The sequence below is a fragment of the Bos mutus genome, chromosome 1 (genome assembly GCF_027580195.1).
Source record: "Bos mutus isolate GX-2022 chromosome 1, NWIPB_WYAK_1.1, whole genome shotgun sequence".
Lineage (NCBI taxonomy): Eukaryota > Metazoa > Chordata > Mammalia > Artiodactyla > Bovidae > Bos > Bos mutus.
Window position 1 is genome coordinate 71129487 of NC_091617.1, and position 72089 is coordinate 71201575.

At 43.7% G+C, this 72089-nt stretch overlaps 1 protein-coding gene and 1 long non-coding RNA gene across 7 annotated transcripts; one reads left to right on the top strand and one right to left on the bottom strand.

The window, feature by feature from the left end:
• Nucleotides 1-22048: 22048 nt before the first annotated feature.
• On the bottom strand, nt 22049-43164 carry LOC138987971 (uncharacterized). 6 transcript variants are annotated; one of them, XR_011464296.1, is made up of 7 exons: nt 43001-43164; nt 40220-40310; nt 39904-40034; nt 29828-30492; nt 25531-25594; nt 23975-24069; nt 22049-23867 (listed from the first exon to the last, which is right to left on the bottom strand). It is a non-coding gene; the product is annotated as an uncharacterized lncRNA (long non-coding RNA). The 6 variants fall into 6 exon arrangements; XR_011464293.1 differs by having other exon boundaries at nt 24155-25594; XR_011464292.1 differs by having other exon boundaries at nt 23975-25594.
• A 440-nt stretch (nt 43165-43604) lies between these two features.
• Nucleotides 43605-57014, top strand: APOD (apolipoprotein D). The gene is made up of 5 exons (XM_005897836.3): nt 43605-43761; nt 47079-47228; nt 51278-51399; nt 54440-54528; nt 56531-57014. Exons 1-5 carry the CDS (start codon nt 43720-43722, stop codon nt 56764-56766), a joined length of 639 nt encoding a protein of 212 aa, XP_005897898.1. The 5' UTR covers nt 43605-43719; the 3' UTR covers nt 56767-57014.
• The last annotated feature ends 15075 nt before the right edge of the window (nt 57015-72089 follow it).

The window sequence follows — 72089 nt, forward strand, 5'->3', positions numbered from 1 at the left end:
GTGCACCATGCAAGGAGTCCAGGCAGCTACTCCTTAAAACACCTGAACTCCTCAATGACTTTCAGGGAAAGGTCTTGAAAGACAGGGTGAGGGAGAGGGTTGGGAGGCGCTTGATCAGCTCGTGGATATCCTGATTGGTTGATGGTGAGGTAATCAGGGGTCAATTTCAATGTCATCAAACTTCTGGGTCCAACTGATCTGGGGTCTTTGTGCCTGTGGGCAGCATACAGTTAACTTCTTCTCCCTGGTGGGTGCCAACTACAAACTGGTGCTTGCCAAGGGTGTTTGCCATCTGCCTCTGTGGAGTGTGAACCCTGTGCTGCTACAGTTGCCAACCTTCAACACCCACTGAGGGGAATTCAAGGTAGAGAGTGAGGCACTCTGATACAGGGACACTGGTGGAACAGGTCTTTAGATAGATATTTTCAGGAACTGATTGCATGATCCCAATCCTTGCATATCTTCATATCTAGAAAAGCACTAAATCCCTTCATGCTGACATCAGCTCCTTGTGACTAGCAGAAAAACTTTTGTAGAATGAGTGCTTGATTGCACTGAACTCCCCCTTCACCAAAATCTTATATATTGGCCTCCCCCCACTACCTTTTTGGAGCAGTTTCTCAGAGCTGTCTGAGGTGCTGTCTCACAGGCTGCAGTCCATCCTCATTTTGCCCCAAATAAATCTTAACTTGCAACTCTCACGTTAAGCATCTTTTTAGTCGGCATGGGGGTTTCAGTATCTGCCAAAGAGGTCAAAGGATATGACTTGGGATACTGTCTATGGCCCGAGAGAGGGAACTAAAGTTCCTTAACTCTAAGTGCTAAACTATCATCATTTTGTCTTTTTTGACTATTCCCTACCCTCCCCTCCCTCCTTTTTTTTTTTTTGCATTTTCTCACTTCTCCAATTAAATTTGCTCTTTGGAACTTGGGGAAGGCCTAGGAGGCTAAAGTTTTCTACAGACAAGAGGCAGGTGGAGGACACAGGGCAGGAGCTTTGTCCCAGGAAGGTCCCAGAGGATCCCACTCAGTTACGCCCCTTATTCTTAAGAGCTTTCCCCCCTTGCTATTGGCCAAGGCAGCTTGCTCCAGAGCTCAGAGGGTCTGTGCTGACTGCTCAGGATGGGGAGCGGAAGTCAGCTCTGAGGTGTGCCCTCCTTCCTACTTGGGCAGGGACTCAGCCCCATCCTCCAGCCTCCAGCTTCCCTCTGCCACATGAGTAGAGAAAGTTTCCACTCTCCTGGCAGCATGCTGTATACAAAGCAAAGCTTGGGGAAGAGTCCCTTGAGTAGTCCAGAAAGCCCCACTAGGAAGAACTACACAGAAGAGGGCAAAGTGAGAACCATGCACCCAAAATTCTCATTTCCTTTTCAGTTTACACTGAGTCAAGAAAAGCCCTCTGTGGGGAAGGTTGAGGGGTCTTTCCTCACTGAGAAGTCCATATGCTCGAAACTGGTCTGCTGCAGTCATGGGGTGAGCAGGTAAAACTGTTAGGCCCATTATGCTTTGAAAAATGAATCAATATGCATTCAGGTTCAGACAGACTGTTTCTGTTGAGACCCATTTGGAAATATGAAAAGCTCTTTCCAAAGGAGATTGCAGTTTCTACAGAGTTCTACATTCTAAACTGCTATAGCTTCCACTTCCTGGAGACCTGATTAACCTTAAAAAAATAAATGGGATCCTTTCTAATTTATTTCAACTGGACATCAGCCATAGATATCAGAGGTTGAAGAGATAAGTGTTTTTCCTCTAAAACAAAATGAACTTGGGCCATCAGATCAGGGTGTACATTAAGTGCTTGCTAAAGGTATTATTATTCAAAGCTGGCATTGGCTAGGCAGACCATTAAACAGGCCATGCAACTTCATTTTGGGGCATGCCCAAGTGCAACAGCCAAACCTGAAAAACCAATGGTTATTAGGAGTTTGGAAAGGACAGCCTGCCTAGGGGTTGGGGAGAGCAGCAAGGGGAGAATTGCCATAATTGTGCTTCTCTTCTCTCTTGGATGCCAGAAAGGGCCCTAAGATCTGCCTGGAGCAGTGGTTCTCAAACCTTAGTGTGCAGCAAAATCACCCCCAGTTTCTGATTCAGTGGGTCTTGGGTGGGGCCTGAGAATTTGCCTGTCCGACAGGTTTCTGGGTGATGCTGATGCTGCTGGCCTGGTACCAAACTTGGAGAGCCACTGGCTGGGAGAAGGAGAAGCTGAAAAGGAAGTTGTGCTAGAATGCTGGAAAACCCACTGTTGAAACTAGCCCCAAAGGGTTGTGCCCCTGGAAACCAGACTGGGAGCAACGTTTTTCTTAACTTGCAAAAAATAGATACCAAGAGTGACTCAAACAAGCACCATGAGAAGCTTTCTGTTTTGCTAAGAGAAAATTACCTTAAAAACATCTCTTATGATGATAACTTAAAACACCATCTGCAACCGGGCCATTACTGTCCAAGGTCTTTCTACCTCTTCTTCCTGCCCCTGACTCCAGCCTGTGCTGGTGGCCAGGCAGAATCTCAGAATGTCTTGGTGAACAGCTCTGTGAGGTTATATTAGCATTGAGAATTAAACAGGGGTGTCAACCTTTGTTTTGCCACTAACTAACAATGGCAACCCACTCCAGTACTCTTGCCTGGAAAATCCCATGAACGGAGGAGCCTGGTGGGCTGCAGTCCATGGGGTCGGGAAGAGTCAGACACGACTGAGCGACTTCACTTTCACTTTTCACTTTCATGCATTGGAGAAGGAAATGGCAACTCACTCCAGTATTCTTGCCTGGAGAACCCCAAGGACGGTGGAGCCTGGTGGGCTGCCGTCGTCTATGGGGTCGCACAGAGTTGGACACGACTGAAGCGACTTAGCAGCAGCAGCAGCAGCAACCACATTACTTCTCTCTCTCTGGGCCTTGGTTTCCCCATCAATGAAAGGAGGGTTTTCAACAAGGTAATATTGATACTTGTAGTTTATTTAGCACTTGCATATGTATTGTCTCACTTAATCCCTCTGAAATAATTTTTGATTCCTCTCCATTTTTCACAGAGAAAGAGAATTGGAAAATCACAATAATTTGGGGGACCAATATTAAAAGTGGCCACAAAATTCTGCAAAAACTAACATGAAAGATACAGCTCTTTATATTACTCAGTGTCCCTTATATAACAATTTATGTGAAAAATTCCTTCTAAAATTGAGTGCCTGATAAACGTTTCCCTCCAGAAGATGTAATTTGCACCATTTTACAAGACTGAATCAACTTCCTAACCCTTCATATTTTCCTTCTTTTCAGCTGCCAGGAAGAATAGAGCTAATTATGCCAAGATTATAATAATGACTTAAATCTCAAATTCCTGGTAACATTATCTCTCACATCCTCTAAATCCTAATGCCTAAATGTTTTCTTAATAGATTATCTGTGTTTAGCGTGACAGTGTAATTCGCCATCTAAATGGGGCCCTTTACAAAGTGAAAGAGAACACCATGAATAATTATGTCTCGGTGATAGATGTATACCAGGACTGTTTCAGGCAAGCTGGGATGGGTGGTCACCCTACCTATAACTGGAGACAGACTTGGCAAAAATTATATACAAATAACAATTTGATCTCGTAGGTGTGGCAGTTTGAGGGTCTCATTAAACTCACTAGAGTCACATAGAACTGAAGGAAGATTATATGATTCATAGGAAACAACAGCGACAAAAGATTCTGAATGTATTTGCGAGACTGGGAAAGGAGAGGGCGTAGTGCCGAGAACGGAGCCTTCTCCTTCTAAGCATCCCAAACCCTTCATTTCCTAAAGCCTCTGCCTTCTAAGCCCCTTGGGCGTCACATACAATTCCTTATAGGAGGGGCTTAAGCAAGGCAGTCTGCTTAGAAGGAAAAGGGGAAGGAGGCTTTAATCTGAATTGTTGTTATTCAGTTGCTCAGTTGTGTCTGACTCTTTGTGACCCCATGGACTGCAGCACACCAGGCTTCCTTGTCCTTCACCATCTCCCAGAGCTTGCTCAAACTCATGTCCATTGAGTCGGTGATGCCATCCAACCATCTCGTCCTCCGTTGCCCCGTTTTCCTCCTGCCTTCAATCTCTCCCAGCATCAGAATCTTTTCCAAAGAGTCAGTTCTCTGCGTCAGGTGGCCAAATAGCGTAGTAATCTGAATAGTGTAGCACTTTACTGAAGACTGGGGGAAAATGTGGATTTTTCCATCCCAAAGAATGAGGTGCTGTTGCTGAAGGTCATGGAGCCCTGAAAAGTCACAGTCACCAAGCAGTCCTGCTACCTTACAGGACATGCCACCCAATATTCGCCTACTCACACTCTCCCCACACCCACTCCCTGCCAAAGACTAGACTAATCGATTGGTCATGGCAGGACCACGAAGACACAGAAGGAGGCCACCTGAGGACGGGCTCTCTCAGCCAGGCGTCCTGGTTCATACCCAGACACACTGCTTGATGCCTGTCCCACCTTCTCCTTCCTTAGGCAAAGGTGTGTAACTAAACAGGACCCTGTGAAGCCTTCCCCAAACAGACTCCCCCACCGCGTCCTCTGCCTGCCTCTTGTCAGTAGAAAAACTATCTTCCTAGGCCTTCCCCAAGTTCCAAATAATAAATTTAATCAGAGAAGTGAGAAAATGTTGAAAGAAAGGGAAACAGCCAAGGAAGACAAAATAATAGTGTGGCCATTAAACAAAATCAAGAACCTTTACTTCCTCCTCAAGGGCTATAGATAATATCCTGAGACATGTCCTTTGAGCTGTTTGGCAGATACTGAAACCCCCATCAGGTGGAAGAAGTTAACTGCATGCTGTCCACAAGCCTGTAGACCCCAGACCAACTGGAACCAGCAGATTGATGATGTTGACTCCCAATTACATCACCACCAACCAGTTAAAAGAATGTCCATGAACTGATCACACACCCATAACCCCCTCTTTCTCACCCTGTCTTTAAACACCTTTCTTTAAAAGCCTTTGAGGAGTTTGGGCTTTTAAGTACTAACTGCTTGGTGCCCTGCAATAAACACTGAACTTCCCTTTGCCACAACCCAGTGTCAGTTGATTGACTTCACTGTATGTGGGGCAAGCTGATCCAAGTTTGGTTCAGTAACAGAGGCAGGTGAGTTTGCTTCGTCAAGGTGAGTCAGGGGTGAGGGGTGGGCTGAGTCTTGGGTGTTATGAAAGAGGAAGATAGTGCAAGAGGGACAGATGTGTTTGGACCATGAGCAAGCCTCAGAGACCAAGTGTGCGCAGTTGGGCTTCCTGGAAATGAAGAGTCCCTTCAGTCCATCCTCCCCATCTCTCTAACCCATCCAGTTAAGCTTCGCCTCTCAGTCCCCAGCAGGACGGTTTCCGGGAACTTCACTGGACTGCAGAAAGCCGCTCCGTCCAAGAACCAACACTAGAGGTCGCCGTTCTCCAACATCTAGCAAGTCGCCTAGAGGGAGACGCTCCATCTTCTGCTTAAATTGCAAGTTGGAGGGCGGACCCGCATCCCAGGTGGGAAGGCGCTGCTGGGGCCAGAGTTCAGAGGAGGAGACTGAGCCGCAAGCTCTGAGCAGAGGCAGCGCTAGGTTGGGCGGTGAGGTGTGACTGTAGGAGGAAAAGGACCCATCTTCATAGTCCTTTCTCCAGTCCCAGCCGTTCCCTGGTGGGGAGGATGCTGTGCTTTGTGGGGAGTCCAAAGCCTTGGGATCTGAGGACTTGCCTGGACGCAGGGCTGGGAAAGACCAAATACAGGTAGAAGTACTTTCCACAAGAGACAAAAACGTTCTGAAGCAACAAAAGCCTATGCAGTCTAGAGAGAGCCTGAGATAGTGTATGTGCGAATTGTTAAGTGCTACACACACCCTTTTTAATGGGCTTGTTATTCTCTGCAGATGTGGACACCATGTAAGGGAGGCCCAGGTGTCCCATGAAGGCTGTCTTGGGCCAGGGCTCACAGGAAAGCCCCCAGCCTGGCTTGCGGGTGGTTCTCTCCTGCTGTGTTCTTCTCGCCCAAGGTTTTCTCGCAGAGCCCTGGTTTTCTGTGTAAAGGGGAAGGACGGTTTCTAAATGACAATTCTATAATCTTTAGTTTTCTGGTCACAACCATTCTCAGCTGGAAGTCACAAGGGCTTGCTCTGTGAGCAAGTCGGTGTTACCTAGTCCAAGCTTGCTCTGCTTGCCACACGACAGGCCAATAAATAAAGAGACAAAGCGTTGAGGCAAGGAATATGACTTTATTCAGAAAGTCAGCTGATGGCAGACTAATGTCTCAAAATAACCATCTTGTTGGGATACCAGGTTCTTTCATAGAACCAGAGAGAGAGCGGTGAGGAACTGAAGTCAAAAGGCAGAATAGAAACAGAGAAGCAGTAAGGTAAAAAGGGCTATTAGTCTTGCAAAACAACTCTGGGAGGGGATGTGTTAATCTCTTCTTTCTCCTTTCTTTTTTTTTTTTTTAATTTTATTTTATTTTTAAACTTTACATAATTGTATTAGTTTTGCCAAACATCAAAATGAATCCATCACAGGTATACATGTGCTCCCCCTCCTGAACCCTCCTCCCTCCTCCCTCCCCATACCATCCCTCTGGGTCCTCTCCTTTCTTGCAGGTGGGCAGGGTCAGATTATCTCTTTATGAGCTGAACAAAAGACACTTTAGTTTAACAGTCAGGCAGAGGGGCAGAGTCCTTTGAGGCAGACTATTGAGAGTCCCTTGGACTGCAAGGAGATCCAACCAGTCAATCCTAAAGGAAATCAGTACTGAATATTGCTGAAACTCCAATACGTTGGCCTCCTGACGCAAAGAACTAACTCATTGGAAAAGACCCTGATGCTGGAGAAGATTGAAGGTGGGAGGAGAAGGGGATGACAGAGGATGAGATGGTTGGATGGCATCACCGACTCGATGGACCTGAGTTTGAACAAGTTCTGGGAGTTGGTGATAGAGAAGCCTGGTGTGCTGGAGTCCATGGAGTCGCAAAGAGTTGGACACGACTGAGTGACTGAACTGAACTGATTATGTATGATTATAATAACAACAGCAACAAAAAGCAAGCCAAAGAAACAGTTCCAACATGGAGTCAGAATTGATTCTTCTCTACAACATGGGAACCCTGAGGCTCAGGGAGGTTAAATACCTTGCTGGAACCAGACTAGAACCCTCGCCTACTCACTCTTAGGCAGCACTCCCACACTGCCCCAGCTGCCTCCTCTCACCAGAGGGCTATTCACCTCCTCAGAGAAGACCCAGAGCTGAAAAGAAAACTCTGCCTGGGCCAAAAAGCTCTAAACTTGGCAAGAGCCTCAAAACAACAAGAAAAGGAAAAGGAACAGAAGCAAGCATACCTCTGGGCCCTGTGAGCAGTCCCTCAGTCCCTAAGTGCTGAGTAATGTCCAACTCTGTGTGACCCCATGGACTGTAGCCCACTAGGCTCCTCAGTCCATGGGATTCTCCAGGCAAGAATACTGGAGTGGGTTGCCCTGCCCTTCTCCAGGGGATCTTCCTGACCCAGGGATTGAACCCATGTCTCTTAAGTCTCCTGCATTGGCAGGCAGGTTCTTTACCACTAGCACCACCTGGGAAGCCGGTCCCTGAGGCAGGGCCAAACCAATATCCATCTGCCCTCTGACTTGGGCCTATGGGATGGACAAAGAGGTCAGTTGCCTGCCACTCTAGCACCCCCAAACTTCTCTTCATCCAGACAGTATGGCAGAGCTCAACTGGGGTGATTATGCACCACCAGTGCTCCTGTGTCCCAAGTGAAATGTAGCCATCTGTGTCTTAGCTGGAGAACAAATAGGAGATGGTTCCACGTAAAGCCCAAAGGAGCCTGGCAGGTCCACACACTTGGCACACAGTGGCTCCTCCTCCTCCCACTGCAAGGAATAGTGCAATCCACTGCCCATCTGTAAAGTGACCCAGAGGTCCTCCCTTGACAAACCATCCAAGCCAAGCATCCTCAGGGGCTATGAGTCATGCTGGTTTGTGGCACAGTGAAGGTCTCCGTAATGGCAGAACCAGTGTTTAATGCAGATATGAATTTACTCGCCCTGCTGAGCACTAGCTCTTTCTACAGCTAGAGTGTGAGCATCCTGCGGACAGGAACCATGACAATCCACTTAAGGCAGATGCTGGGTGCTTTAGGGAGTACTCTTCCAATCCAGGGCTTCCCAGGTGGTAAAGAACCCGCCTGCCAATGCAGGAGACACAAGAGACCAAGAGACACGGGTTCAATCTCTGGGTTGGGAAGATCCCCTGGAGAAGTGCATGGCAACCCACTCCAGTATTCTTGCCTGGAGAATCGCATGGACAGAGGAGCCTGGTGGGCTACAGTCCATGGGGCTGCAAAGAGTTGGACACGACTAAAGCAGCTTAGCACACAACACATAGCACATACACTCCCAATCCAACCATTTCTTCACCTCACCACTGAACTGAATTAAGCTACTTCTCTTGGGAGAAATTGTTATTCTGGGACACAGAGAGGATCCTTGGATGTAACAAGTCAATATTTTGAAACACTATAATCATCAAAAGGCATCTGTTTATTATTTTAAAATAACTCCTAAAGAAAAGACCCTTCACCAGCGGTTCTGAGTGTCTACCAAGAGCACACGTTGTCATATTTCTTCTTTGTTTCTTTATCAAGAACCTACATTTTTTTCCCCTAAGAGAGTGCCTTTCTCAATGTGCTTTACCACCCGTGAGAAACTGGATTGTGCAAGTAGGGAGGTCAGGGTGAGAACAGGCTGTTATTACACTCTTCTTAACCTTGAAAATCATCTTTTAACTATCAGGGAATGAGACAAAATATCCCTGAGATTCTTATGTGTTTTCCTTGCTGGTAGATTTCTTCTATTGCCAAAATGTCCCCAGGCCCCAACCTATGGCTACAAAGAAGTTCGTGTTAATATAAGTCATATTTTAATTTTCTGTCACCCACACCCACATGATTGAGGATCTCGGCCCACCCCGCCAGCATCTCCCACTGCCCCACTCATTTCTGGGCATCCCCCAAGTGGTAGCCTGCTCAAGGTCAGCTCCCTCATGCACTACACTCCAGCCACCACCATTCACACTTCCCAGGATTTCATGGCTTTCTGGTTTCATCACTGAACAAGACAGATCCCAGAAAGGACTCATGAGGCATAACTACTCTGCTAAATTGCATCAAAATAGGCTATGGTTTTTCTAGTGGTCATGTATGGATGTGAGAGTTGGACTATAAAGAAAGCTGAGCACTGAAGAATTGATGCATTTGAACTGTGGTGTTGGAGAAGACTCTTGAGAGTCCCTTGGACTGCAAGGAGATCCAACCAATCTATCCTAAAGGAAATCAGTCCTGAATATTCATTGGAAGGAATGATGCTGAAGCTGAAACTCTAATACTTCAATACTGATTGAATCTTCAATACTGGTTGAATCTCCTTGAGAGTCCCTTGGACTGCAAGGAGATTCAACCAGTCCATCCTAAAGGGGATCAGTCCTGGGTGTTCATTGGAAGGACTGATGCTGAAGCTGAAACTCCAATACTTTGGCCACCTGATGCGAAGAGCTGACTCATTGGAAAAGACCCTGATGCTGGGAAAGATTGAGGGCAAGAGGAGAATGGGATGACAGAGGATGAGATGGTTGGATGGCATCACCGACTCAGTGGACATGGATTTGGGTGGACTCTGGGAGTTGGTGATGGACAGGGAGGCCTGGCGTGCTGCGGTTCACGGGGTCACAAAGAGTGGGACACGACTGAGTGACTGAACTGAACTGAAGGCATAACCCTCCCAAATGACCTCTTTCTCAGGACTATGCCTAGAAAAAAAGTTTCACAATTTAACTGCATAATCTTAACTGAGTAAGACTATATGTGGGGAACCCAGAAAATGAGTAAAATTTGGAGGAGATAGAATCTAAGGTACATTTTCTTCTTTTGCTTTTTATTACAATTGATTATTTTCTTCCAAGATCTGTTAATGTGAGAATTATTTGATGATGAAATGATTAATTCAAGTAAGTGATTCTATGCATAGTATCAGCATGATAACCAGCCCTCAAGTCCTTGAAACTTTCTTCCCTGGAAACAGGGTTCTCTATCCTTGTCCCAGGCCACTTTCAATCTCTGTAAACCATTTAACCTAGACTTACAACCTGCTCATTGCTGCTTTTCAAAACTCTCATTCCAGCCACAGTTATTATTTTTAAAAGATGTTTATAAAGTTGAAGTTAACGGCAATTATGCTTGTAGAGAAGACTTAGCTTTTGTGCAGTTCCCGGTGTGTGGGGGGTGGGTACTGGAGGGGGATACACCTCTCTCTCCCTGTTTCCACCTCTTGCCTGCTTGAAATAGGATTTGCATCTCTGTGGGTGGGTTGTGGTTAGTGCAAACCTAATCATTTCTCCCCTAGCCTCAGAAATCTTTATGTTTTGTCATGAACCTTTGCAAGAAGTTTCCTCACTGACAATTGTTTCTCTTCCCTAAACAGTGGGAAGTGTTGTCACCCCACCTGCCAGTGCCTGAGTCTCCCTGCTTTAGATGCAAGAGGCTCCCCAGTGTGTGTCTGTTCTTAGTTCTCAGACTGATCAGACTGCTATCCCAAGGGAACTGATAGAGCCTTGGGGTTGGTGTTACACGTGCTTAGAAGAAACACAGAGGGAAAGCTGCATGCCCTCCCCACCGCCTCGCCCCACTAGACATGGGCTCAGTCTCTCAGTTCTGCCACGTGGTGGCACCATACTCCCCAGAGAGCACTGATAAATCAGAGCCCAGGGGATGGGGAAAGGGGTGGGTTGGATGCTGGAGGACTTGGCAACTATCTAGGGTGAGGAAAGTGAAAGGAACAGGAAATGTTTAACTTGGAATAAAGAGGGTTAAAGGGGCATAGACCCCCAGCCTTCAAATACCTCCAGGGGAGCAGGAAGCATCCTCCATACCCCTTGTGATCCCAGAGGAGGAAGTGAGAGAGAAGCCGGGAGGGAGGAACGGATCCCTCTCACCCTCAGAGCCGCAGCTGTGGGGCTTTGGGCCCTATCCCCACCTTTCCTCCTCCAGGGGATCTTCCCAACCCACGGATCGAACCCATGTCTCTTATGTCCCCTGCATTGGCAGGTGGTTCTCTACCACTAACACCGCCTGGGAAGCCCCATTCCAAAAGGTAAGAATAACAAGTATTATTCCATCTTTGCCATATCTGCTAAGCGTTTCTTTATTTTTTCCTTTCTCTGTTTCTATGTTTCTCTGAGCATGTCTCTGTTGATGAGGGTTTGCCCCATGTTTGAATGTCACCCTCTGCATCTCTTGTGTCCTTGTCTTTCCTTTCTGGTTGTCTGTCTGTCTGTCTCTTATTTTCTTGGCTTCCCTCTTCTCACCTACCAACACTCAACTTCCCCTACCTCATCTTTTTTTCAAGTAGCATTGTCTTACACACACACACACACACATATTTAATTTGCTTCATCAAGGTAAAATTTACACATATAAAATTCACTCACTTTTTAAAACACTTTTTAATTTAATAGATGTATTCATTTTTGGCGGTGCTGGGTCTCCCTTGCTGGGTGATGAGCAGGAGCTTTCTCTAGTTGCGGTGTGAGGCTGCTCTTGATGCAGAGCATGGCCTCCAGGGTGTGAGGCTGCTCATGATGCAGAGCATGGCCTCCAGGGTGTGAGGCTTCAGTAGTTGTGGCGCATGGGCTTGGTTGCCCCATGGCATGTGGACCACTTTGCTTTCTATCACTGTTTTCTTGCCTTTTCTAGAATGTTGTATAAATGATATGTAGTTTTTGTGCTTGGCTTCTTTCACTCAGCATAATGCCTTTGAGATTCACCTGTTCTCATACATATCTGTAGTCCATTCCTTTTTGTTACTGAGTAGTATTCCATTTTATGAATGTATCACAATTTGCAGTATTCACCATGTAGATATTCATCTACTCACCAGTTGATGGATATTAGGGTTGTTTCCAGTTTGGGTCAATAAGAATAAAGCTGCTATGAACATTCATGTAGCAGCCTTTATATGGACATAAGTTTTTATTTCTCTTGGGTAAATACCTGTGTATAGAAACACACGTGACATGTATTATTTAACTTTATAAGAGGTTGTCAAACTGCTTTCCAAAGTGGTCGTACTATTTGCATTCCCCCCAGCAATGCCTGAGACATTCTGTTGCTCCACATCTTCACTAACACTTGGTATGGTGAGTCTTTTTAATTTTAATCACTCTAGTGGGTGTATGCTGATATTTCTCTCATTGCAGTTTTAATTTGTATTTTCCTAGAGAGTGAGATCGGAGAAGGCAATGGCACCCCACTCCAGTACTCTTGCCTAGAGAATCCCATGGATGGAGGAGCCTGGTGGGCTGCAGTCCATGGGGTCGCTAAGAGTCAGACACGACTGAGCGACTTCACTTTCACTTCTCACTTTCATGCATTGGAGAAGGAAATGGCAACCCACTCCAGTGTTCTTGCCTGGAGAATCCCAGGGATGGGGGAGCCTGGTGGGCTGCCGTCTATGGGGTCGCACAGAGTCGGACACGACTGAAGCGACTTAGCAGCAGAGAGTGAGATGGTTGGATGGCATCACCAACTCAATGGACATGAGTTTGGGTAAACTCTGGGAGTTGGTGATGGACAGGGAGGCCTGGTGTGCTGCAGTCCATTGGGTCGCAAAGAGTCAGACACGACTAAGTGACTGAACTGAACTGAACTGAGTGACTAATGAGATTGAACATGCTTATTAGCCATTCATACAACTTTTTGATCAAGTGTCTGTTCATTCTTTTTGTCTATTTCTTTAATTAAGATTAATAATAATAACTAAATTATTACTTATTACTAAATTGTAAGAGTTCTTTTTGTATTTAGCATATAAGACCTTCATCAGATGTATTTGCCAATGTTTACTTCCCAGCCTGTGGCTTGTCTTTTATTTTCTTAACAATGTCTTTTGAAGAGTAAATTTTAAAAAATGTATGAAGTCCAATTGATAATTTCTCCTTTATGGCACATAGATTTTGTGTCTTAAGAAAATTTACCTAACCCAAGTTCACAAAGAATTTGGCCTAGGTTTTCTGCTAGGAATTTAGCCAGAAAGTGATTAGAGCCTAAATCCTGACTCTGTCCAGAATTGCTATAAGTGCCCCATCCCAGCAGGAGCTCAGGTTTCCTTTAACCCACCGCCTCACAACACTTGTCATTTTCAAGTTTTCTAACATCTGCCTATCTAACAGGTAAAAAGTGATATGGCTCTGTTATTTTAATTTGTACACTGTTACGACTGACTTAACTCAGAGTGGCTTTTATCTCTGTGACTTCCAGTTGGTATTTTTCTCTGGTGTATCCTCAATTGAAAGTATTTCCCAGGCCCTTTTTCATGCTTCCCACAAGTATCATTTGGTCCTTCTGCCTGGTTTATTGTCATCACTAATGGCAATCAGATGTAATCAGAGGCAAACAAATTCTTTCCCCCTGTCATTGGCTTACGTGGTGAGTGGTATCATTGTTTTTTTTTATCAGGAAGCTGCCATCCGCAGGGCTTTTGCTCCTACATGCTTGCTTTATTTTTAATTGCAATAATTAATTAAACAGCTAGACTTTTTAGTCATCATATTTGGGGCTCTGTACTCAAGCAGGGAAACCATTCCTTTCTCAAGATGTTTGCTGCTTACTAATAACATTGAAAAGTCATCATTATTCTGTCTTTCTCCTCTCTGGAAGGACTGATGCTGAAGCTGAAACTCCAATACTTTGGCCACTTGATGTGAAAAACTGACTCATTTGAAAAGACCTTGATGCTGGGAAAGATTGAAGGTGGGAGGAGAAGTGGACAACAGAGGATGAGATGGTTGAATGGCATCATCGACTCAATGGACATGAGTTTGAGTAAACTCTGGGAGTTAGTGATGGACAGGGAGGCCTGGCGTGCTGCAGTCCATGGGGGTCACAAAGAGTCGGACACAACTGAGCGACTGAACTGAACTAAACCTCTCTGGAAAAGACAGATGTGGCTGCATGAATTACTTGTTTTAGTGTCCAAGGCTGTGTCTTGAACATGTGTGCAATTCTGTGAGCTGGGTCAGGCTATGCTGTGGAAGAAGTTGGCTCAAAAGTAGAATTTGGAAAATGAATAGTACTCTGTCCAAATACTCTCTCAGTAACAAACCAAATAAAGAATGATATAAATCTCCTCTAAGGACTTTAAAGATAAAGGAAAAAACCCACAGAGGACTGATCTCCAACTAACTTAAAAAATATTTTCTTGGCTGCACTGCACAGCATGTGTTATCTTAGTTCCCTGAGCAGAGATCAAACCTGTGCCCCTTGCATTAGAAGCATAGAGTCTTAACCACTAGATTGCCAGTGAAGTCCCATCTAACTAATTTTTTTCTTCAACAAATTCCAACTGTAATATGCTGGAGCCTGGAAGCTCAGTGATAACAAGCCCCAGCCCCCGCATTCCACAGTCTCTCCAAGAGACAAAGGCTGCCAGCCGTAACACGTGTAGAAAGTTGAAGCTCAGGATAAGTCATAAGCAAAGCTGGAGGGCATGTGCAGGAGGAGTAGACTTTCTGCTGGGAGTGGGGTGAAGGCACCAGGGGAGGCTTCAGGGGAGGAGGCCATTGAGCTGAATGTGGGGGAGAAGTATTTTGTCAGGGAAACAATGAAGAGTAAGGATTCTTGGTAGGTGGGTTTGGAGGACAGCAGAAGGCTAGAAGGCGGGGATGCAGGGTGGACCTGGGCATGGAGGGTGGAGGTGGGAGAAGAGGTCGAAAAGGGCAGTTATGACGCCATGATCCCCAGGGCAGGATGAGACCTTGAACCTGTGCTTGAAGTCATACGCATGGATGATACCTGGAGTTTCTTGTGTAATATTTCCTTTCAAGTTTTGCCTTTCAGTGGGGCCTACCCTGAGGACCCTATGAAAGACTTCAACCCACCCCCTAGCATCCCCAGCCCTCTATCCTTTCTATAGTTCTCATCACTGAATAACATACTATATACAATTATTTATGAATTTAATATTTTTATTTCTTGACTAGAGTATAAGCTTTGAGAGCAGGGATTTTCTTTTGTTTACTAATGTATCTAAAACTGTGCCTCGTATATCATAAATGCTCAATAAATATTTGCTGAATGAATGGATGTGGAAGCTGGAGACATTCCCCATCTGTCAGCCCCTTCCCAGAACTTGACATTTCTGATAGCTGGCAGGAGGTGTGATAGTTTTCTAATGTTGCATAACAAATTACTACAAACTCAGGGGTTTAAAACAACACATAAGGGACTTCCCTGGTGGTCCAGGGACTCTAAGCTTCCTCTGCAGGGGGCGCGGGTTCCATCCCTGGTCAGGGAACTAAGATCCCACATGCCACGTGGTGCAGCCAGAAGAATAAGTAACTGGCCAAAAAAAAAAAAGAATAAGTAACTGAAACACATGTTTTATCTCAGCTTCTATGGGTCAGGAATCCCAGCAAAGCTTATCTGAGTCTACTACTTAGGGTCTCATAAAACTGTAATCAAGGTGTTAGCTGGTATAACTGAGTCACTTTGCTGTACAGCAGAAATTAACACATTATATATTAACTATTAACATTGTGTATTAACTTCAATTAAAGAAAAGGTGTCAGCTGGGGCTGAATCTCACTGGAGGCTCTGCTGAGGAAGGGTCCATTTCAAAATCCTCTCGAGTTGTCCGCAGAGCCTAGTTCCTGAGGCTACATGCTCCAGAGCTTCAGTTTCTTGTTGGCTGTTGGCTGGAGGCTATTCTTAGCTCCTAGGGCCCTTCTGCAGTTCCTTGGCATGTGGGATTCCCCAATGTGACCACTTGCTTCTCGAAAGCTAGCAAGGGAGACAGAAATTCCAACAAGACAGGCACTTCAGGGTTATGTAACCTAATAATGTAACTATACACATGTACACATGTAGTCACCTACATCCTGCCACCTTTGCCTTATGGTGGAATCAAGTGAGCCCCAAGTTCTACCCACACTCAACAGGAGGGGATCACACAAGGGCATGAACAGCAGAAGGTGGGATCAGAGGGACCATTGTGACAGAAAGTCCACCTCAAGAGGTGACAGCTGGAGGTGATGCCCTCCTTTGAATGCAGGCAGTCCTCAGTCTTATGCACACCTCAGCCTCTGCAACGTGTTAGAGTCATTTGCATATGTTAAATATGCATTACATATTTACATATGCTTCTCCCACAAGATTGGGGGACAGAAATCATTCTCTCTCTCTTTAGAGTCAGTGTATAGCACAGAACCTGGTACATAGGAAGTCATTGTTTGAGATGAATGGGTAGAAGGATGGATGGATGATAGATGGATGATGGATGGATGGATGGATAGATAGTGAATGGATGTATGAGATATGAATGGAAAAAGGCAGAAAATAAAGGAAATTATGGTAACAAAACAAGGTGAAGGCAAAGCACCTGGACTGGTGATGGACAGGGAGGCCTGGCGTGCTGCGGTTCACGGGGGTCACAAAGAGTGGGACACGACTGAGTGACTGAACTGAACTGAAGGCATAACCCTCCCAAATGACCTCTTTCTCAGGACTATGCCTAGAAAAAAGTTTCACAATTTAACTGCATAATCTTAACTGAGTAAGACTATATGTGGGAACCCAGAAAATGAGTAAAATTTGGAGGAGATAGAATCTAAGGTACATTTTCTTCTTTTGCTTTTTATTACAATTGATTATTTTCTTCAAGATCTGTTAATGTGAGAATTATTTGATGATGAAATGATTAATTCAAGTAAGTGATTCTATGCATAGTATCAGCATGATAACCAGCCCTCAAGTCCTTGAAACTTTCTTCCCTGGAAACAGGGTTCTCTATCCTTGTCCCAGGCCACTTTCAATCTCTGTAAACCATTTAACCTAGACTTACAACCTGCTCATTGCTGCTTTTCAAAACTCTCATTCCAGCCACAGTTATTATTTTTAAAAGATGTTTATAAAGTTGAAGTTAACGGCAATTATGCTTGTAGAGAAGACTTAGCTTTTGTGCAGTTCCCGGTGTGTGGGGGTGGGTACTGGAGGGGATACACCTCTCTCCCTGTTTCCACCTCTTGCCTGCTTGAAAATAGGATTTGCATCTCTGTGGGTGGGTTGTGGTTAGTGCAAACCTAATCATTTCTCCCTAGCCTCAGAAATCTTTATGTTTTGTCATGAACCTTTGCAAGAAGTTTCCTCACTGACAATTGTTTCTCTTCCTAAACAGTGGGAAGTGTTGTCACCCCACCTGCCAGTGCCTGAGTCTCCTGCTTTAGATGCAAGAGGCTCCCAGTGTGTGTCTGTTCTTAGTTCTCAGACTGATCAGACTGCTATCCCAAGGGAACTGATAGAGCCTTGGGGTTGGTGTTACGTGCTTAGAAGAAACACAGAGGGAAAGCTGCATGCCCTCCCCACCGCCTCGCCCCACTAGACATGGGCTCAGTCTCTCAGTTCTGCCACGTGGTGGCACCATACTCCCCAGAGAGCACTGATAAATCAGAGCCCAGGGGATGGGGAAAGGGGTGGGTTGGATGCTGGAGGACTTGGCAACTATCTAGGGTGAGGAAAGTGAAAGGAACAGGAAATGTTTAACTTGGAATAAAGAGGGTTAAAGGGGCATAGACCCCCAGCCTTCAAATACCTCCAGGGAGCAGGAAGCATCCTCCATACCCCTTGTGATCCCAGAGGAGGAAGTGAGAGAGAAGCCGGGAGGGAGGAACGGATCCCTCTCACCCTCAGAGCCGCAGCTGTGGGGCTTTGGGCCCTATCCCCACCTTTCCTCCTCCAGGGGATCTTCCCAACCCACGGATCGAACCCATGTCTCTTATGTCCCCTGCATTGGCAGGTGGTTCTCTACCACTAACACCGCCTGGGAAGCCCCATTCCAAAAGGTAAGAATAACAAGTATTATTCCATCTTTGCCATATCTGCTAAGCGTTTCTTTATTTTTTCCTTTCTCTGTTTCTATGTTTCTCTGAGCATGTCTCTGTTGATGAGGGGTTTGCCCCATGTTTGAATGTCACCCTCTGCATCTCTTGTGTCCTTGTCTTTCCTTTCTGGTTGTCTGTCTGTCTGTCTCTTATTTTCTCTTGGCTTCCCTCTTCTCACCTACCAACACTCAACTTCCCCTACCTCATCTTTTTTTCAAGTAGCATTGTCTTACACACACACACACACACATATTTAATTTGCTTCATCAAGGTAAAATTTACACATATAAAATTCACTCACTTTTTAAAACACTTTTTAATTTAATAGATGTATTCATTTTTGGCGGTGCTGGGTCTCCCTTGCTGGGTGATGAGCAGGAGCTTTCTCTAGTTGCGGTGTGAGGCTGCTCTTGATGCAGAGCATGGCCTCCAGGGTGTGAGGCTGCTCATGATGCAGAGCATGGCCTCCAGGGTGTGAGGCTTCAGTAGTTGTGGCGCATGGGCTTGGTTGCCCCATGGCATGTGGACCACTTTGCTTTCTATCACTGTTTTCTTGCCTTTTCTAGAATGTTGTATAAATGATATGTAGTTTTTGTGCTTGGCTTCTTTCACTCAGCATAATGCCTTTGAGATTCACCTGTTCTCATACATATCTGTAGTCCATTCCTTTTTGTTACTGAGTAGTATTCCATTTTATGAATGTATCACAATTTGCAGTATTCACCATGTAGATATTCATCTACTCACCAGTTGATGGATATTAGGGTTGTTTCCAGTTTGGGTCAATAAGAATAAAGCTGCTATGAACATTCATGTAGCAGCCTTTTATATGGACATAAGTTTTTATTTCTCTTGGGTAAATACCTGTGTATAGAAACACACGTGACATGTATTATTTAACTTTATAAGAGGTTGTCAAACTGCTTTCCAAAGTGGTCGTACTATTTGCATTCCCCCCAGCAATGCCTGAGACATTCTGTTGCTCCACATCTTCACTAACACTTGGTATGGTGAGTCTTTTTAATTTTAATCACTCTAGTGGGTGTATGCTGATATTTCTCTCATTGCAGTTTTAATTTGTATTTTCCTAGAGAGTGAGATCGGAGAAGGCAATGGCACCCCACCCAGTACTCTTGCCTAGAGAATCCCATGGATGGAGGAGCCTGGTGGGCTGCAGTCCATGGGGTCGCTAAGAGTCAGACACGACTGAGCGACTTCACTTTCACTTCTCACTTTCATGCATTGGAGAAGGAAATGGCAACCCACTCCAGTGTTCTTGCCTGGAGAATCCCAGGGATGGGGGAGCCTGGTGGGCTGCCGTCTATGGGGTCGCACAGAGTCGGACACGACTGAAGCGACTTAGCAGCAGAGAGTGAGATGGTTGGATGGCATCACCAACTCAATGGACATGAGTTTGGGTAAACTCTGGGAGTTGGTGATGGACAGGGAGGCCTGGTGTGCTGCAGTCCATTGGGTCGCAAAGAGTCAGACACGACTAAGTGACTGAACTGAACTGAACTGAGTGACTAATGAGATTGAACATGCTTATTAGCCATTCATACAACTTTTTTGATCAAGTGTCTGTTCATTCTTTTTGTCTATTTCTTTAATTAAGATTAATAATAATAACTAAATTATTACTTATTACTAAATTGTAAGAGTTCTTTTTGTATTTAGCATATAAGACCTTCATCAGATGTATTTGCCAATGTTTACTTCCCAGCCTGTGGCTTGTCTTTTATTTTCTTAACAATGTCTTTTGAAGAGTAAATTTTAAAAAATGTATGAAGTCCAATTGATAATTTCTCCTTTATGGCACATAGATTTTGTGTCTTAAGAAAATTTACCTAACCCAAGTTCACAAAGAATTTGGCCTAGGTTTTCTGCTAGGAATTTAGCCAGAAAGTGATTAGAGCCTAAATCCTGACTCTGTCCAGAATTGCTATAAGTGCCCCATCCCAGCAGGAGCTCAGGTTTCCTTTAACCCACCGCCTCACAACACTTGTCATTTTCAAGTTTTCTAACATCTGCCTATCTAACAGGTAAAAAGTGATATGGCTCTGTTATTTTAATTTGTACACTGTTACGACTGACTTAACTCAGAGTGGCTTTTATCTCTGTGACTTCCAGTTGGTATTTTTCTCTGGTGTATCCTCAATTGAAAGTATTTCCCAGGCCCTTTTTCATGCTTCCCACAAGTATCATTTGGTCCTTCTGCCTGGTTTATTGTCATCACTAATGGCAATCAGATGTAATCAGAGGCAAACAAATTCTTTCCCCCTGTCATTGGCTTACGTGGTGAGTGGTATCATTGTTTTTTTTTATCAGGAAGCTGCCATCCGCAGGGCTTTTGCTCCTACATGCTTGCTTTATTTTTAATTGCAATAATTAATTAAACAGCTAGACTTTTTAGTCATCATATTTGGGGCTCTGTACTCAAGCAGGGAAACCATTCCTTTCTCAAGATGTTTGCTGCTTACTAATAACATTGAAAAGTCATCATTATTCTGTCTTTCTCCTCTCTGGAAGGACTGATGCTGAAGCTGAAACTCCAATACTTTGGCCACTTGATGTGAAAAACTGACTCATTTGAAAAGACCTTGATGCTGGGAAAGATTGAAGGTGGGAGGAGAAGTGGACAACAGAGGATGAGATGGTTGAATGGCATCATCGACTCAATGGACATGAGTTTGAGTAAACTCTGGGAGTTAGTGATGGACAGGGAGGCCTGGCGTGCTGCAGTCCATGGGGGTCACAAAGAGTCGGACACAACTGAGCGACTGAACTGAACTAAACCTCTCTGGAAAAGACAGATGTGGCTGCATGAATTACTTGTTTTAGTGTCCAAGGCTGTGTCTTGAACATGTGTGCAATTCTGTGAGCTGGGTCAGGCTATGCTGTGGAAGAAGTTGGCTCAAAAGTAGAATTTGGAAAATGAATAGTACTCTGTCCAAATACTCTCTCAGTAACAAACCAAATAAAGAATGATATAAATCTCCTCTAAGGACTTTAAAGATAAAGGAAAAAACCCACAGAGGACTGATCTCCAACTAACTTAAAAAATATTTTCTTGGCTGCACTGCACAGCATGTGTTATCTTAGTTCCCTGAGCAGAGATCAAACCTGTGCCCCTTGCATTAGAAGCATAGAGTCTTAACCACTAGATTGCCAGTGAAGTCCCATCTAACTAATTTTTTTCTTCAACAAATTCCAACTGTAATATGCTGGAGCCTGGAAGCTCAGTGATAACAAGCCCCAGCCCCCGCATTCCACAGTCTCTCCAAGAGACAAAGGCTGCCAGCCGTAACACGTGTAGAAAGTTGAAGCTCAGGATAAGTCATAAGCAAAGCTGGAGGGCATGTGCAGGAGGAGTAGACTTTCTGCTGGGAGTGGGGTGAAGGCACCAGGGGAGGCTTCAGGGGAGGAGGCCATTGAGCTGAATGTGGGGGAGAAGTATTTTGTCAGGGAAACAATGAAGAGTAAGGATTCTTGGTAGGTGGGTTTGGAGGACAGCAGAAGGCTAGAAGGCGGGGATGCAGGGTGGACCTGGGCATGGAGGGTGGAGGTGGGAGAAGAGGTCGAAAAGGGCAGTTATGACGCCATGATCCCCCAGGGCAGGATGAGACCTTGAACCTGTGCTTGAAGTCATACGCATGGATGATACCTGGAGTTTCTTGTGTAATATTTCCTTTCAAGTTTTGCCCTTTCAGTGGGGCCTACCCTGAGGACCCTATGAAAGACTTCAACCCACTCCCTAGCATCCCCAGCCCCTCTATCCTTTCTATAGTTCTCATCACTGAATAACATACTATATACAATTATTTATGAATTTAATATTTTTATTTCTTGACTAGAGTATAAGCTTTGAGAGCAGGGATTTTCTTTTGTTTACTAATGTATCTAAAACTGTGCCTCGTATATCATAAATGCTCAATAAATATTTGCTGAATGAATGGATGTGGAAGCTGGAGACATTCCCCATCTGTCAGCCCCTTCCCAGAACTTGACATTTCTGATAGCTGGCAGGAGGTGTGATAGTTTTCTAATGTTGCATAACAAATTACTACAAACTCAGGGTTTAAAACAACACATAAGGGACTTCCTGGTGGTCCAGGGACTCTAAGCTTCCTCTGCAGGGGCGCGGGTTCCATCCCTGGTCAGGGAACTAAGATCCCACATGCCACGTGGTGCAGCCAGAAGAATAAGTAACTGGCCAAAAAAAAAAAAGAATAAGTAACTGAAACACATGTTTTATCTCAGCTTCTATGGGTCAGGAATCCCAGCAAAGCTTATCTGAGTCTACTACTTAGGGTCTCATAAAACTGTAATCAAGGTGTTAGCTGGTATAACTGAGTCACTTTGCTGTACAGCAGAAATTAACACATTATATATTAACTATTAACATTGTGTATTAACTTCAATTAAAGAAAAGGTGTCAGCTGGGGCTGAATCTCACTGGAGGCTCTGCTGAGGAAGGGTCCATTTCCAAAATCCTCTCGAGTTGTCCGCAGAGCCTAGTTCCTGAGGCTACATGCTCCAGAGCTTCAGTTTCTTGTTGGCTGTTGGCTGGAGGCTATTCTTAGCTCCTAGGGCCCTTCTGCAGTTCCTTGGCATGTGGGATTCCCCAATGTGACCACTTGCTTCTCGAAAGCTAGCAAGGGAGACAGAAATTCCAACAAGACAGGCACTTCAGGGTTATGTAACCTAATAATGTAACTATACACATGTACACATGTAGTCACCTACATCCTGCCACCTTTGCCTTATGGTGGAATCAAGTGAGCCCCAAGTTCTTACCCACACTCAACAGGAGGGGATCACACAAGGGCATGAACAGCAGAAGGTGGGATCAGAGGGACCATTGTGACAGAAAGTCCACCTCAAGAGGTGACAGCTGGAGGTGATGCCCCTCCTTTGAATGCAGGCAGTCCCTCAGTCTTATGCACACCTCAGCCTCTGCAACGTGTTAGAGTCATTTGCATATGTTAAATATGCATTACATATTTACATATGCTTCTCCCACAAGATTGGGGGACAGAAATCATTCTCTCTTCTCTTTAGAGTCAGTGTATAGCACAGAACCTGGTACATAGGAAGTCATTGTTTGAGATGAATGGGTAGAAGGATGGATGGATGATAGATGGATGATGGATGGATGGATGGATAGATAGTGAATGGATGTATGAGATATGAATGGAAAAAAAGGCAGAAAATAAAGGAAATTATGGTAACAAAACAAGGTGAAGGCAAAGCACCTGGACAGGAGTGTGGCCCTCACCTGACAGTGAGCCACACACTTGAAATAACAAGGTATAAGCACTGAAGAATTGATGCTTTTTAACTGTGGTGTTGGAGAAGACTCTTGAGAGTCCCTTGGACTGCAAGGAGATCCAACCAGTCCATCCTAAAGGAGACCAGTCCTGGGTGTCCACTGGAAGGACTGATGTTGAGGCTGAAACTCCAATACTTTGGCCACCTCATGCCAAGGGTTGACTCATTGGAAAAGACCCTGATGCTGGGAGGGGTTGGGGGCAGGAGGAGAAGGGGACGACAGAGGATGAGATGGCTGGATGGCATCACCAACTTGATGCACATGAGTTTGAGTGAACTCCAGGAGTTGGTGATGGACAGGGAGGCCTGGCGTGCTGCAATTCATGGGGTCGCAAAGAGTTGGACACGACTGAGCGACTGAACTGAACTGAACTGAAGCAGCAGGTATGGATCTGTTCACAGTCCCCAGCCTCATTCCTGGAACTGTCACCTGGATGCTTGCCAGCAGGGCAGACAAGAGACCAGAGGCAAGCAGCCCAGATCTTTCCCAGATCTTCTGTTTTCTCTTCAGTAAATAGGAGTGAAGAAAATCACGAGGGATGTTCAAATGTTCCACATGCAAAGACACAAGTGAAATCCCACAGGTCTCTGTGACTTTGGCAGGCCTGGAGGTAATTTCCTAAGAAATAAGCTGCAGGAAGAAAGCATTACTTGGTAATCCTCTCCAAGGCTCAAGGGAATACTTTTGATAACAAAAGATTTTCAAAGTGCTTCATGCAATAAACGTTGAGCTTTGACCTGAGACTCCTTGAGCTCCCGCTGCAGTGGTGGAGTGGTGGTGAATCCAGGCCTTGGTGTCCGAGTCCAACATGGAAGCCAGGTCACAGGAACACCTGTGCAAGAGTGGGGTCTTGGGCTGCGGTTCCTCTGTCAGAATTGCCCAGCTACCCCAGGACAGACTCTAATGATGATACTTACATGTTCTCCACGCAGTAATGCCTCATGGGAGGAAAGACGGTGACAATTTCTGGCTGACAGCTATAGGCTGGGTGACCTTGGGTTAGAACTTTACATGTGCCTATATTTTTTCCCCTTTTGCTTGAATATTTATGATTTCTTTTGTTCACTCGACCCATGACAGGTCATTTGCTCTGTCAGGTAAAGGCCATTAATAGCCAAGGTGAGTGAACTGTGACAAGGCCACACCAGAGGCCTATACTATTTATGTCTGTGCTAATCAGGGCCAGACAGGAAGGCTGAGGAACACCACTGTCTTTCGAGGTGACAACTGAGCCTTTGCATCAGTGTATATTTGTAAAAATCTTTATAGCAGAAATCTGTGAAAGGTTTAGTGCTTAGTTTCCTGGACATTGATGAACCACAGAAACTCCAGATATTCTGACCCAAGAAGAAATGTCAGATTCCAGGATAAAAGGCACTAACATTTTTCCTCTTTTAAAATTTAAAATGAAATTGAGTGCCATCTAGTAAGGATTGTATATTTTTAGGTATTTTGAGGACATATAGGCAAAGTGATTTCAGAAATAATAGGATACATGGAAAGATGTAGAAGCTGAATCAAGTGGTGCCCTCAAGGGCACTAACTCTTAAAAAGGCATTAGTCAAGGCTATGGTTTTTCCTGTGGTCATGTATGGATGTGACAGTCGGACTGTGAAGAAGGCTGAGCACCGAAGAATTGATGCTTTTGAACTGTGGTGTTGGAGAAGACTCTTGAGAGTCCCTTGGACTGCAAGGAGATCCAACCAGTCCATCCTGAAGGAGATCAGCCCTGGGATTTCTTTGGAAGGAATGATGCTAAAGCTGAAACTCCAGTACTTTGGCCACCTCATGCGAAGAGTTGACTCATTGGAAAAGACTCTGATGCTTTGGGGGCAGGACTGGGGGCAGGAGGAGAAGGAGACGACAGAGGATGAGATGGCTGGATGGCATCACTGACTCGATGGACGTGAGTCTGGGTGAACTCGGGGAGTTGGTTATGGACAGGGAGGCCTGGCGTGCTGCGATTCATGGGGTTGCAAAGAGTTGGACACGACTGAGCAACTGAACTGAACTGAACTGAGCCTGGATTTCTCTTCCTGTTTTCTTTATAACCTATCAACCTACCACCACCAAGCTAAAGGAGTTTACAGCAAATTTGGAAAAGGCAACGAATCACAATGGGATCTTATTTATCAAAATTGCCCTAAGAGCAAAACAGTAAGCAGAACTTGAAATTTCCCAACACAGTGTTCATCCTTGTTTTGAAAGTAATGTCCTCGTTTAAGAAGAAAGGGGCTTTCATCTGTTTTTCATCACATTGGTTCATTTCTTAGCTTTCTGTCTGAGTTCTTACTCTGTCTGTAGAATTCCAAACACGAGGAGCATTGTTCCTCTGGATCCAAAACCAGTTCCTTGACCTGAAAATATCATGAGAAACATTAGAAGACCACTAGCTCCCTGCAGGGGTCTCTGTGTCCTGAGTCCACACTTCAGGCCCCAATCTTTAAAAGCTGACTTGGCACATATGGGTAGGTTTTGTATAAAAGCATCACTTAAGTACTGATTCTCCCACTGGGTGCATAGCACGTTGCTTAGCACACTGAGGGGACACCAAAAGATTAAATTCAGGGTGCTTACACTCTGGGGACAGTTGTGAATTATTCCAGGGTCACTGGGAACCCCTGACCAGGGAAATGATTCTCACTGGGGAGCATTTCCAACTCAGGTAATACGTGATGTTCATAGCCAGTCTGAATGGATTCATCCTGGATTCCTTGAAAGTGTCAAAGAAAATGCAGAGCCATCAGCTCACTCATTTCCCCAGAATGGGCTAGTCTATCAGGTTTTCTGTGAAGGAAGAAGTGCATCCTACTGCACACACACACACACGCGCGCGCGCACACACACACGCACACACACGCACACACGCGTGCTCCAGTTGTTGGTCCCAAGCATGTGCTGCATATTCTCTCAGGGTCAGCTTGTGTCCCATCCTTTCCCCTGCTGTTGTTTAGTTGCTAAGTTGTGTCCCCTGATTCCTATCTTAATGGAGAGGTTTTTGATGGCACAGCCTGAACTCACTCTCAATAACTCATTCTTAGTAAACCATCTCTGTTGGAGTGAAAGGCTTGCTTTCCATGTATTTCCCCCTTTCAACATCAAATCAAAACGAAAGAAAAAGAAAAAAATAGGACTGTTCTCCCACTGTTCTTCCAGTTAATATTATATGACTGTCTCTTTCCTCCTGAACATGGGTCTCCCAAACCACTAGCTTTCCATCTTTACTTATATTTCTCCTTAAGAGATTTAACTGCAGTGGAGTATTTTTCAAATGGATGAACACTTAATGGGTTTGTATCTTTTTGACTTTCTAATATTTAAATATGCACTTGGATTACTAAGGCCTTCCTCATCTATCTTACTGGAATAGGTCCTACCCTCCTGTCCTCCTGGCCAACTTTTCTCTGTTTACACAGCCCCACTCATTTTTAAAATCTAATTTTGTTTGTCTATGTGAATTTCTGGTCTGTTCTCCCCTGTTGGGCTGTAAGCTTCACGAGGGAAGGAACACATCTGTCTTCCCTGTGTATCCCCAGCACCTAGCAGAGTGTCTACCGTATAAGACATCCTTAATAAATATTTGTTGAATGGATAAATAAAGTAGAACATTCATAACTGATGTATCACTGAGCTAATTAAATTTAAATAAAATAAATTTAAGGATTTCCCTGGTAGCTCAGTTGGTAAAGAATCTGCCTGCAGTGCAGGAGACCTGGGTTCAATCCCTGGGTCAGGAAGATCCCCTGGAGAAGGAAATGGCAACCCACTCCAGTATTCTTGCCTGGAGAATTCTATGGCCAGAGGAGCCAGGCGGGCTACAGTCTATGAGATCGCAAGAGTCGGACATAACTTAGTGACTAAACCACCACCAACAAACATAAATAAATTTCCTTAGTTAATTAAAGGGGAAATACTGCAGATGGTGACTGCAGCCATGAAATTAAAAGACGCTTGCTCCTTGGAAGGAAAGTTATGACCAACCTAGATAGCATATTCAAAAGCAGAGACATTACTTTGCCAAAAAAGGTTCGTTTAGTCAAGGCTATGGTTTTTCCTGTGGTCATGTATGGATGTGAGAGTTGGACTGTGAAGAAGGCTGAGCACCGAAGAATTGATGCTTTTGAACTGTGGTGTTGGAGAAGACTCTTAAGAGTCCCTTGGACTGCAAGGAGATCCAACCAGTCCATTCTAAGGAGATCAGCCCTGGGATTTCTTTGGAAGGAATGATGCTAAAGCTGAAACTCCAGTACTTTGGCCACCTCATGCGAAGAGTTGACTCATTGGAAAAGACTCTGATGCTGGGAGGGATTGGGGGCAGGAGGAGAAGGGGACGACAGAGGATGAGATGGCTGGATGGCATCACTGACTCGATGGACATGAGTCTGAGTGAACTCCGGGAGTTGGTGATGGACAGGGAGGCCTGGCATGCTGCGATTCATGGGGTTGCAAAGAGTTGGACACGACTGAGCGACTGATCTGATCTGATCTGATGGGGTAAAGGAGAGTGGATAGCATGCAATGCCAGATATGTCAGAATCAGGTTTTTTGGAGACTGGAGTAGAGTGCACCAGAGGTAACAGAGCTGACGAGTCAGACAAAGGTGTCCGTTATCATGAGGGCAAATGCCCACCACTGTCCAGGAGTCAGGGAGGCCAAGGGAGGACTTAGGGGAAGGGAGGGCAGATATGGGCCTGGTCAGTGCTTCATGCCAATGAGATGGGCCAGCAGATAAACAACTAGACAAAATGACTGCTGCTTCACCCCCAGCCTGCAAATCTCACATAAGAATCCCTCTTGTGATCCACCCGATCCAAAAACATGTAGGAAGGGCAAGTGTGATGTAGTCTAGCCAAGTGAGCACATAAAAAGCCTCTATAACAGGCACTCATGATTGTTGAATGAATTAATGAAAGAGCTGGCATGCAGCAAGAGGCCTTTGGCATCTGGCCTCACCAGAATGATCACTCCATGAGGGATGGGATTTTTGTTGATTTCATTCATCACTGTATTCCCGACACCTTAGAATGATGCCTGGCCCGTGTGGGTGCTTAAGAAAATTTTGTGGAATGAATATTGAATGGTTCTGGTCCAAAGTCAAAGGGACTTGTGTGGAGTCATTAGAAGACACAACTGGATGAAAATTTTTCTTTGATACAGAGTGTGGGAAATGAATGAGGAGCCATTTTATACATTTAGCATAAATAAGCATGAAGTGAAACGAAGGGGAAACCATATTCCTTCTCTTACAACGTCTCTCAAGGGAGCAAAATATAAAATCACCGTAGTGACAATGGAGCGTGTCATTGTAGTGACGGTGGAGCATATAATTATATATCAATTATACAGAAACTTGTCTACTGAGAGCCAAGAATCCTGGCTAAGGGGGAAGAGAGGGGAAAGGAAGGGTGGGTTAGAAGCATTTGATTTGTGGCCTTCCTCCAGGTCCACGTGGGAAGGTACAAAGCAGAGTAAATCCTAGAAGGGGCCTTGACCTGCTGTGAAACCTGACAGGCCACGGATGCCACAGGGCCAGAGCCTTTCAGTTACAACCAGACGGTACCCTGAGGCAGACTCCTGGAACTTAGTCCTGGAAGAGTTCAAGGTTTAGCTCAAATCATCCACTTCTCTGTTGGAAGGTGTCTGTTGGAAGTTCTTACATGAACTCTGATGCACTTGGAGTCTCTCTTTCACCTTTTTGTCTCCCTACCTCTCAATTTTTGTTTTGATCTCAATTTTATTTCAAAAGATATTTGCTTCTCTATAACGCTTCTATAATTCTATACAGTATATTAGAAATGCCAAATAGTAACCATGGTTCTCTCTGGCTGGTGGAATTGCTGGCTTTCATATACTTTTTTGTTTGTGCTTTCTTGTGTTTTCCACTTTTTTGAAACATGAATTACCTCTAAAATCACACACAAAAAAACAGTACAAAAGTACTTTTCAATATAATAAGTAAGGGTGGCTAGAGCAATGAAACGGAGATATATTGTTTGTATGTTTTTAAAATAAATATTGCCAGCAGCATCTTATATCTCAGCACGAACAACTTGTAGATGCTACTTCTAAGCTACAATGTCATTGGTGACTGAGACACCTGTGATGTATGAACAATTTGGTTCTTGTACTTGGTGCATGGATGTATGCTAAGTTGCTTCAGTCATGTCCAACTATTTGTGACCCTATAGCCTGTATCCTGCCAGGCTCCTCTGTCCATGGGATTCTCCAGGCAAGAATACTGGAGTGGGTTGATCTCCAGGGGATCTTCCTGACACAGGGATTGAACCCATGTCTCTTATGTCTCCTACATTGGCAAGCGGGTTCTTTACCACCACCACCACCAGGGAAGATCATTTGGTACTGAATTTCTTCTAGATGTAGCACCTGGGGAAGTTTATTATCAGTTAAATGTTGTTGGTTTTCAACTTGGTTTAGACTTTCTTTGATCTTTATCAGTTCAGTTCAGTCTCTCAGTCACATCCGACTCTTTGCGACCCATGGACATGCCAGTCTTCCGTGTCCATCACCAACTCCCAGAGCTTGCTCAAATTCATGTCCATCCAGTCAGTAATGCCATTTAACCATCTCACCTTCTGTCATCTCCTTCTCCTCCTGCCTTCAGTCTTTCCCAGAATTAGGGTCTTTTTGAATGAGTCAGCCCTTCGAATCAGGTGGCCAAAATATTGGAGCTTCAGCTTCAGCATCAGTCCTTCCATTGAATATTCAGGATTGATTTCCTTTAGTACTGACTGGTTTGATCTTCTTGTAGTCCAAGGGACTCTCAAAAGTCTTCTGCATCATCACAGCTCAAAAGCATCAATTCTTTGGCACTCAGCTTTCTTTATGGTTCAATTCTCACATCCATACATGACTACTGGAAAAATCATAGCTTTGATTAGATGGACCTTTGTCACAAAAGTAATGTCTCTGCTTTACAATATTCTGTCTAGGTTGGTTATAGCTTTTCTTCCAAGGAGCAAGTGTCTTTTAATTTCATGGCTGCAGTCACCATCTGCAGTGATTTTGGAACCCCCCAAAATAAAATCTCTCACTGTTTCCATTGTTTCTCCATCTATTTGCCATGAAGTGATGGGACTGGATGCCATGATCTTCGTTTTTGAGAGGCTCTTCAGTTCCTCTTTGCTTTCTGCCATAGGGGTAGTATCATCTGCATATCTGAAGTTATTGATATTTCTCCTGGCAATCTTGATTCCAGCTTGTGCTTCATCCAGCCCAGCGTTTCTCATGATGTACTCTGCATATAAGTTAAATAAGCAGGGTCACAATATACAGCTCTCAGCCACATACAGTCACATAGATATATAATTTATATATCAGTGAGAAACCCTCATTCTCAAATAATCAGTTCTTCAGTTTAGTGTAAGAATCTACCAGACCATTTGAGTCCTGCAAATAAACTAACCTGTGGAATTCTGGAATGTTCCCATTCTCGGTCAGTCACTTTGTACTGGAGAGACAGACCTTTATATTTACCAAGTGTCCACTAGATAGAGTGTGAAACAAATTCATAGGGGTAAGAGCGTGAAAACAGCACACAGAGGAAATTTTTCTGGTGTCAAAACAAACTCTGTGAGGACAAAATGTACTTGGAGTTTGACTCTATCTCTTCTGTCTCACGGTGGGTTATTGCAGTTCATCAGGAAAATAGTTTGGAGTTTGCAAAACCACAAGTCTGTGCTGCTTGGCTTTCTCACAGCTCCTTGGTGACTGTAAGATAGGTTTATAACTACACTCTGGATTGCACAACTATTATTATCCCCATCAGGGAAACAGTGCAGAAAAATAGAACCTGTGTTTGCGTTGTCTATTTCATGTAAACAATTGCATTTTAAGAAAACAGCATATGCTATTTACCCATGACTAAGTCCTCTCCTGATACTGAGGATCTGCAGCACATGGTTTCAAGATGGAGGCATCTTCCCCACCTGTATGCTCCACATCCCCTCCTTTCTCACTTCATAGCCTGTCCCTTTGGCTCTCTACTCCCATGATGGATGCATACATAGAAAAGAAAAGGGGAGCCAGTGAGTCTTGGTGCTTCTGAGGAGGCCCATGGAAGGTGAAGTGCAGCCAGTGGACTTAAAGATGTGACCAGAGTTATGTAGGGATCTAAGGATTTTCATGGTTCCTAAGTTAATGTGGGAGAAGGAAATGGCAACCCCCTCCAGTACTCTTGCCTGGAAAATTCCATGGATGGAGGAGCCTGGTAGGCTACAGTCCATGGGGTCGCAGAGTCAGACACGACTGAATGACTTCACTTTCTTTCTTTCTATAGTTCCTTTTGGAGAAGGAAATGGCAACCCACTCCAGTGTTCTTGCCTGGAGAATCCCATGGACAGAGGGACCTGGTAGGCTGCAGTCTATGGGGTTGCAAAGAGTCGGCCACAACTAAGCAACTAACACACACACACACACACACACACACAAGCTAATGTGACCTTTCCCTCACTTTCCTTTCTTACTCCCCCAACTTATCTGGGGTCCTGTCTTCGTCCCACATCACAGTCATAGAATGTTAAAGTGGCAAGAAAGGATGAACTTGATCTGGGCAGAGGAAGTTCCTTGCCAAGGTCAGCTACAAACTGATGACAAAGCTTGGCCTAGAACTTTCCAGTCTCGATTCACAGACCTGTGCTTTTTCCAGAAGCCCTAATGGGAAAAGGATTCTTTAACTGAGCTGTTAAGGAGATTCTCACAGATTCTTTTATTTTTCTTTACTTGACTGTGTCAGCTCTTAGTTGCAGCATGCAGAATCTTTCATTGCATGGGCCCCAAAGCATTTGAACTCAGTAGTTGTGGGTGTGCAGGCTTACTTGCCCCAGGCATGAGGGATTTAGTTCCCCTAGCAGGGATTGAACCCATGTTCCTTGGGTTGGAGGGTGGATTCTTAACCACTGGACCACCAGGGAAGTCCGTCTCACAGATTCTTGACTGTAAATAATAATGGCCTGTCTAGATACCAAAAGTGAAATAAGATAAAATGGGATAAACCTTAGTTGGCTATAACATCGTTGAGAGGAGACTATGAATTCCCTCATCCCTGAGACTCTCAGGGATCTGAGTAGGGTCTAGTATCACCAAGAATAAGTTCAGTCACATGAATCCTTCTTCCTTCTGCTGTCCACCCAGTAACCATTCACAGCATGACTCATCTGTAACATGTTTAGCTATACTGCTGCTACTGCTAAGTCGCTTCAGTTGTGTATGACTCTGTGCGACCCCATAGACAGCAGCCCACCAGGTTCCCCCTGTCCCTGGGATTCTCCAGGCAAGAACACCGGAGTGGGTTGCCATTTCCTTCTCCAATGCATGGAAGTGAAAGGTGAAAGTGAAGTCGCTCAGTCGTGTCTGACTCTTAGCGACCCCATGGACTGCAGCCCACCAGGCTCCTCCATCCATGGGATTTTCCAAGCAAGAGTACTGGAGTGGGGTGCCATTGCCTTCTGCGTGTTTAGCTATGGGTCTCTGTAAAATTCTAGATGCTCAGGAAAGGAAGAGGCCTTACAGAGCATACAGAATAACCACATGTTTGGGTGTATAGGAAATCACATACGTTAGAAGGAGCTGCAGGTCTAAAGGCAGCCTCCTATGCCTATGTCCACAAATCCCTGTGGGACTTGAAGATCTGGCAGTTTTCTGGTTAGTTAATCTGAACAGGTAGCTGTTAAGCCATGTATTTCAAGGCAGAATGTTCACTATGCCACTTGCATTATTCTATTTGGCAGTCTACATTGCAGGACTCTTATATAGTTGAGCTAGGAATCCCCCCTGCCCACTTATCCAGTTTTCTAATCTGAAGTCCTGTGGGGATTCCCTCGGCTCTGCAGGATGTCCTAATGTAGCCATTTATCCCCTGAGCCATTTGCTTGGCCTATGCTGTCCCTGGACCAGAGATGTGCTTCCTCCCAGCCCTGCACAGATGCTGTGGGAGGCCTGGTACAGCGACCTGGGCTGGGCTGACCCCGCCACCCCATCTGCTCACAGGAACAGTGCTTCCTTTGTACCATTGTTTGCTTTTTTGTTTTTTGGTGGTTGTTTTTTTTTTTTTTTTTTAACTTTCTCCTTCTCCCCAGTTTCAAATCCAGTCCCTCAGGGCTTCAGTTGAAGCCCTCCCTGCCCAAGCATATCCCCACACCACGACTTGTAATTATTCCCTAAGCAGGTCATGGATATCTTTTCAGATAACCCTCCTGAAGTGGGAAGGTCCTGAGAAATCCAGTCAGATGGAGGCACCAGCTCCTGGAAAATTGCACAGCTCTGAGTCCTGGCTAGTGGGAGAGGAGGGGAAGGGGTAAATTGGGTTGATGCCTAAATCTTCAGGCTGTCTGTTGGGTGCTTTGGAGTGAGTTAGGGTGAATCTCAACGAAGTGAAATTCTCAAGCCGGGATAGTTATTATGATAACAAGAAGGTCATCTCAAGCCAAACTGTAGAGAAAAAAGGCAGAGTGTGTGTGTGTGCATCCCTTAGGCTTGTGAGGTCAGACCCTCCTTCAGGCCCAGCAGACTTTCTTCAGGGGAGCCCCTCTTTGGCCCTTTTAAGAAAATCACTGGCCTCCTGGTCATGATCGAAACCTCCCTATTTGGAGCTCTTTGGTTTACATATTTTTCTTTTAAAAGTTGAGTTTGTTCTCCTAAATTTTTGTTGATCTAACTATATCAAAGCAGACCAGTCCAAAGACACAGGAGTTGCCAGGAAAGCAGACATTGGATCGTTAAAGGCAAAATGTATTTAAGGCATGTTTACTTGAGAGTTCACGACACCAAAGATAAGAGGATTTCTGGCTGACAGATTAGCAGGCTTTTTCCCTAAAGACTAGGGCCCCCAGTAGTCCCAAGTACCCAGAGTGGTTCCTGCAAGGCTGAGCTAGGCACCTGAGATGCTAAGGGTACCAGCTTTGTCCTTCTCTTGGGTATGGCTGGGGGAGGGGGAAGGTATGAGACCATGTGCAACCCCCAGATGGGCAGAACAGAGTTGCCCAGGGCCCTTCACAGCAGGATGCAGAGTTCCTGAGTCTTCAGGAGTTTGTGTCATTAATGGCCATGTTCAGCTTCTTCTACAAGGGCAACTGATTCAGGTGAGAGAGGCTGAGAAACAAGTGACCAGAGCAATCTACTCAGAGGGGAAAGGAGCCAGAACAGTGAAGTCCCCAATGACAGGGATTTGACCTTCTTCATCTTGTCTTCCTGCTGCCTAGCAAAATGAGTAGTCTTTATGAAGTGCTCAGTAAACATTTATTAAATTAATAAATGATTGACTTATGAGAACAGATCAAAGATTTGGGCCTGGAATTGGGAAGACAGAAGGAAGTCAGTCTGAGGGGATTAGTCAGAAACCTCAAGGGAATCTTGGTGAGTCTCAGAATCTTTGACTCAATAGAGAAGGTCCCTTTGATACAAGACCCACATCCAAATGCAGCTCCCACTAAGGCTGTGACGTATGTCATGAGCTGATGACATGTGAACCTTCTCAGGACAGATTAGATGGCGGCCTGAGGTAAGGCGTTGCCTCTGGGGAAGGAGAGAAAAGACGAAATGGAAATTTAGGAGGCTGGATGGAGGGAATTTGGAGACAAAGAATGTAGGGGTTGAAGACAAGTGACTCAAAGGTAAAAGTAATATAGAGGTAGTACCTGTATCACAGGGTTCCTGTTTGCAGTAGGTGCATGTTATTTGAGCACCATTAGTTAGGGCTTCCCAAGTGGTGCTAGTGGTAAAGACCTTTCCTGCCAATGGAGGAAAGGTAAGAGACGTGAGTTCAATTCCTGGGTCAGGAAGATCCCCTGGAGTTGGGCATGGCAACCCACTCGAGTATTCTTGCCTGGACAATGCCATGGACAGAGGGGCCTGGCAGGCTACAGTCCATGGGGTCACACAGAGTTGGACATGATTGAAGTGACTTAGCACAGATGTATGCACGCCCTTAGTTAGGTTCTTAATAAAAACAGCTTTCCTCCTCCTCCTCCACCTCCTCCTCGTCCTCATCCTTCTCCATAAAGGTAAGACTATCCCACCCGAAAACCTCAAGGTGCCCACCCCAGGGAGGCCCTACCAGTGGTCCGAATCTCATGACTGAAGGTCATGGACACACCCCTGCCTCTACTGGTCCCCACTGAACAGATAGAAATAAAAGTGTCTTCTCTTCAGGGCTGCACCAGAAAACCCTGAAAGCCATTCTCTCACAGTCAGAATGTGTTCTTTGTTTTTCTGAGACAGAACCAACATCTCTGTAAGGCACAAAGAGGGAGCTTGACTCAGAAGCGGAGCAGACGCTGTGGGCTGAGAGATGGCTGGCCAGGGGCAGCTGGGGCTGAGCCCCCGATATTTCAGTCCTTGTCGTTGTGCAAACTACGACAGCGTACGAGAGACCTTTCTAAAACCCGAACTCGTGTATTTCCAAATGTCAGGTCCACATTCAGCCTCAGACCTCTCCAAACATACTCATCCTAAAGCTCTCCCAAAGTGTCTACGAGGCCTCGCAGGGAACTGAGAAGGACTGGACATGTGTCTGGCCACATTTCTGTTTCTTTCCCCCCAAACATTTTCATGCCATCATTTACTCAACAAACATTTACCATGCTCCTACTTTGCGCCAGGCACCATTCTGGAAGCTGGACCTTCAGAGAAATGAAGCCACATCCCTTCCCACATACAGCCTTGTAGGGAAGATGGGCAAACCACAGACCAGAATGCTGGGGGGCGGGTGTTAGAGAGGTGTTTTTAAAGCAGCCCTGGGAGCACAGAGAAGGCCACAGAGCACAGCCAGACTTTCAGATAAAACCTTCTGGAGGACCAGCAAGAGGTGACCAGGTAAGGAGGACAGGGAGGGATTCCAGGTAAGGGAGAAGCAAGCAGGATGGTCAAAGGCAAGGAAAAACATGACTCAGTGGTTCTCACCTCCCTGCACATTGAAATCATCAGCAGAGTTTTTTGTTTTGTTTTTTTTTAAGTATAATTGATTTACAATGTTGTGTTAGTTTCTGGTGTATAACAAGGTGATTTAGATATATTCTTTTTCATATTCTTTCCCATATGGTATATTAGAGGATATTGAATATAGTTCTCTGTGCTATATAGTAGGACCTTGTTGCTTGTCTATTTTATATGTAGTAGTACGTATCTGTTAATTTCAGATGGTTCAGCCCCTCTACTTGATGAAGATAGTATGTGAGAGCCTGGAGTTGGGCTCTCTCCCTCTGCCACCTAGGCCCCAGACCATGTGTGATGCTCCATTACCTCCTGTTCATTGACCTCTTTCACCTGCATTGGGGAATTGCCCTTCACTCCTCCAAACTCATTTGGACTTCGTTAAAAGAAATAATTCTCTCCCAGAAGGCTTCCCTGGTGGCTCAGATGGTAAACAATCTGCCTGCAATGTTGGAGACCCAAGTTGAATCCATGGGTCAGGAAGATCCCATAGAGTAGGAAATGGCACGCCACTCCAGTATTCTTGCCTGGAGAATCCCATGGACAGAGAAGCTGTGGGCTATAGTTCTTGGGGTCACAAAGAGTCAGACACAACTGAGCAACTAACACTTTCACTTTTAGAAGGTATGTGAGTGGACACTCTGTCGAATCAAACAGGGATCCCAGAGATCCTCTGGCAGGTTCCTACCTGCTTTGTGTCATGGACCCACTGACAATTTGGCAAAAATGCCCATAAATGCATAAAACAAAAGAGGATCACAAAAGAATTCAGTGTTATTGAAATAGGATTCTGTCAACCTCCCATGGAGATCCCTGGATGCCATGTTATAAGCACCTGATAGTCAAACCCTGGACTGAAAGCTTGGTAGACTCTCCAAAGTCAGCCAGCTAAGAAATAAGAGAGCTGAGGCAAGAACCCTGTGTTTCTATTCCTGAACCTGTGCTCTGCTCATTAATCTATTTATTATCTTAGAAAATTGAACTCTTACTGTTTCTGCACTTAAAAACTGCTGACTTTTAGTCCCACTGAAAGGCATGGAGGTAGCCCCTCTGGGCCTGTATATATTCTTAAGAACTGACCTCACTTTGTATTGGATTATAAAACTGTACAAAGATTGTTTCCCAGGAAACATCTGGAAAGTCTTAAGGCCACAATAACCTGACTGAGGATTCACCTAGTACACTGGTAACTGGTAGCATATGTCCCAGCTCCTGGAATTTGTTGGATGACTGTGTTGAGGGATGGACTAGCTGGATGGGTTCAATTCCTCTGCTTTCAGGGGGCCTTTATCAAGGAGTCCAGAACACTAGTTACTGAGCCTGGTGCAGAAAACTCAGCCTCCTGCTTGCCTTAACAAGTCTCAGGAATTAGTAAGCAGTTGGTGAGAATGTTGGAAGGTATTAACCACCCCACCCCCCAACCAATCTCCCCGTGAAACTTTCACCCCTTTCTTTGCTGGGGCAATAGAATATAATGGGTAAAAGTATGGACTTGGAGTCCCACATTAGGTTTAAATTCTCACTTCATCACTTTATATATTTTTTGAAACTTTTTGTTTGTTTGTTTTGGAGTATAGCCAATTAACAATGTTGTGATGATTTCAGGTAAACAACTTAGGGACTCAGCCATATATATACATCACTTCATCACTTTAGAAAAGTTACATGACCACCTTTTCCCACCTCAGTTTTTTCATCTCTCTAATAGGACTAATTCTGCCTTGCGGAGTGTGTAGAGGTTAGAGCTAATATAAGGACAGCACCATATAAGACCTAGTGTTGCCGTGTTCAATTGTCAGGAGCTATAATTACAATTAGTTCTAGGTTGAACCCCGCACCTTCCCCATTCTGTCTCTTAATGAATGAAGCAGGTATTAAGGCATGTGTCATTAGCAGAATGACTGGGCTCAAAGAAGTGCATTTACCATGATCAGAGCAGACCTATTTAGCTTCTCCAACAGATCTCAGCAAGATAAGTGACTTGATCACAGTCACATGGAGAGAAAGCCCCACATCTTTTTGCCACCAGATCCAAACACCTCCCTACATCTGGTTGCCTCCCCTCTGCCTCCCCTTCTGTTTCTGTGAACCCAGATCCCTTGTTCCTCTCAAAAGTCAGCCTCTTTACTGTCTCTGGATCCCATACCACTTTGCTGCTCAGGATTGCTCTTGCAGTCTCCCTTTCTCTTACGTAGTCAGTAGTCCTCTTTTGTGGAAGCGTCCTCATGGGCATGCTCTGAGAACCTCCCTCAAACTCCATGTCTCCCTTCAGCTAACTCATTTCTCTACTTTCCTTCAACTTCAAAAATGAGTTGCAATAAAAAAAAAAAAAAATGAGTTGCAATTTCCACGTCCCTTCCTTAACACACTCAAAGTGGGTTTCTATTCCCATTATCCGGAGATTGCTGCTGTCAAGGTAATCAGTGAACTCCATCTGATAAATCCAGGGGCCACTTCTTCATTCTTGTCTCTTTTGAACTTTCAGCACACTTGATTATTTTTTCCTTGAAACATTTTCTTCCCTTGGCTCTGTTCTTCCCTCGGCTCAGGACAGGATAGCCCACCATCTTCCTTCACTTCTGTCTCCTTTATTAGCTCCTTCTCCTCTACTCAGTCTCTCTAGGTTAGAGAGTAGCAGGGATCTGTCCTGAGCATCCTTTACTCCCATTTCTGTGTGCTCTCTAGCCCCATCAACTCTGAAGACCATCTATATGCTTATGATTCCAAAATTTCTGCCTCTAGCCATGACTTTTTCCTAAACATGACTTGAGTGTCCAAATGCCTTCTTCACATTCCCACATGGATATCTAACCAGCGACTCAGATATAATTTACCCATGAAGAACTCGAGTTTTCCTCCCACACTTGCTCCTTCCTCAGTTCCTAGTCTTAGTCATTAGCATGAGTGTTCACCCAGTTGTTCAACCTGTAAATCTAGGAGTCAGCCTTGATTCCTTTCTTTCTTCATCATCTTCATCCAGTGGATTGGCAAGTTTTGTCCAATTTATGTCCAAAACATATTCCAGATTCATCTGCTTCTCTCCATTTTCATTAAAGTCACTGATGTCCAAGCCACCATTACCTCAATGACCACACTAGCTTTCCAGCTGATCCACCTGGAACCACTCTACCATCCATTCTTGACAAGGTAGCCGGAATAATCTTGTCACCCTTCTGCAGAAAACCTTCCCGTGGTTTCCCATTGTACTTGAAATAAAGTCCAAATTCCTTAAAGCAAGATGTTACATGGCTTCTGCCTACCTCTTCAAAGTCATTTCAAATCACTTTCCACTCATCTCTCCACTCAAGCAATACTGGTCTTTTTGTCCCATGAAAACCTGAAATCTATTTCCACCTTAGGACTTTTGCACTGGGTGTTCATCCTGGAATATTCTTCCTCAGGATCCTTGAATGACTGTTTCCTTTTTATATTAGTGACTCACACTTCAGCTGAAATGTCAGTACTCAGAGACGCCCTTCCTGACCTCAAAACTGAGGTAGCCCATCCAGTCATTCCCTATGACATCAACCTATTCTCTCATATATGTTTTCCTCTCTGTGTGTCTGACTCTTTTCTGGATGGTAAGTCCCAGAAGAGCTAGGATCTTGTCACCATTACATCTGCAGGACTTAGAACAGTGCCTGAACACAGAAGTGCTTGATATTTGTTGAAAGTGTGAATGAGTGGATAACTGAGTTAGTAACAGAGTGAAGACCAGTACCAGGCCTCCTGCCTTCCAGTTCTGTGGTCCTCTCCCTGTGCCATGTCAAGCTGCAATTTTCACCAGTTTGATTGTTTTCTTGCTGTTCAGCAGATGCTTGGCATCCTTCAATTCACAACTGGTTCCAGCTCCTAGTGATAAAGGAAATAGCCACAAAGGAACAGGAAGGAAAGAGGGCATCTGAATAAATCGGGAGGCATGTGGTCATCCCCACAAATAATGAGAATTAAACATTCAGTCATCCAATAACATTTAGTAAGCACTTATTATGTGCCAGGCATTATGCAATTTACCAGGGACAAAAAGACAAACCTACCCTGAAGAATGTGCTAGTCTCCAGAAGGAGATGGTGGGCCTTGTGGTGATGTCTGCATGGTGTGATGGGCTTGAGAACAAAGTAACACGTGCTGTGGAAACACAAAGCCGAGAATTAGGACCATAACACCGAGTGGGCAAGAATTCAGGAGCACAGCCAGAGAGTGGAATTTTTGAACTGTCTTAAGGAGTGAATACCTGTAATCGACAACTCATAGTTTATGCTTTCACATGAAAAGAACAGTTGTTTTTTCCCTTCATTTTAACTGACAAAAGAAAAATCACATTAGGAAAACATTCAGGATGACTCTGGCAGTTGAAATAACCATTTATTAATAAATAGATAAATTTCCATCAGGGAAATTTTCTTTTTTAAAGATGGGATAGTTCTCTGTTTCTTGCTATGAAAAATCCACCGAAACAATTTCATCTTCCTTGAGGGTCTTATGGTGAAAACACCGAAGCAATTACCTATATGATGAAAGATTACCCAGCTGAAGAACTACTTCCCTATTAAACCACAGGCCATCTCCTTGAAAAAAAAAAATGTGCTGTCAGGTAAAGACAAGGTTTTATAGCAAATGAGAGAATGAAGTAGATCTACGTGAATTGATATCAACAGACATTATTCCACGAAAATAAGAAAGTTTTGGAACACTGGTTATTCTTGATATTATTGTTATTATGTTGGGATTTGTCTATGACTTCCTAGAAGAATAAATGCAAATATAACAATCTCTGAGGTGTGGGATTATGAGACACTTAAACTTTCTGAGGCCTACATTTGGTACTATTTTAATTGTTTACAACAATGTGTGCTATTTTGGAAAAAGTAAAGATCTTTTAGAACACCGGTCTGATTGGTTTTATGATGCTTAAGAACTTGTGCTTGGCTCTATGTTCCAGAAACATATAAAAAGAGGATTTCCCTAAATTATATCACTTGCCAACATTTACAGAAGAAAATAAACTGAGACCCAGAAAGATGATTTGATTTTTCTCATACTGTGACTGCTAGTACCTTCAGCTCCACAGTTCTTGATTTCGTGCTGAGCATTAAAATATATAAGTATATCAATCTTAACTTACATATTTGGAACTTTAGCAACATTGCTTTGTGGAAAACTGTGCGATTATTTAGTGTAATAGTTATAGACCAGCAGTACTTTGCCCAGAAAACAATTTAACTAGAAGTCTCTTGAATATTACTACTAGTTTCTTCTGCATATCTTAGAATACTCAGTGAGTTTTTTGAATAGATAGGCCGCTTCCATTCAGTTCTTAGTAGTTATTGAGCACTTAAGCTATCGGTGCTGTGCTGTGCTTAGTTGCCCAATTCTTCACGATTCCCTGGATGATAGCCTATCTGGCTCCTCTGTCCATGGGATTCTTAAGGCAAGAATACTGGAGTGGGTTGCCATGCCCTCCTCTAGGGGATCTTCCCAACCCAGGAATCGAACCCAGGTCTCCTGCATTGCAGGCAGATTCTTCACCATCTGAGTTACCAGGGAGTGAGTAGTTTATCCCCTCTCCAAGAGATTTTCCTAAACCAGGAATCAAACTGGGGTCTACTGCACTGCAGGCAGATTTTTACCAGCTGAGCTACCAGGAAGCCCTTAAGATATCTAGCCACTAGCAACGAGGCAAATTCTCTGCACTCGTGGAACTTAGCTCCCACTGAGAAAAACACAATAAGCAGAAGAAAACAAAAATAAAGGACATAATTTCAGGTAAAGATATAGTAAGGATGTGATGAACCAAGTAAAATGATAGTGACAGGAGTGCTATTTTTGAAAGGTCAGGAAGGCCTTTAAAGGAAGTGACATTAGATCAGAGACCTGGAGGGAGGGAGACGGCCACTGAGTTCTGAGTGGAAAGCATTAAGGAGTACAGTCAGAGTCACTGCCCTGAACAGAAAGAATTCCTTCTTTTCCTTAAAAAGTAAATATCTCAAAGAAAGAGCTTTTAAAGTTTGGTATGTTACAGTTTCACTCTTGTGATATGGTGATAATGTTTATAAGGCCTAGTGCTGTAAATTTCTCTCTATTGCTTACAAATTTGAGAATGAATTGTGTTTAGGAATGTAAGTCTGTTATAAAAGTACTGTCTTATCTAAATGCCACCTTCTGCCAAATGTGATATATAGATAGATAGATGCAATGGAATGTTACTCAGCCATAAAAAAGCATGAAATAATGCCATTTGTAGCAACATGGATGGACCTAGAGATCATCACAGAAAGTAAGAAAGTCAGAAAGAGAAACAAATACCGTATGATGTCACTTATATGTGGAATCTAAAGTACAACATCAATGAATTTATCTATGAAACAGAAAGGGATTCACAGACATGGAGAACAGACTTGTGTTTGCCAAGGAGGAGGAAAGGTGGAAGGAGAGAAGGATTGGGAGTTTGGGATTAGCAGATGCAAACGATTACATATAGGATGAATAAGCAGCAAGGTCCCACTGTACAGCAAGGGAAACTATATTCAACATCCTGTAATAAGCCATAATGGAAAAGAATATGAAAAGGAATATATATGTGTAACTGAGCCACCTTGCTGTACAGCAGAAAGTAATACAACATTGCGAATCAACTATACTTCAATAAAACAATAAAAGAAAACCCTCTGCATATTCACAAAGGCATAGAATCCAATTCCTAAGAAAGAATCTTTCCAAAGCTGGTCATTCCAAAGAGAGAGAAGAAGCCCAACCAAAAGTGCCCCAGGGCTTACAACTGCACTTTCCCCCTCTCCCGCCCCCATTCCCTCTCTCACCCCGAGCAGAACAGACTGCCTAGAATTTGTAGCTGGGAGGGTCATCCAAGGCACAGAGAGAGGAACTGCAGAAGAAGTCTTTGGCGTTCTCAGCTTTTAGCCCTACACACCTATCTCTGGTGGAGATAGAAATGACAATCTGTCCTTCACAGTGGGGAGACTGAAGCTCTGACAAGTGGGTGGCTTGCCCAGTATCACATAGAAAGCCAACTCTCTTTCCTAACCTTCACTCTGTGGCTAGTGTCACATTCCAGGCCAGGGACCACATGGGTGGAATTCAGGCTCTATTTTCGGGAAACGGGGTTTGTTGTTTTTTCATTTACACAAAAAATGAAAAATAAATAACAGATGTTTGAGCACATGTCGTAACTCTTCTTACTGGAACTTAAAAGTGCATTCTGAGTGAGAAAATTAAATTAGAAAATCCACACAGCAAAAAGGATGTTTTGAATGAAATACACTGTCTTTCCCTCTCTCTCACACACACACATGAACAATATCTCCTTGTTTCTTCTTCAGAGAGCAGCTGTGAAAGAAATTGGGGGAGGGAGATGAACATAACATCCCATCTTTGTGTTTCATACAGAGCAAAGCTTTTAGACCAGCCTTCCTGAACTTAGGGGGCGGGGCATGCCTTAAAATTAAACATCAGTGACCTGAGGAAGCTTATAAAATAGCTTGGGAGAAGTCAGTCACCAAGACAGGGCATCTCAGAGTGGATGATTTTGCGTGTGGAAACTGCTTTCACCTCGATAAAAAAGGTATGTACTGTGGTTTAAATTCTCATTTCAGCTAAAAATAATAACTAACATGATTGAGGGCCTTTGGCCAGTTGCTTTGCAGACTTGGTTTCATTTTTCCATAAACGACCTTACAAGGGGGATATTTTTAGTGTCGTTTTTCGAATGAGGAAACTGAAGTTCAGATATCCTAAGCAACAGGCCTAAAGTAAGACCACCAACAAATGCCAGAGCTGGGGTGTCACCCTGAGAAGACTCACCTCAAAGTCTTCTGCTTGCATCAGGCAACCCCCTTGATACCATTATTGGACAATGAGGAATTATTCCTGCATCAATACTGTACTAGATGAATTCTCAGGGGGTTACCCAGTGTGCATTTCAGTAAAACTGACCAAAAAGTGAGTTGGAATGTGCTGTGTGAATTGAAAATTCATTTAGTATTGATAGAATTAATTATTAAATAATTAAATAATATTAACAGAAAATGCAAAGCTTTTTATCTCCTGAAAAATTTTCTTCAGGCGATATGTTTTCTTATTAGATTCAATAGCAAAATGGTTTTTAAGACCCATATACTTGTGGAAATGTATTTTATTTTGTCAGGTGAAATCTAAAAGTCTCACCCCTAATATTCTGAAGCTCCTCGAGACCAGATGCCAGGTCCACACTATCGTGCAGGTGTGTAGACTCTTAGGAAACCTAGTCTAAGTTCTGGCTTCACAGCTTACCAGGAAGTAACCTCACTGAGTACATGGAGAATGTTAGTGCAGGACTCTTCCAGACTGGGTGTTGTAGAGACTCAGGTCCATGTAAAATTCTGAAACCAGGGCTTCTCCCTGGAGAAGCTCGAGGAGTGTAAGTAGTAATACACAGAGTCAATTCTGTCCCAGGGTGGATGCACCATAACCTTAGTAGAATTCTTTTCTAATTATTTAATATTCAGTTAATATAATATTTAAATTATATCTATTTTTAAAAAGTATTTGAAGTCTCTTCGTTAGGAACATCTTCCCATTAGTGTTAGAAGAAGATGCAAAAGTAAGTCATACATATCCGAGTTCATAGATACAGGTTAATAATGTGATTTACCCTCAGAAATTGCTCAACAAGTGTTGCATGAATTAGAATGCAAGGGGCACTGGGAAAAAATGATGGATATTATCAACTCTTTCTCTCACAAGAAGTTTAGTCATAGGACAAAAACTACTGCAATAAAGAGGCATCTTTGGAAGAGATGCAGGCAGGGATAATTATGCTCTGAAATCCTGCAGAGCTGAAGAACACATTTCAGCTCACTACAGAACATTTTGTAACAAGATATTTGTCAGGAGCTGACTTTTGGTCAAACTGTCATGTGGTAAAATGAGATTCATCAGGTATTAGAGGCAGGTGTTTACTGAAGCACTGAAGGTGGTCACAGAAGGCAGCAAAGTTCAGGGCTGTGGCAGAATGGAGAGCTGGAGACGGGGCCTGAGCCCCGGCCTTCTGCCCCTCTGGGCCTTAGCTTCCCCATCGGTACATCTGAGGGGAGAGGGTGGATAAATGACCTCTAAGTTTCTGCCCAGTTTGGGGGCCGTGGCGAATGTGCATAATGTGTGGCCATCCTTGAGCTTAGAACTCCTGGGCAGGGCACTGAGCCTGGAGCTGACTAGGGGCCAAGAGTAGAACTTCAGTGGTTTTAAGAAGGGCTTGGAAAGGAATGCAAATTTTTGTGGGTTTAGGCTGGATTTTGGCAAATCCATCACCCCCGAAAAGGTTAAAAACAGATGTTGTTTACCTGGTGGCAGGGGCTGATGGGAAACGGAGCCTCAGAGACCAAGGAAAGTAGCCCTCCCCGCCTCACGGGGCAGACGTGCTCAAGGCGGGGACTCAGGGACCGTCCCTCCTCCCCTCAACCTCACATCAACTTTTACTCATTATGTAACTGTTCTTTTGAAAAACACGCAACAAAACCTCCAGAAGAGCTATTGATTATTAAAGGTTATTTGGAGCTTTAGAGATTCTTAAGAAAGTGGTTATAATTATCCCAGTTATGACACATTCTTTTAAAAACTCAAATCTGAGAACATCTTGCTTGCCTCAATTCAGGCCTCTTCATCACAGGGAGAAAGGCAAAGAGCTGGAAATAGCTCTCGTGCAGCTACAGGCGAGGACTCACAAGGAAGAGAACAGACTGAGAGCAAGTCAGTGAAAGAAGCTGGGAGCAACCCAGGCTTCAACCCCACCAGCAGCGCTGCAGCCCCTACCCCTGGCCACTGTGCACCCCCCGCAAAGCAGCTTCCACACCCAAGGGCTCTGGGCTCACATCAGCTACTGGTCCTTCTCTGCTTAAATGTATAGCATGTACGAAAAGTAGCCTCAACAGAATATTAAGGAAGAAAGGAAGGGAAGGAGGAAGGAAGAAAGGAAGGAAGGAAGAGAAATTCAGGAAATACAATAATTTGCTTCTGCATTTCATAATAGCATTTATTGAGCATTTGTGTCAGATACTGCTCTAAATGCTGTCTATATTTTCTCATTTAATTCCCTCGGAATTTCACAAGGTTGGTATGATTATCATTCCCACTTAACAGCCAAGGAAATTAAAGCATCCATTGGACACAGTTATACTTAGTATGTGAAGAGCCAGAATTCAAAGCCAGTCAAGGTGATCCTGGGGTCCCCAAGGTTCCCAGGCCTACTCCTGGCCTGGTAAACAGCCAGCAAGTGGAGGATAGGGTGGGGAGGTGGAGTCAGGGGAGGCATTTCTTTGATGAACCTCATAGGGCGCTAAATGCAGGTTTTGTTTTCGATTCGTTTTTTCTCTCATGGTTCACTTGAGGGCTTCACTCTCTCCCAATCCCTGCCACCCCACCCCACCCCCCCACACACACATTTTTTCTGTTCATTCAACAAGTGCACACACACACATACGCGCGCACACACACACACACACACACACACATGGCTTCTGTTCATTCAACAAGCATCTACTGTGCCTGGCACTGGGAGGTTCTGTGGGAGAGTCCAGGGAGAATTAAACATCATGCCCATCCTTGAAAAATATGTAATTAGCTGTGTGGGGTCAGCAGGGGAGCTGGCCAAATAAGCCCAACAAACTGTAATGCCAGGCAGATTGTGTTCTAATGGAGGCACAGAAGGTTCTAGTGAGGCTCACAGAGGAGGAAGACCTCACAGCCACACCGATGACTGAGGTGGCCCCGGAGGATGAGGGGCTCAGAGGGGCTGAGTAGGAGGCTGCCCACACAGAGACCGACGAGCCCAGACACGTTCCTCCAAGGACTCCGTGCCCTCAGAGACTCCGAACGCCTGCAGCTGCTTTGTTCTCCCCACTCCAGGTCCATCTCCAGCCACCCAGCTCAAGGATGGTGCCAGTGCTGCTGCTGCTCCCTGCCCTGGCTGGCCTCTTCGGAGCAGCTGAGGGACAAGCTTTCCATCTCGGGAAATGCCCCCATCCTCCCGTGCAGGAGAATTTCGACGTGAATAAGGTGTAGTAAAAGAATAAATCCCTGCTTGTTTTGCTGTCTCCTGTTTGAATAAGCATCCTACCAGGTTTGGGTTTTTTTTTCCTGCTCTAATGACCACAGCAAGCCTTGGGGTAGGTACTTAGCCTCCAAAGAGTTCCCAAAAGCAGACTTTGAGACAAGAACTGGGGAGCAGAGAGGTTTTGGGAGATGATCCCAAGAAGCCTGAGTGGGCTTGTGTGGAAACAGAGGAGGCAGGCAAGCAGTAAAGGGTGAGCTCACGAGCAGGTTACTCTGTGAACAGGGTTCACTTCTGCTGGGGGTCCTCTGAGGAAATGCACAGAATGTGCCTCAGCTTGTCCCATGGATAGGTGCAAGCAGGCAGTGGGAGCTCCCATGACACTGGACAAGCCTCTCACAGGGAAGGAGACCCAGGGGCTTGAGTTGGAAGCTGGCAGTGTGTGTGGGAAGTGCTTGCCATGATGGAGGTGAGCCCAAAGGTGGGCTGAGAGGACAATGGGACACAGGGCATCAACAGCAGATTGCCATGATGGAGGTGAGCCCAGAGGTGGGCTGAGAGGACAATGGGACACAGGGCATCAGCAGCAGATGTTGCAGAGGTGTTATCCTCACTCTACAGATGAAGAAGCTGAACGTCAGGGAGCTTGCCACCTGCTCAGGTCACACAGCCAGTAAATGCAGAGTAGGATTCAAAACTAGGCTTCCCAGGAGTGCGGGATCCCATGGGTGACTCAAATAGGACCCAGGATGGGATAGCACTTCCCCCAGGGGCCTTCTTGTCACCTGTGCTAAAAAGATATCAATAAAATCAACTCCCTCATATATGGTAAGGATTGTCTCATCATCTTATTCATGTCTTTTGAACACAAAACTTTTCAATATTAATGAAGCCCAAATTATCTTTTCATTTTTTGCTTGTGCTTCTGGTGGCATATCTTAAAAAAAAAAAAAAGTCGCCTACTCTATGTTTATAAAGATTTACTCCTATACTTTCTTCTAAGGGATTTATAGTTTTAGTTCTTACATATAAGTCTTTGATTCATTTTAAGTTATATTTTGTACATTGGTGATACAGAAAGGAAACTTCTTTCTTTGGCATGAGGATATACAGCTGTTCCAGACTGTTTGTTGAGAAGATGAGTCTTTCCCCACTGAATAGTCTTGATATAATTGTTGAAAATCAATTGACCATATGTGTAAGAATTTATTTTTGGGCTCACAATTCTATTCTATTGATTTATATGTCTGTCCTTATTCCAGCACTATATAGTCTTGATTACTGCAGCTTTGTAGTAAGTTTTGAAGTCAGAACATATAAGTCCTTCAACTTTGTTCTTGTGGCTATTCTGAGTCCTTTGTATTTCAACATAAATGTTAGGATCAGTTTGTCAATTTCTGTAAAGAAGCTAGTTGGAATTTTGATAGAGACTGTACTGTTAAGTCTATGGTCAATTTGAAGAGTATTGCCATCTTAGCAAGTTTAAGTCTTCCTATCCATGAACATAGGATGTCTTTCCATTTATTTAGGTCTTCTTTATTTCTGCAGTCTTTTGTAGTTTTCAGAGTGTGTTTTATGCTTCTTTGGTTAAATTTTCATAAGAATTTTATTTTTTTTGATGCTATTATAAGTGGAAATTTTCTAAATTAATTTGTAGATTTGTCATTGTAAGTATAGGAATACTTTTTTTCCTAGATATTAGTTATTTTATCCTTTAACCTTGCTGAGTCCATTTGTTAGTTCTAATAGTTGTGCGTGGGGGCGTGTGTGTATTCCTTAGAATCTTCTATCTACAAAACCCTGTCATCTGAAAATGGAGATAGTTTTACTTCTTCCTTTTCATAATTATTTCTAAACATTGCATTCTCCTTATATAGATAGAGAAATGAAGACCCTTCACAAAAATAATATGAGATCATGAGGGAACATGACATGAAGAGCAATCTTCCACCTCTGAGTTTCTTCCTTTCTGGAAAATTAAGCTTCCTTGTTTTAAATTGTGGACCATTAAAGTCACCTTAACAGTAATGGAACTATTTTAAATGCACTGTATAAAATGGAGATATTTTTGGAGAATGCCTATGAAACCAATTGACCTTTAGCTTATTCTTTGATGCTTATTCTTTAAATGCATGTTAAGCTTATTCTTTAAATGCATGTTCAGTTCAGTGATTTTAATTGAAAGATGTCCTTTAACAAATGAGAGGAAAATTTATGTCATAAATGTGAACGTAATTTTAACAAAGAGCCAGGTGACTGAAGCAATACTGCCACCTATTTGCAGTATGCTCTCATTTCAAATTCTGATTGCATCTCTTTAATTTTGCTTTGTTTTGCTGAGTAATACATTTTTAAATTTCTAAAATCATTTCAATTAATATTTTGACTAGGTAAATATATTCACCAGGTTCAAAATTCTAAAGGTGCAAAAGAAGATACAATGAAAACTTTCGCTTCCACCCCGGTAACCCAGCCTCATTTCTCCCCAGTGACAACCAGTAAAAACAGCTTATGGTGTCTTTTGAGAGATAATGTGTATATATATTAAAAAGCACATATATAATTGCAGTAGGAAGAATGTTGTCCATGTCCTATTCCCCAGAATCTGCAAGTAATGTTTCTCTATATAGAAAAAGGGATTTTGAAGTTGTGATTAAAGTTATGGAGCTTGATATGGCAAGGGTATCCTAGATTATCAGATGGGTCTAATCTAATCATTACAAGCAGAGAACATTTCCCAGCTGTGGTCAGGGAGGTGTGATGATGGAAGAAGACTCAGAGAGATGTAGTGTGAGAAGGAGTTGACCTGTTTTTGCTGGCTCTGAAGATGGAGAAAGGGATTCACAAATCAAGAAATGCAAACGACATCTAGGACTTGGAAAGGACTTGGAAAGAAGACAGATTCTCCTCTAGAGCCTCTGGAAAGGAATGTAGCCCTGCCGCACTTTGATTTTAACCCAGTGAGATCCTTGTCAGACTTCAGATGTACAAAACTATGAGACCATAAATTTGTGATGTTTCAAGCTTGTGGTAATTTGTTACATTAGCAATGGGAAACCGATATAACCTTTTCTCCCAGTTTTACATAAAAGGTAGCTTAATATATATACACTATTTTGCACCTGGCTCTTTTCCCATTAAGTGTATCTTGGAGATAATTGCCTGTTGTGTTTTAAAAGAGGGTGTATAGCTTTCCATTGTATGGATGTGTCATCATTTAGTTAATCCTATTAATGCTCACTCAAGCCACTTCCTGTCTTTTAATAGTACAAAGAGAACTGCAATGAATGACCTTAGACATACATCATTTCTTATTTTCAGGAGGATACCTTTCCAGAAATGAGATTGCTGGGCCAGAGTAAATGTAGTTTTAGTTTTGCTTGACATTACCAAGTTGCCCTCACGAAGGTTGTAGACTGAAGCAGTCTCTATGCCGGGGAATGTGTGGAAGCAGGGTGTGACTGTCTCCCTTCACTCTCACCCACACGGTTGCTCAGTTCCTCTAAAGCTGATTCTGCACTGAAGTTACGGTCTGAGAGCAAGCCCCCAGGGGAAGAATGATATAGGTCTTCTAAATCCTGATCTCATGCCAAAAGCCTCTGTGACCAACTCCTCGTGTGGGATCTTATGAGGAGAATTGAGTCGATTCTGGAGTCCCAGTTCCCCACAGTAAACATATCTGACTTTGCACACAATTCAAAGATGCCTTGTAAAATCATAAAATATTTGAGATGACATCTTACATCATCTAAACCAATCCCTTCCTTTTACAGAGTTTAGAATTTCACGTAGGTTTTGACTGAAGGGGACATCAAGAACATAGCTAAATAAGAGCACTTTAGGAATGGACGGTGGCATTCAACCAATGCCCACACATCCGATTCACTTATTCCCATTGGAATCAATATCTTGCTCAGTGGCTTCTGGGAACAATGCAGCCCATTTTGCCTGGCTTCCCCAAGAAAGGGCTCTGCTCTGAAAGACAGCAATGGGGAAGAGTTTTCAGGTCCCCAGAGAGCCGCAGGGTTTTCTCTGCCTGTCGTTGTCTCTGCAGTATCTTGGAAAATGGTATGAAATTGAGAAGATCCCAGTGAGCTTTGAGAAAGGAAGTTGCATCCAAGCCAACTACTCACTAAAGGAAAATGGAAACGTTAAAGTGATAAACAAGGAGCTGAGGTGAGTGGTTGTGGTTTCAAAGGCATTGTACATCCTGGAGGCAGCCCTGCAGACTTGTCCTGGGATGACTGGTGCCCTTGCCTTCTAGTGTGAGAGGATGGGGACATCGCTGGGTCTTGGTTGCCTGCTCACAACAGGTCCTGAAAGGACAGCTTTTGGCAGGCAGGATGGTAGGGACAAGTCACACATTCATTTCCATGGCTACTTGCTGAGCAACTTATTGTGTCCCAGAGCCTGTGAAAGACCCTGGGGACTTAATGGTAACACAAACTGCAAGATTTCTTGCTCTCACTCCAAAATAGACCTTCTGGAAGCAAAAGACAGCAGGGACTCTCTTGTCTGATCTCCAGTACCAAAAGAGAAGCCCTTTCTATACCACCTGCTGATTGAGAGCATCTAGCTTAGCTTGAATCCTTCCAGAAACTGGGAGCTCATCAATGTCCATGACAGTTTATTCCATCTTCAGACAGTTTTAACTGTTAGAAAACTCCTTTTCTTATTAAGCAAGAATGAAATGCATACATAGTCACATTCTAGGTTTTGTGAACAGGAGAGTCTACAGAGATATACTTTTCTATCATTGAGGGCTTCTTCACTGATCCCAAAATTCATATTTTAAAAGCAAATATAAACTTAAAAAGAAACCCAGTAAGAACTGCTATCCACCCACCATCAACAAACATGAGAGTAACAATAAACAATGATAACTAATATTAATTAAGCATTTCCTATGTGCAAGGCACTCTTCTGTATGCATATATATATGTGTGAGTACAAGTGCATGTATTTATGTATATGTAAATGAGCATTGCTATTCATTTAATCCCCACAGCAACCTGAGGTAGGTACTATTATTAAATCCATTCTTATGGATGAAGAAACTGAGATACAGAGAGGTAAAGTAATTTGCCCAAGAGTCACAGAGCTTGTAAGTGACAAAGCTGAGATTCAGGAGATTCAAAACCCAGGAGAAAGGACGACCCTGGTGGTCCAGTGGTTAAGACTCCACACTTCCAATGCAGGAGGTGAGGGTTTGATCCCTGGTCAGGGAACTAAGATGCCACAGTTCAGTTCAGTTCAGTTCAGTTGCTCAGTCGTGTCCGACTCTTTGAGACCCCCATGAATCACAGCATGCCAGGCCTCCCTGTCCATCACCAACTCCCGGAGTTCACTCAAACTCATGTCCGTTGAGTCAGTGATGCCATCCAGCCATCTCATCCTCTGTTGTCCCCTTCTCCTCCTGCCCCCAATCCTTCCCAGCATCAGAGTCTTTTCCAATGAGTCAACTCTTTGCATGAGGTGGCCAAAGTATTGGAGTTTCAACTTCAACATCAGTCCTTCCAATGAACACCCAGGACTGATCTCCTTTAGGATGGACTGGTTGGACCTCCTTGCAGTCCAAGGGACTCTCAAGAGTCTTCTCCAACACCACAGGTCAAAAGCATCAGTTCTTCAGCGCTCAGCTTTCTTCACAGTCCAACTCTCACATCCATACATGACCACAGGAAAAACCATAGCCTTGACTAGACGGACCTTTGTTGGCAAAGTAATGTCTCTGCTTTTTAATATGCTATCTAGGTTGGTCATAACTTTTCTTCCAAGGAGTAAGCGTCTTTTAATTTCATGGCTGCAATCACCACCTGCAGTGATTTTGGAGCCCAAAAAAATAAAGTCTGAAACTGTTTCCACTGTTTCCCCATTTATTTCCCAAGAAGTGAAGGGACCAGATGCCATGATCTTAGTTTTCTGAATGTTGAGTTTTAAGCCAACTTTTTCACTCTTCTCTTTCACTTTCATCAAGAGGCTTTTTAGTTCCTCTTCACTTTCTGCTATAAGGGAAGTGTCATCTACATATCTGAGGTTATTGATATTTCTTCTGGCAATCTGGATTCCAGCTTGAGCTTCATCCAGCCCAGCATTTCTCATGATGTACTCTGCATATAAGTTAAATAAGCAGTGTGACAATATACAGCCTTGACGTACTCCTTTTCCTATTTGGAACCAGTCTGTTGTTCCATGTCCAGTTCTAACTGTTGCTTCCTGACCTGCGTACAGGTTTCTCAAGAGGCAGGTCAGGTGGTCTGGTATTCCCATCTCTTTCAGAATCTTCCACAGTTTATTGTGATACACACAGTCAAAGGCTTTGGCATAGTCAATAAAGCAGAAATAGCCAAAAAATAAAAATTAAAAAATAAATTAAAAAGTTTTAAAGTAAATTAAAACCAGGGAGAAGTGAAATGGAGAAGAAACCAGAAGACAAATGAAAGAAGCTGGACATGAAGGGTTGCCATTCCTGCTTCCTAAGTTGTCTAAGAAGTGTGTTCAACTCCAAGAAAACAAGTACCAGTCAGACTGGTAGTCACACAGGCTCAGAAAGACTTCCCACGGCCATTATATTACCCATTAAGCTTCCTGTGAGCCGCAACACAGTGGCTGATTCTCTGACCCCGCATAAACCAAAACAATACCGGAAGAGTCTTGAATAAAGAAAAATCAGACTCGTTTCAGAGCTCCTGATATCACTGAGGCCCAAAGAGGGGGAAAACTTTGCAGATCTCCAGACTTCATGTTTTGCATGATTTTTAGTGATCTAGTCAGCCTTTATGTTTTCCTTTGGACCCTTGTCATTTTTAAAGAAATGAATATTCTTTTTGTGTGAGGTTGATTCATTTGTTTGTAAATTTTCCCTTTTTCCTCCGTCATGCTTTGGAGTCCAGGAGCAAGAAACAGCCTTGCAGGCCACTACATATACTCTGAAAAAAAGGGTTGAAGTGCCAGGGTCTCACATATCATCCAGTCCTTGGCCATTGCAATTGTTGATCCTTATTACTCCAAAACTGTCTTTCTCTGCTCAGTCCAGAGACAGTAATAAGGCAAAGGGGAGGGAATAGACCCAGGACCCAGCCTACCGTCAAGAATCTCCTACCCAGAAATTGCACTGTTGGCCACCATGATTGTTGGTGTCACAAATCTTGCCTTTCATTGATTTGTGGCTTTTAACTGGTTCAGGTTTTTTTGTTCTGTTTTTTACTCACTGCAGAGCTGATGGAACTGTGAATCAAATTGAAGGTGAAGCCACCCCGGAGAACATCACAGAGCCTGCCAAGCTGGCAGTTAAGTTTTTCTGGTGTAAGTATACACTTCTCTCAGGAGGCGTCAGGGACAGGAGCTCGACAAACTGAAGGCTAGAGCCCTGGGTCGGAGCAGTCCTGTCACATCTGAGTGTCACCTATACTGATTCAATGCATAATTACCTGTGGAACACCTCCTACCTGCCGTATGCTGGGCTAGGCCCTGGAGATGCAAAGATGAGCAAGACAGAGCTGGTCAATGTCCCTGTGAAGCTTACATGTCAGTGTGGATACTGACAAGCAGCCAGGTGATTTATTATAAAACTACAGGAAGTATGTCAATGGAGGAAGCACAGATTGAAGCCTGTTGGGCATGAGTATTAGGAGACTCAAGCCAGTCTTCTTTCCCAGAGGGAACTAATAACTGCAAAATTAGTAGTTATTAGAAAAACGACTAACATGTGAGAAAGTTTAAAAGCAAGAGCTGGTAAGAGTGAAGGTAAGTTGGAGTCCTGGCTCTGTTTGCCACTTTCTATCCAAATTTTGGGGGTTTCATTTGGTTCCCCTTCCAGTTGGACAGTGGGTTTTCCTTGGTGTTGGGAGGTGGAGTTATTGAATAATATCCTCTGAATTTAAAAGGAACTTTGAGACTGGAAAGGAAAGCAGGCAACTCCATAAAGAACGGTTATGTTTATTATGGGTAACTTACATCCAGACAGAATCATGTAGACGACCATCAGAGGCATTCCCAGCTGCACTGCGTTCTGCCAAAAGGGGGACAGGGATGCTTAATGGGGCCACAGCTAAAAATAGAATCTGACTACTAAAGGAAGCATGTCCACACTGACGGAAACTGAGGGATTTGCCTCCTCCCGCCCTCACCCCAGGGGTCTCATGACCATTAACCACCTGTGTCAGCAAAAGACATTCTTTCAGTTTTTGTGTGAGATAAAGACTGTAGGGAACTTATTTGGCTTGGGTGCTTTCCTTGTGAGTAAGCTAAAGCTCAGTAGGGCGAAAAAGGGGAGGGCTAGGAGTGCAGGCCTAAGATGGAGCTGACACAATGGAGCCAGTGCCATTGAGCCACGCACTTGGCTTGGCTGTGAAGGTCAAGTTCACAAAGGAAATTTCTGGATTCAAATGGAAAAGTAAACCCTCCATCTGTCTTCTTAAAGACCCTTTTAATACTGAACTTTCAACACTACTCAGATGTCAATCAGTGAATCTCTATAGGCCCATTAGGAAGAATTTGTAACCTGTTACCACCTTATTTGGGCTTCCCCAGCAGCTCAGTGGTGAAAAACTCACCTGCTAATGCAGGAGATGAAGGAGATGCGGGTTCGACCCTTGGCTTTGGAAGATCCTTTGGAGCAGGAAATGGCAACTCACTCCAGTATTCTTGCTTGAGAAATCACATGGACAGAGGAGCCTGATGGGCTACAGTCCATAGGGTCACAAAGAGTCAGACATGACCGAGTGACTAAACAACAGCCATCACCTGATTTACCATATTCTTAAGAATAGTGGGGTTTTCAAAGTTCACACAAGAAGAAAAACAAGCAAACCAACATTAGCCTCTACCTCCTCCTGTAGGTGAATTATAGAGGAAGCTGGATGGTACAAACCTGGAAAGCCTGGGGCCCCTGACTGTGCATTCCTAACTGCACTTACTGAGTAATGGCTCCATAGGCACTTGTGCTCAGTGCACCTGTCAGTCCAGGGGATCCGGCCCAAACTTCCAGATATTACGGGCTTCCAGGTACCAACCTGCAGTCAGGGAATGGGGATCCAGAATGGTGGCTCTGAACTCTGGCTGCACATTGGAATTACTGGGAAGCTTTCCAAAGTACCAACAAGCTCCAGTTCGGCCTTTGGGAGTTGGGGTGGGGAGAGATGCGCCTGGTGTTTTTCAGAGGTCCCATATGATTCCCACATGAAGCCAGAATGAAGACCCACTGATGTAGAAGAACTAGAATCCCAGAGCCTGGCTTCCAGGACCCTGGAGATGAAGGTTTCTCTTGCCCTGGTCCCTCCTAATACTGTCTTCCTCTGGTTCTCAGTCATGCCGTCAGCTCCGTACTGGGTCCTGGCCACCGACTATGAGAACTACGCCCTCGTGTACTCCTGTACCACAATCATCTGGCTTTTTCACATGGATCATGTTTGGATCTTGGGAAGAAACCCTTATCTCCCTCCAGAAACAGTGACCTATCTCAAAGATATCCTGACCTCTAATAACATTGAAGTTGAGAAAATGACGATCACAGATCAGGTGAACTGTCCCGAGTCCATGTAACCAGGCTCTAAAGGGAGCTGCATTCACTCCATGTTCCTTCTCTTGCTTTGCTTTTCCCCTATACCAACCCTCATAAAGACAAACCAAACCACCAGAGCAACCTATTACAAACCTACCAGAAGGGAAACGTGGCAGCAGAAGCTAATGGAGAAGAACCCAAGGCAAGCTGGCCCAGACATTTAGCCATGCACCATTCTGTTACCTTGCGAGTCTGATAATAAACTTGCTGCTGACCTGCTGTGCTCACAGTAGATTCTAAACTGGACTAATTATTGTGGGGTTTTAATGAGAAGCCTAAGTTTGGAAATCCTTAAGCAGTGATGTTGAAAAAAAAAATGAAGCCCTGAACAGTTTAAAGGTAACAATCCTGTTTCTAGAAAGAGAAAGCTGATGGCAAAGGCACATTCCAAGTGACCCGAATCCAGGTGCCCCCATCCTGCAATAGGCAGTCCTTAGTGGGGGGAATCCTATGGAAGTTTTGAGTCTCTGACAGGCAGTTTCCTGGAAACATTTGCTCTCAGGAGGTCTTCAGAACCACGTGAAGAATGGGACCATCTTAAGTCTGTGCAATGAAGAGAGTCTGTGAGGGAGAAGCTATGGGAATTTTTAAGAAAATAATTTTTTTTGTCTTTTATTCAGCTGATATTTACTGGGACTCAAGAGCATTCCAGGCATTGAGAAATAGAATCCATTTTCTCCCACAGAAGCTCACAGACTAGCGAGGGAGACTGACAAGTAGAGATATGGATTTTAATCCAAGCTGAGGGGTGCAAAGGCAGAGACGTGTGGCGGGAGCTGGGGAAGCTCTGAGAAGATCTCAACCCCTGCCAGACACAGGCACTTATGAGGTGGTACAGTCACACACTGGGGCGTTCCAGCTTCAAGGAGTCAGGAAGCACCTGGAGTTTGCTCCTGATTGGTTTTTTTTTTTTTTTACATTTTAACTCTTAAAATCAAAACAGCCTCAAAATGATCACCCTGTGATTATTCTTATCTTGCACAAAATTTGTAATCCATTAATGTTTGGGAAATGAATAGAAAATGAAGCCATTTGATTAGATTTTTGCGTTTTCAGCACAAATATAAAATACTCATTTCCTGGAGCGTTTGAGACTCTTCACTGCTTTATATTAAAGGTTATAAAAATTACAAGAAGCTTAATATGTATCATTTTCATTTTACTAAATAAATATGACCTCAAAAGGTAGCTTGCAATTCAAAATTCCTAAAGGCTGAAACTCACTAGACAAAGAGGTAGGAAGGAAGCTGTAGGTATTAAAGAAGAGCCTCTTCCCACATCTCAGCCTTCTGCTGCTTCCTGTGCCTTATGTCACTGCCCACCCCAGTGAAGGGCGCCTGGCTTGACTTCTTTTTTTTTTTTTAATTTTATTTTATTTTTAAACTTTACATAATTGTATTAGTTTTGCCAAATATCAAAATGAATCCGCCACAGGTATACATGTGTTCCCCATCCTGAACCCTCCTCCCTCCTCCCTCCCAATACCATCCCTCTGGGTCCTCCCAGTGCACTAGCCCCAAGCATCCAGTATCGTGCATCGAACCTGGACTGGCATCTCGTTTCATACATGATATTTTACATGTTTCAATGCCATTCTCCCAAATCTTCCCACCCTCTCCTTCTCCCATAGAGTCCATAAGACTGTTCTATTGACTTCTATAGTTCTTCCCAGAGTGTTAAGCTGATTGTCTAGTTCTTACCTCATAGTTCAAGAAAAGTCATGACTGTGTTAATAGCTCTTAACGGCTGTCTAATAGCATCTAAAACGACAAACGTGACTACATTTTGCACCTTTTACAGTGTCTTGCCCAAACATAGGCTCACAATTCTTGTGTGAATCAATTACTGAGTAAGTCAATAGATGGGTGGACTTGAGATGTTTGGGAAAGGATAAGGAAACTAAGAAGCAAGTATCAGGGGTCATTGAATCCGAGAAAATGGGAGGAATTCAGAGGGTAGCATGGGGGCATCATGGGGTAAAACAACAAAAATTTCAGAAGAGAAAGCAAAAGAAGTGGGAATTAAACAGCAAAATAGAGACAGTAGCAACCCCCCGTGTGCCCATAAATAAATGACCCCCACATACCCATCATCAGTGCCAATAGTCATCAACATTTCACCAATCTTGCTTCAGCTATCACCCATCCACCTCTGGTGTTTTTTCAAATAGTGTTTTGAAAAATACTAAATAGCACATCCTATTATTTTTCCTGTTAACTACTGAAGTATATATCTCTAGCAAGTACAGGCACTTTTTAAACCAAAAAAAAGAAAAGAAAAGCAAGGTTATATCTTACATCCTGAAAGTACTCAGAGAATGTAATTTATGTAATATAAAGATTATTTTATATTTTCCATATGAAAGGAAAGATACATGTACAGAGGTGTTCATCATACTTTTACTTGTAGCAGCCCCCAAACTAAAAGGAGCTAAAGTAAAATGAAAACTAACAGCAGAGGAGCGAAGGGAAGATCCCCTGGAGGAGGGCAAGGCAACCCACTCCAGTATTCTTGCCTGGCGAATCCCATGGACAGAGAAGCCTGGTGGGCTCAGCCCACAGGGTCGCAAAGAGTCAGACACGACTGAAGCGACTTAGCATGCATGCAGAGGAGTGAGATCATAAATTATGGAACAGCCACTTGATGTAATGTGGTATACTCCGTAAATTTGTCGTTATGAAGATAGAGGTCACGTGAGAGCTGGTGCCTGCCTGCCACACTCACTACTGATGGGGGTAGGGAGGATGAAGGGGGAGTAGGGAGGAAGATTAGGGGTCCCTGTATGTGGCCTTGCTGCCTGCAGAGAGAGAGTCTGGAACATGTGCTGTGCTGACCCCACCACATCCAATAGGACCAAGGTGTGTCCACCTGAGTTAATGACTGCCAATCCACAAGCTAAACAGAAACTTCTGACGGCCTACCTGGATGGAAAAGATAAATTAGGCCAATCTAATCAGAATTTGGCTTTAAGAGATCTAGAGAAAGGATAATTGAAAACTCTGTAAGTAATAACTGAGAGGTCGTGTGGTTTGGGGTGGCCGTTTTTGTCGATCCACAACTGAAGTTATAAGAGTGCAGAAGAGAAATGCACAGATAAGCTCATACCCCACCTAAGGCTTCTGAGAGAGGCTTCAGTAGCCGATGGCTGTGTCCCAGCTCTAATTCCTGTGGGGCTTAGCTGTCTTAGGTTCCTGTCCCTGGATTTCTTTAAGATTAGGCTCACACATACACCTACCTACACACACACACACACACAACTTTTTTTTCTTTTGAGCTAATTTAACTTGACTGAGTAATGTTCTTTGCAACCTAAAATAGCCCTAAGACAAAAGTGTTCACTTTTTGAGTGAAAAAAGACAGCAGTATTGTACTTAAGTTGTACTTAGTTACATAAAATGATGGCATGCAATCAAGGACTGAAGGTGAACAAAGAAATGAAGGCAATTAATGTCTTAGAATAGTGGAATTACACAGTGATGTGCTTTCCTTTTTTATTTTTGCTGCTGGTATTTGTCGTGTAGGCCTTGAAACTTTAGACCCCAAAACTTTCTTCTAGTTCAGCCCGACCCTCTGGCAAGCTGAGTTCCAAATGCCAAAGAAATAGAAATTTAGAAAATGTCTGTTTTCACAGTTGTCTAATTGTTGTATTATTTTATTGAAAAGTTCCCCCCAACACAATCACTTTCATCTTAATAATTAGGAGAAACTATTAACATTTTGAATATTTGTTAAATATGGTTAACTTTTATGCTAAAATCAAATATAAGATGAAAATAGGTTCATCAAATGTAGGTTTTCCAGCAGAATAAGACAATCTGAACTACGTTGTTGGGAGAGCTGAAAGGGAGTGTAATGGAAAGCATGTTGGGACCTCGGATGAGATTCAGGGCTCTAGTCCTGGCTTCAGAGGACTTAGCCAGCATCCCTCTCCCCTCCAGGCCTGTCTCTTCACCTGTGTGTCATTAAAAGAACTGAACTACACCATGCACCTTTAAGGACTCTTCCAGGTCACACATTTATAGTTCTGTACATTATAGTTTTGTTCAGTTCAGTTCAGTCGCTCAGTCGTGTCCGACTCTTTGCGACCCCATGAACCGCAGCACACCAGGCATCCCTGTCCATCACCAACTCCCGGAGTTCACTCAGACTCATGTGCATTGAGTTGGTGATGCCATCCAGCCATCTCATCCTCTGTCGTCACCTTCTCCTCCTGCCCCCAATCCCTCCCAGCATCAAGGTCTTTTCCAGTGAGTCAACTCTTCGCATGAGGTGGCCAAAGTACTGTAGTTTCAGCTTTAGCATCATTCCTTCCAAAGAAATCCCAGGGCTGATCTCCTTTAGGATAGACTGGTTGGATCTCCTTGCAGTCCAAGGGACTCTCAAGAGTCTTCTCCAACACCACAGTTCAAAAGCATCAATTTTTCGGCACTCAGCTTTCTTTATAGTCCAACTCTCACATCCATACATGACCACTGGAAAAACCATAGCCTTGACTAGATGGACCTTTGTTGACAAAGTAATGTCTCTGCTTTTTAATCTGCTGTCTAGGTTGGTCACAACTTTCCTTCCAAGGAGTAAGCGTCTTTTAATTTCATGGCTGCAATCACCATCTGCAGTGATTTTGGAGCCCCCAAAATAAAGTCAGCCACTGTTTCCACTGTTTCCCTGTCTATTTCCCATGAAGTGATGGCACCGGATGCCATGATCCTAGTTTTCTGAATGTTGAGCTTTAAGCCAACTTTTTCACTTTCATCAAGAAGCTCTTTAGTTCTTCTTCACTTTCTGCCATCAGGGAGTGTCATCTGCATATCTGAGGTTATTGATATTTCTCCCAGCAATCTTGATTCCAGCTTGTGCTTCCTCCAGCCCAGCATTTCTCATGATGCACTCTGCATAGAAGTTAAATAAGCAGGGTGACAATATACAGCCTTGATGTACTCCTTTTCCTATTTGGAACCAGTCTGTTGTTCCATGTCCAGTTCTAACTGTTAATAAAGTAACTTTTTCTAAGAGGGGAGGAATACCTGTAGCTTTATAGAGAAAAGACATCATAAATTTAAAAGACCAATTCTTTGAATCGTTTTGTCTCCTTATCCTTATCAATGTACACATACACATACAAACGCACGCTTTACTCTGTTTTTCAATCAGTACATGTACCTTTTTTCCTACTCTACAGTATTTGGATGAATATTTTACTTCCATAACATGTTATGTTCTGTAAATGCATTGGGAGTATTATATTTAATTCTCCTGAATTTTCCTAGGCTGCTAATTCCAATGTAAAAATGCCAACCTTAATTCTTCAGCCTCTTCAGAGACCCAGGGGGGCAATAGTTTATTGAATTATAAAGTGACTCTTCCATAACAAAATGTCGAAGAGGGCTTGGGACAAGCAGTCAGGGGCCAAAGTTGGATAAGTACAGTCAAGTATTTGGACTTTTGTCCCAATCCCTTCACTCAAGCATGCTGAAGCCCTAATGGTGCCTCTGGACTCCTGCAGAGGGGTAGGTGCTCACTTCTGTTTATTTCAGTGCCCCTTGATTTTTTTTTCCAGAGGGAGGGTATTGTTGCTTTACAACGTTGTGTTAGTTTCTGCTGCTCAGCAAAGTGAATCATCTATATGTATACATATATCCTCTCCCTCTTGGTCCTCCCCCCACCCCCCATCCCACCCATTTAGTCACCACAGAGCATGCACCTGAGCCCCCTGCACCATATAATAGGTTCCTTGCTTAACACACCCTCCTAGCCTAGCGCCATCCTCCTGGTGGTCCCTCAATTCCACCTTTCCTGTCTCTCCTCCCTTTGTTACTTCTCAGGCACCCAGTCTACTGGCTCTCAACTAATGCAGGCCGGTTTCCTGAGAGAATACATACTTCCCTTAGGAAGACATCCCAGAATGGGGAGAGTGTGGGCTAAAGAGGGAAAATTTTACAAAAAATTTCCCAAGCAATTCAAAATTGCTTCATGCCTCAGTAGAGAACTCTTTCTTTGTTAGAACTATTTACCTCTCCCTTTGTCTCCCATCCCAATCCTTTTCATGCATATCCTTTCCCTTACTAACATCTGCTGCTGTCAAAATCCTTATTTAACCATCAGGTGTACATCAGTACTTTTGCAGAGCAGTTTGACAATATCTAGCAAAGTTGAGAATGACACAGACTTCGACCTAGTGATTCTATTCTCTGGTAAATATCCTAGAAATATTCCTGTATATGAGCACAAACGTTCATTGTGTCACTGCCTGAAGGACTGAGAAACCAGGGACAACCTAAATGTCCATCAGCAGAATTGATCTTAAAATTGTGGTACACACACACACACACACACACACATGCACACACACACACATAAAAGAAATATTATGCAACAGTTAAAGTGAACTATAGCTACATGTGTCAACATACATAATTTATAAAATATGTGTTTACATATATATATAATATAAAATATGCAAAGGGAGGCAGAGGGTAAAAGCAAATGGCAATAGGAAGAAGGATATGGTATGATACTGTATATAAACTGGCTTATTATTTCAGATTACAAACATATGCAATAAAAGCATAAGGAAATTCAGAGAGTATTAAACACCAAATTCAAGGTTACTTCCAGAGGGTGGAGAGAGGAGGGTTGCAATTGGATTGCAACACAGGTAGCTACCATTGCATTGGAATTGTATTATTTTCCTGTTGCTGCTGTAACAAATTACTGCAAACTTGATGGTTGAAAACAACAGAACTTTATTCTCTGAAAATTCTGAAAGCCAGAAGTTCAAAATGTGAAGGTGTGGGCAGTGCCATGCTCCCTTTGCAGGCTCTAGAGGCAAATCTGTTCCTCACCTCTTCCCTCATCTGGTGGCCGCCAGCATTTCCTTGGTTTGTGTCCACATCACTCCAACTTTCAAATCTCTTTCTGATCCATCTTCACAAGACCTCCTTGTGCAGACAAATGTGTGTATGTGAATATCCCTATGCCTCCCTCTTATGAGACTCTTGCCATAGCATTTACGGCCCATCTGGATAATCCATGATAATCCTCCCCCCCTCCCATCTCAAGATCCTTAATTTGAGCACACATGCAAAGATCTATTTTTCCAAATTTAACATTTACAAGTTTCAGGAATTAGGACCTGATATCTTTGGGAGGGGTACATTTTCAGCTACCACAGCAATGTTTTATTTCTTGAGCTCAATGGGGAGAGATAGCACATATAGGCCCATAGCTGTCTACCATGAGATACTGTTATCTGTGCGTGTATCTTACATCGGACACTGACCGTGACCATGAACCTCTCGAGGAAGGAGAGGTCTCCAGGAGACTGAAGAGTTGTAGTGGGAGTAACTCAGTGGGAAGCTTAGAAAACTAGGAGTCATGTTCTAAGAGTAGGGTGTACGCATTTGTCATTTCACAGGTCAATTCTGGCTCAGATAAGATTCAGGGCATGACACCTATAAACTGACTCCTCTTGTTTGTAGAATTTTTGTGAGTCTCTTTTAAGGTGTCATATTAAAATGTTTAGAGAGTGAAACATTTTACTTCTCCAAAAGACTTTCAAGTCTTTTCCTGAAGAAGACTTTCAAGTCTTCCCTGAAGAAAATTTAGTCTTCAGGGGCTGGAAGAGTAAAAAATAAACAAATCTCCCTCCAAAAAACCTTTCAAAAACTGAGTGGATTGGATGCTAAGTTCTAGCAGTAGAATTTCAGGCATTGAGGACAGGTCAGGGAAGAAAAATTCTAGTCATAATACATAGGCAGTCACCAGCTGTACCTACCTTTAATCCAAGCCTTCTGTCTCCAGCCCTTCCCAGGTCAAAAGAGTTACCAGCCCTCTGTGAGTCTGCTCTGCCCCCAGGAGGTGACAAATGGGCTCAGAAGCTCCCCGACCAGAATGGGTACATGGAAAAGCAGTTGGTCACTCCTTTGTCAGCACAGTTTGGCTGTGACTAAGCGCATATTCATTCTTTGTCTGCAGCCTGGTCAGAGCAGGACTGGTGAGCTCAGGGCCTGCACAGAGTCAGAGGACTGCCTGCATCCACCCTCCCCAAATGAGGGATTGGTTGGTGATGACCAAGACCAACCCTACTGGAGGATGCTATGGAAATCTGACATCTCTGCATTCTGCCTAAAGGCACTGTGTCAACAAAGTGTTCTGTGCATAGGAAACAGACTACATGGGTCATTTTTGCACCTATGAGTTATTAATGTGAATAATCTCTCTGCTTTGCCAGGCTTAGAAGCTGAGGTTGTTGGCATGTCTTCTGACATTCATTTCTCAGCTCAGATGGCATCACAACAGCCATATACCTAAAGATGATTGCCTTAGTTACCATCCATTCCATATGTTTTTAAAAATTTCTTTCTTACCACTTTTCACAATCTGCAATTATCAAGTATTTATTATCTATTTGTCCCACTAAAATGTGGTTTTTCTGGACTTCCCTGGCAATCCAGAGATTAAGACTCCACACTTCCAATAGAGGGGGTGTGGGTTCAATCCCTGGCTAGGGATATATGATCTCACATGCAGCGTGGTTCAGTCCCTGGGTGGGGAAGATCCCCTGAAGGAAGGCATGGCAACCCACTCCAGTATTCTTACCTGAAGAACCCCATGGACAGAGGAGCCTGGCGGGCTGTTACAGTCCACAGGGTCACAAAGAGACAGGACTGGAGTGACTTAGCATACATACTCACATGGTGCAGCCAAAAAAAGAATGTAGGCTTTCTGAAGACGGGAACCTTGCTTTTTGGTACGTTATTGCATCTTCAGAGTTTAGGATGATGCCTGACACAGAATAGACACTCAAAGTAAATTTTTATTGAATGAATGTGGGAATGAGCAAATGAATAAATGCCCTAGGGCCCAAAAAGCATCAGTCATGGAAAATGAAAGTAGAATCCAAATAAATACAAATATCCTAATTAATGTGCTTTGACATATTCAGCTAAGATTGCCTCCAATTTGCTGTTTCTGCTACATTTCTACAATTTACTACTGGAATATCATCCCCCTCATATGCATATTCATTTTCCAAATAGAGAAACTGATTCCCAGCAAAGTGAAAGGACTTGAACAAAACTACATGCTTAGTTACAGTGATGACTTGAATTTGAGCACTCATTTCTACCACAGAAGAAATTTACAGGATAATTTTTTTTTTAACTTTTTCTGTTCCTTTTGCCACAAACAACAACAAAACACCTGCTGTGAGAAAAATATTTGGGACAAAGTCAGTGTTACATTTGAGAAGACAATAACTTCTCTATATGGGGCTGTAGTCAAGGAATAGCTACTATGGCGGGACTTTTGGCTAAGATTGGTGATCCTCTATGTTATTAGAGACGAGAGTAGGATGTCCTGCTTCCCAGGGCTACCAGACACATGAGATGTCAACAACAAGGAAGTTTTGGACTCAGACTCTGGTTATTTTTAGCATTAGGAATATGGTTTCATATGGCCAAGCGGCAACTCTACCAGGAAGCAGGGAACCTACTGACTTCATGAGGCCTTCCCAGCATCTAGAGCCATCTGGACAAAGACAGGACAGGAAGCATGAAGAACAGAAGCTTTTAACACCCCCTCTTCCCATGAGCGTCTGAGGCCTCCTCCTGATTTGAGGGACAAATGCCGATTTTATGTACTTAATGTGTTGATTGGAAAACCATAATTTCTTACTAAATGTGAATACTTTCTCTGTGTTCAGCTCTCCCTTTGCACATTATAGAAAGGTTTCCCTGATGGCTCAACGGAATCCACCTGCAATGCAGGAAACATGGGTTCAATCCCTGGGTCAGGAAGAGCCCCTAGAGAAGGAAATAGCAATGTTTCCACTCCAGTGTTCTCAGTGGTAAGTCCCACAGACAAAGGAGCTTGGCAGGCTACCTGGGGTCGCCAGAGTCTGACATGGTTTAGTGACTAAACAACTGCAACAACGTTATAGAAAGTATACCTTGCTCATTCGTTCACTCCTGCTTACTTTTTACTCTGAAAATGTCATTCCTTCTGAAACTAGTTTTGAATTGTAATAGGAAAGTATGATTGCCATTGAAAGGAGAAGGAATTTTTCCCTTTCAAACAAATAAAAGCCCTGAGGTACCAGATCTTCTTGTAAGTAAGTTCACTGCCAACCTACAGCAAAAGAGTTACCCACAGTAAAGGGAGACTATGAACATTAGTGTTTTACAGAAGAATAGCCTAACTTAGAGACTCTTTCTTTGCTCTCAAACAAACCTTACTATTCATTGATATTGTTTATCAATAATGTCTAGTATTGTACCAACCACTTCCACCACCATCTTAAAAAAGACAACTCCCTTTAAAGTCACCAAGAACAGCCAGCAGGTGGCTACCTGAGAGAAAAATTTTCAATACAGAATGATGGTTCCCTAAATGTTAAACACACACTGGAAAAAAATAATTACAAAACAATTTAAAATTAAGAAAAAATTGTTATTTCAGCATAATAAAAGTTAACTATTCAGGGAGTAAAGAAACTTTGTGAAAACAGAATCCAAAGAACATTCCAGAAAACATGATTTTAGGCCACCAAATTCAGTATGTGAAGAAACAATGTGATAGTTTTCTGCCTGAGGGACAAAGACTGGTAACTCCTGCAATGTGTTCAGTTCTCTGCTCAGGGGACTGGTTTGACTCATTATTAAAATTATGCCTAAGAACGCCAACAGCTCACATATTAGCTTTGACAGGAAAGCAGCTCTTCTTGTTCTTAGGATTACTGACTCCAAAGACAAATCCGATGTGTCAATGCTAAATAATCTCCTTCACTCCTAGTCATTGGTTGGCCTTTCCCACTAGATGATGAGGGCCTTAGTGCAGGGATGCAGCCATTCAGTTTTGTTTCCCTCACTTCTAGTACAGAGGAGTGGAGTTAACACATGGACAGGTGTGAAGCCTGCCTCAAAAGTCAAATTCCCTTAAATGATACAAGTGAACTTACAAAACAGAAAGAGACTCACAGACTTATGGTTGCTTCAGGAAAGGGAAAGTTAGGGAGTTTGGGGCTATCACGCACACACTGCTATATTTTAAATGGATAACCAACAAGGACCTACTGTACAGCACATAGAGCTCTGCTCAATGTTATGTGGCAGCCTGGATAGGAGGGGGATTTGTGGGAGAATGGATACATGTACATGTGTGGCTGAGTCCCTTCACTGTTCTCCTGAAAGTATCATAACATTGTTCATCAGCTGTACCCCAATACAAAATTAAAAGTTCAAATTGTGGGGAAAAAAATAAATTCCCTTTATTTTAAAATTTTATTTGTTCTATTCTTTATACCTATCTTTTTGGCATTTGAAGGACTTTTTAAACTATTTTGACCAAAAGCACCTCAGACTTTAGCTTATAATAGATTTGCACCGTTTATGAAGGATGATATTGTTAGTTCCCTTGGGGCTGTTATTTTTCTTTTATTTACTCTGAGTCAAGATCTTCAAATTGCTAAATAATATTCTGGATTCTGAAATGTTAATTACAAGTACTGCTGCTGCTAAGTCACTTCAGTTGTGTCCGATTCTGTGCGACCCCATAGACGGCAGCCCACCAGGCTCCACTGTCCCTGGGATTCTCCAGGCAAGAACACTGGAGTGGGTTGCCATTTCCTTCTCCAACGTGTGAAAGTGAAACGTGAAAGTGAAGTCGCTCAGTCATGTCAGACTCTTTTCGACCCCATGGACCACAGCCTACCAGGCTCCTCCATCCATGGGATTCTCCAGGCAAGAGTACTGGAGTGGGGTGCCATTGCCTTCTCCAATTACAAGTACTACAAATGATAAAAACTAACTTGTACCAAGTATTATGGATGACTGAGAGCAAGTTATTTCAAGTATTTACAATTAGAATCCACCCACAGACAATGGTTTTCAGAAAGTCCATATAACCTCCACATCTCATCCTCAGCTATGTGTCCAGCTGCCTGCAAGGGCTCCATCCCCACCTCACTGGGGCTTTGCTGCTCAGGCTCCATCAAGGGAAACTGCCAACATTACCTATTTGAAGCAGATTGTCTTAGAGTACACCTCTAACGTCTGTGGGAATTCAGCAATTCCATCAAGAATAAGCAAAACAAAAATGTCAAACATTAGGCCAAAAAAGCAAAGGATACCTCCACAGGTGCCGAGAGTGCAGTACTTTGGGTACACTGCTTTTCGGAGAATTGACGTGGAGCCTCATGAAGTTGCTCACACTCTAGAGAGGAAGATAAACAAGAAAATCAACCATTACAATGTAGGATTAAGAAGCCTCATAGGATTAGGAGCTGTAATCGAGGTGAGAATTGGGCACTGGGAGCACCAAGCAGGGGCACCCAACCCCAGCCTGAGGGGTCAGGGGAGGTTTCTCTCAGGAGCGAATCCTGATGCGCCTTTGGAAACACAAGCTGAAGGCAGCCAGAAAGAGAAGGATGAAGAGGCGGCATCCCAGGCAGAAGAAAGACTGTCACTCGAGAGAACTCAAAGAACTCAGTAGATCTGGGGCCCAGGGTCTATGGAGGAGCAGTGGAATATGAAGCTAGGTAAGTGACCAAGGTCAGATCACACACAGCCTTGTAAACCATGACAAGGAGTTCCGATGTCAATTTGAAGGTGAAGGGGAATGATTGAAGGATTCAAATCTAGGAAGTAATAGAACTTGCATTAGAAAAATAAAACCAGAATACCAGCTTACTAAGCCACAGTGAAAACAGTCCCTAAAGAGTAGATCAGAAGCTGGAGTCCTCTGGGAAGCTAGTGCTCTGCCTTCAGTTGGCTGCAGGGGATGCCAGGGTGTGATGAAGAAGTTGGTGAAATTCAGACAGCAGGCTAAGACCACTCCACACATGATGTGGTCATATTGGATTAGGGTCCACCTTCACACATCTACCTACCACCTCCCAGACACCTTCCTCCTGGGAAGGACACTGTTCTGAGCTGAGTGATGGCCCTGGCAGCAAAGGAAGATGGAGAGAGACAGGTGAGCATAAAAGTGGGAGCTTCTTTGGGGTGGCTGTTGCACTAATGTGTGTGATGTTGAGGGTCTGAACTAAGGCAGTGGGTATGAAACGGACAAGGCAGACTTAGGATATTCTTAGCAGGCAGAATCAGATGGACTTAGGGACCAACTGAATGTGGGAAGTGATGGGGAAGTGGGTGTCTAAGATAAATGGTTACCAGGAGGTGTAGAGGGAGAGTCAAGGTGTGAAGGCATGTTTGTATGGGAAGATAATTAGACTCATGACCTGCTTCCTGCTACCTTTTAGGATTACCTCTTGCCACTGCTGAGTATAGATCCTTTTCACCTGCTTGACTGAATCACTTGCAGTTTCCCAAAGGTGCCTACCCTTCAGATCTTAGTCCCTTTGTACACATAGCTCCAGATGACATGATACGCTCCCCTTCTCCTGCTCTTCCTGGATGACTGCAACTTACCAGCTCACCAGTTCTGCCCAGCCAGCCTTCTCTGGCCCTTCCCTTGCTTTCTTTCCTACCCAACTGTTATGAGTTGAATTGTATCCCCCCAGAAGATACATTGACAATTCTAACCCTCAGGACCTGAGCATGTGAGTTTATTTGAAAACAGGGTTTTTGCCTATTTAATCAAATTAAGATGAGGTTATTAAGGTATATCCTAATCCAATACAACTGCTGTCCTTATAAGAAGAAGAAAATGCCACATGAAGACAGAAATACATGGGGAGAACACCATGTGACAATGGAGGCAGAGATTAGAATGATGAAGTGGCCTAAGGAAAGCTAGGATTATCGGCCACTGACAGAAACCAGAAAGAGCTAAGGATGGATTCTGCCCAGAGTCTCAGAGGGCACACAGCCCTGCTGACACCTTGCCTTCAGACCTCTAGCCTCTAGAACTGTGAAGAATAAAGTTTTGCTTTTTTAAGCTGCTTGGTGGTACTTTGTTACAGCAGCTACAGAAAACTAATATACAACTATTACTTTGTGCTCATATTTCCATATTTGTAAATGCTATATGTCTATGCAGGCATTTACTATCTAGTCTGGTTCTTTAAACTATGAGCTTACCTTTAAAGATAAGAATTCTTACACATCTTTGTACATAGTGCACACTGGAACAATGAAGGCTTAATAATGAATATTTCTTTCTTTTCATTTATTTATTTTTGGCCATGACATGTGGCCTATAGGATCCTAGTTCCCCAACTGGAGCTAGAACCTGGGCCTCTGCCGTGAAAGCATCAAATCCCAACCACTGGACCACCAGGAAATTCTCAACTATTTCTTATATGAGAAAAAAAAAATGAGTCAAAGTTCTGGATGCAATTTAGGGACTGGCAGGAGCTTAGGAGATGGCTGCAATTGAAAGGGGCAGACAGAGTGTTTATCTAATATTTTAGCTGATATGAGCCCGAAGGAGTTTTTACCTTGGGGTACGGGTCAGGGTAGTGGGAGTGATGATAAAGGAAGCAGCCTTGAGAATCAAGGAGAAAGGCCCACCCTTCCTTCCAATCCCAGGGTTCCATGACACATGGGTGAGCTGCCAGCCATGACTTATAAGAGCTGCGTGGGAGAGAAAAACCAGAATTCTGCTAAGGTGATGAATGCAGGCAATATTCTGATAAAGTCATTTGGAGTCTCAGGCCAACACTCAGCGTGTATGCCATCACAACAGACCTGCTTGGTATACAGCCACTCTTCTGAGTCTCCAGACTGTTCCCCATCACTTGGCCATCCTTAGGTCCCCCAGTGAGCCCAGAAACTAAAGGAGGAACACTTGCCTACCTGTACAATGGTCATTTTTCTTTCTGCCTGTTTGGAGCTAGCCCACACCGTTTTGGTTATCCAATATTCTGAGCAGCTTGTTTGTGAGGCATGGAAGCTAGAGTGCCAGCAGCAAAGGCAATGGAGGAGAATGAGCACTGAGATGCCTGAAGGTGACAGTGGGGAATGAGGTCTCAGGTCCAGGGAGGCTGGGGGTAACAGGCTTGCAGGCCAAGTAAGTGGAACTGGCCTTGGGTGTCTAAGAGCTGGTCCATGGTGCCATGTGAACTCTCTAAAAGCTGCCTGAGCTAGGAGAGAAGCATGCTAGCCTACTTGGCTCCTGGAAGCAGCTGGCTCAGAAAGAAAGGGTTTGGCCAGGTCCCAGAGCCTGGGAAGATTGGAAATGGAGTTTGACGCCTGTGTGGGGGAAATGGGAGCAAAAGACATTTATGCTAAATTCCACTGAGAGTTATTTTAGTACTGACTTTATTACATTCTAATTCTTCAAGAAATATAATCTTATATTTAATAAGTGTGCTAACTTGATTAACCAGAAGACTTTATTCCTG

What these genes read in the sequence shown, in the direction of transcription:
- APOD (XM_005897836.3), top strand. Translation starts at nt 43,720, where the DNA reads ATGATTTTGCGTGTGGAAACTGCTTTCACCTCGATAAAAAAG. An exon ending in CTTTCACCTCGATAAAAAAG is followed by an intron (nt 43,762 to 47,078) that starts GTATGTACTGTG and finishes TCCCCACTCCAG; the next exon opens with GTCCATCTCCAGCCACCCAG. An exon ending in GGCAGTTAAGTTTTTCTGGT is followed by an intron (nt 54,529 to 56,530) that starts GTAAGTATACAC and finishes TCTGGTTCTCAG; the next exon opens with TCATGCCGTCAGCTCCGTAC.